Consider the following 53,386-nt stretch of genomic DNA (forward strand, 5'->3'; position numbering starts at 1 on the left):
TTCAAATCAATAGCGCAAGACAGGAGATGAATATGCAGTGTTATGGTATTAAGGGGTTTTTTTGCAAATAGCACGACACGAATGTTGTGCCTACCCCTTTCTTTCCCAAATTGCTTAATTGCTGGAAACAAGAAGTATCATATCGGGAGTGGCGGTATAGTGTTTACCCGCTTCGACCAGAAGAGCAGAAATTCTGTGTCAGTGCCAAAAAAAACCCACTTTTCATACTTTAAACCAATGTATACTTTATCATTTCTGGCAAGAAATACACGAGTCCCATAACCCGGGATGGGGGGGGGATAGAAAATTGTGTCGGGACGGAGACAAAGGGGAAAGCCAATTTCGATATTTTTCACGCGCGGAGCATAAGAGTAATATTTTGTATAAGAGAGAGAAAAACGTCTCGTTTAGGTTAGTATACTTTTGGCAAAAAAAATAACCGATAAAGCTATACCCTTCTTTCGTTTTTCTCCCCTCGTTCGTTTTTTTCCATTTTCTTTTTTTCCTTCTTATAGTTAATGCACATTGTTCCTTTTCAGTACAAGGGGGATTCAAACCCCCTAGCCCCCCCCCCCCTGATGACTGTTGATCCGCACTGATACAGTATGTAACTGAAAAAAGTCAATTCTGATCTTTATCCTGTGAAGGTTTGGGAAAACATGTAGTATATAGGTCCTTTGGAATATAATTATGGTGATATTTCAGGTCACATTAATTCGCACTTTTTTGAAGCACCGTATCACATACACAGGTGACAGATGGGACCGTGCATCTCAGATATGTAAACAAAAATCATATCACTTGAAGAGCTATAGGTCAATGCTTGTAGGCATACAGTTTCTGATGATGTTCTTATCTTTGTTTAATAAATTATGAAACCTTAAGAAATTTTCAAAGTCTTCATTATTTCATTATATATGCTCTTTGGAATATATCTGTTACTGTTCATGTCTCCAAAAAGCGTCTGATTTTTTTTATATGTACAATGCATACAATCATTATGTATGAATATGCAAATCCCCCAACTTTAAATCACCATCATTTGAATTGGGAACCTCTTAGTTTCATTTGCAAGCCCTCGAAAGTTATTTACCCTCGGACTTAACTTGGACCCAATATTTGTCAACGAATCACCCATTGCTCTCTGATTCCAGCATATACATTTCAACAGAGACTAAATGCCTGAGTGTTCAACAATATACCGACTTATTCAACCAATGTAATTCTTGTGTAAGAAAATGTGCTTCTTTTTTAGTGTACAATTATGAGAAATTTTGGGCCATTTTACCAGGATATTGTAAGCGTTTGTTTTTTGTGTTATTCAATAGAGGTTCATCACCAGGGCATGTAAAAAGGGAAATGATGTATGAAGACATGTAGCCCTTCTGACTCACGAACATTATACTTAATTGAGACCTCAAACTCACATGTGGACACTCGCCTATTTTTCACTCACACCCCAACCCACACACACCCTGATACACCCAAGCTAACCATCATACACACACCCCCCTTCAAGCATGCACCAACCCGCATTCTTCAGAACACCATTTGTACACAAACACACCCTCACGCACACACCGTGCGCGCGCTCGCCCGCACACCCAATCATGTACGCACCCACATCTTTACACACTCTCCCTGTAGCAACTTCCATTTACATCTTCCCTTTTCTTGTAACATGTTTAAAGGCAAATTCCATATCATTACAACTTCATGTAAATTTAAATCAGATACAAGTATATCAAGCCCAATTCACGCCAAGCCGTTATTGATATGGATTAATCTTCAAATACTGTAATATATTTCTTATTAAATAGGTTCTCTTATTGTGTACCTAAATACTTTGAATAATGCCGGAATATGTACGGTTTAATCCAGATCGCCTGCACGATGAACGGAAGGTCATTCCATAATAGAACGATGACCAAAATCCTGATTATATAGGTACGCAAGAAGTTAAGACGTATCAGAGAGTAATCTATTGGAAGGAGATACTGAAGACAAAATGATATCCGATTATGAAAAGTACCTGAGACAGAACATCCAACGAACTCTTTTAAAGTGTCATTGACTTGGCAAGATGGCGATATATTTTCATTGCCATGTCAATTTAATAGCCTTAATGTGTCGACATGGAGAGATGATAAATTTTATGTTAAGTACTTCATACATCGTATGGAAGATTTAAAGTGCCATCGACTTGATAAGATATTTCTTCTTGTCACGTGGATGTATAAGTATATATGACGAGATAAGTTATCTTGCCAAGTCGACGTGTAGAAAGTAAAATGTTGATACAGCGAGATAAGCTATCTTGCCAAGTCGACGAATAGACAGAAAACTGTTGATATAACGAGATAAACTATCTTGCTTAGTAGACGTATAAGTTATCGTGCAAAGTCGACGAATAAAAAGTTACATGTTAATAATGACGAATGACGAGATATTCCCAAGTTGATGTCGTCATCGCGAGATACGTTATCTCGCCAAGTAAGCTTGTATGAAAATGTATATGTCACCGTGTCTAGTTGTCTACGTATCTTGCGATGAAGACATTTAATCTCACATGTTGACTTGTCAAAGTTTCAAAATAGAAATGTAAATTATGCCAAAGTTTTATTTTTATGTTACAAATAGAATAAAAATAATATGGAAGAAGACATGGAGAGATTCAACAATGTGCAAATTTGAGTAAAACAAGTGAAATGAATTATAATAAATAATGATTCGTACTCGGTCAGTGTAGGAGATACATCACCTTTGACACATATCATTTATTGATTGAATCAAATCTATCAATTGATTAATGTTTTCATTTATCAAAACATTTGTTTTATTTCATTTCAAAATTTCAAGGACAAAGTTACAAAGTAAGGGAAATACAAGCAACATTAAAGTGATAACATAGACGACAGGATGGTAACTTTACAAAGTGACGATTTTCAGTGTCAAAGAAGTCACTAAACTCGATTTCATCACAGCCAGGCAAATGAAAACTTGCAGAAATTGAACTAGAACTCCCTCTAATTTTACATTCGATTATCGAGTCAAGCTTTGAGTCATAGAAACCGGAAAGGTATTTTGATATCGTTAATTAATACTTCCATGATGTATGCATCATATGTTCCTGTTGTTGTGTAATTCGTTAGAAACGTCACGATTGTCTTTTCGTAGCTGAAAAAAATAATCTATCGAAATTTTCTACGAACAATAGGGCTGCTACTACTAATCGTATACGATCACTCATAGGTGGACTCCTAATTTTTTTGGCTTCCGCCGCCAATGCGATCACTATGATCATTTCACGATTAAGACTATGGTAAACGTGACACCATTACTTCCATATTTTCAATTTATTTCATCGTATGGAGTTGTGAAGTATTTTATGGCACCATAAACGTTCAATTTCTTGAATGGGCTACCATGTTGAAATCTAAATAAAAAACAAATAAATAAATTTTGAAATTACATAAATAAATAAATAAATAAATAAATAAAACAACTAATGATATTACGCTTGGCAGCGCTGAAGGAAGAGAAACAATCCATAACGCAAACTAAATCATCACTATTCGCTACCGTTCACCATTTTCGATTTCGATTGTTATTATTTTTTTTTCGATTTTTTTTCCCCAATTTTGTGAACGAAATTCGACCCTCTCTCCCTACCGCTCCAACAACGCTCGGGCGGTGTGACCAGGCCTTAAGAGAAGATTCCTTCATCGTCTCTTACTAATGCAAAACAACAAATAGCAGGGCAACTGTTTCGTTAAAATAATGAATTAAAACCATCTTTTAGTTATTCGCAGATATGGCCCTTTGCATAAATTATATAGTAACTCTTCAGGGAGTACTCGACTTTCTTCGCTCTTGAGCATGACATATGCAGCTCAACAGCCAATCAAAGCCCACCATTCCATGAAGAGTTACGATAATAGCTATTAGACGTAAGTCTTATGCATGGGTATCAGAGGTTAATATGCATGACTCCACTCACGGCGAGTCTGCAGGCACAGGTCCTGATCACTGATCTCTCCCCTTAGGGGAGATCAGTGGTCCTGATTAGAAACTTTTATCTACAAGTACGTATTCACACAAGACTAATGGTGCGTTGCAAGAAACTTGCGATCAATAATTGTAAGTCTTTTTCGGTCCCTTACTCAATCACATGTGTTGCGATTAATTGTAAATCTGTGTCTGAAAACTAAAGATGACGTCATATATTCGTTTGAATCAAATCATAGAGGAGTATTATAGAGTTACACTGTCCATACCTATGCTTCTCATTCTGTTCTCCCTTCCCTATTCTCTTTTTCTTTTCTTTTTTTCTTCTTCTCTCACCCGTTTTGCACTATTTAACAAATGTTAGGGGAGGTCGCCCCCTGCCCCCGCGGTGCCGCCCCGACTGTATAAGGCACCTCAATTAGCACAGGTAGATGACCAGTCGTGAGTTGAGTCGAGCATAGCTTATGGACACCTTTATGAAATATCCACTAAAAATAATGTATAATCCAAATCAAGATGAAAGATCGGGTGACATTTACAACATTGTAAAAATATATACATATTAAAAAAAATATCGACTCTAGAGTTATTGTAACATGAAATATAATCTGCTACATTGTATTTACAATACGAACGATTTAAAAACAAAGCCACTCGTTTACAATTTTGGTAGGCCTATTATTTCAGTAAACTTGATTTTTTGGCAATCCTCGCAAATAATTCGTTCACTTTGGCACATGTCAAATCCATATCTCTATACTACGAGAGGTATGTAAGGAAGGCACATTTTAAAAAATCTATATTTTCATTTTTTTTTGCTTGTAAAACTTTTCCTCGGAAAATGTGCCCCCATTTTGGAAAATAATGGATCCTGGATCCCCTGATTACACATATTTTATTCTAAAGGCCCTCTGTTTGTAAACATTAAAAAGTTGAGTTTCCATGAGTGAATAGTAACATATTGAATTACATACTATCAATTTTTACCGTAAATATAATCAGTCCAGTGCACGAGTCTGCCCTTAATTCGTTCAAACTTTGAAACAGTCTGCAATTAAGCACATCTATCTCTTTTACCTCCAATCCATATGAGTGCACTCAACACCAAAATTAGGGAAATATGTATGCTTTTTGTATTCTAATAAATTCGCATCTGGTAGTGCGGCTATAATAATTATGTTAATGATTTGTAGCACTACCACATTTACAGAGAGAGAACCCCCCACCAAAAAAAATATATAAATATATATATAAATATGTAGCATAACACAGAATAACCGTAGAAATAGGCTCAAATATTGAAAGTTTCATTATCAAAACAGGAAGTCGGTTGCAATTTATAACAAAACACATTTGATGTCTTTTCTCTGGGGAGGGGGGGGGGGGGTTACAACAGCCTCAACCTAATCAACATTCTAGTGCCAAAATGTGGTTTTTGCTTTAATGTATCATGGCCAAATCATCGCATTCCTACATTCGTTTCATTTGATACACGACACTGATAAAATAAAACAGGCGTATATTCCCGGAAGAGTAAATACAGCAGAGCAAAATCAAGGTTATAGCCCCCCCCCCAAAAAAAAAAAGAGAGAGAGAGAAAAAAATATAGAAATAATACAATTTGCTTATGAAGATATCACAGATAGTACGCACGATGGTCAAACACTTCGAGGTCTCACGGGCATAAAACATTTCCCATAGACTCGTGTGTTAAAGTGGCACAAGTGAATAGGATATCTGACAATCCATATCTGACCATAAAAGGGTCACTTGATCGACATTAAGAAGACATGTCATGAGAGATGAAATTAAAAATAGCCCTAATCCTTCCGCCAGTAAAATATACTTCCAAACCTGGTGATGATTCTTCCCAAGTTGGAAAAAGTTTAATAGTTACCCTCCGTAGAATAAGTGTTTATAGATGGACAATCATATTCATACACTTTGTCGATCAGCTGTATGAAAATGAAATAAAATAAAAATTGGAAATAGGTTGGATCGAATGAATATCTTTTGCCTCTCGTACAAGGGGGCGCTATAGCAATATATTTCCCGATCTCGCTACATTTTACATCTTATCTTACATCTACAATAATATAACACAATGACAATAGTATTCAAACCTTGAGGAAAGATAGTAGAAACATTAAAGAAGAGAAAGAGGAGGAGGAGGAGAAGCAGAAGAAGAAGAAGAGTGAAGATCGAAGAGGTTGAGAGGGAGGAGGAGAATTATAACCGGGAATATAAAATACGTTTGGTGTTTCTGAAGGCATGACATCATACATAATAGAAAGGAGATACTATAGATTATTTATTTCAAACACAGTCATAGGTAAACATAAAACAAGGAGGCAAGAGTTAATTTAACATTTGCTATGTACAATTAATTAACAAAAGTACTGATTATCGCTAAGTGATTTCACAATTGAATTCGGAAAGGGCATATTTTTTAATTACTGAAATAAAGCACGTAATTGAAAGGCAAGACCGACAACATCGGTGGCGAAATTTGCAGATTATGCTTTTATCTTAATTTGATCATGCATATAAATTATTCCAGTTTATAAAATGGTATTTGAAAACAGAGATTAATTATTAAAAATATATTCTTCACCTTATTGGCAAGCCTTTATTTCACGAACTATTTCAAATATACACATTGCTAGATAAAACCTATCCTACAACATATTGTCACATGACTTTGTCGTGTGAAATCGTATGCATGTAATCAAAGAGGAATGTAAATATATTCATCATGAATAATCGTCATCATAAACATCTAAAAAAGGATAACAACCAGGCAGATACGCATGTGCTGGGGATTATCATAATTATACAGATCACACTTGGCATGCTTGGAGAAACTTTTATCAAATACAATTGTGCATTAATTGGTTGTCCACTTTACGCTTTTGTGATTTAATGCGTGTCTGCAATATGGTAAATAACCACCTCTATCAAACCAAATCAAATATTCCACAATAAAATACAATTCTCAATTTGGATGACTGTGCGCACCTAAAATTGCCCCAATTGCGTTTTCTACCAGCAGTGAATCGTAGACCTGCGTTGATCGGCTGCTGGTTGTATAAAATACATAATGGACAAATTGGTCTAGAGTTGGTTCCGAAGACCTCCTGTGAGATCATTGATGATTCCTTGCTTGACCAGTTTGTGAAGGAATTTCTTCTCGAGGTCGATTCCGTGGGTAAACGATGACATAATGGATTTGGTTTTCTCTGAGCTGTAGTAATGGATCGGTGTATCTGGGCGTTTGATATCGTAGCCGAACCCTGCCACTGATATCTCGTCGCAGAACCTTAGCGCCACCATAATCGCCATTGAACCCGTCGTCGGTACATTCTGCAGAAAGATGTGAACACAAAATCTTAAACAACAAATTCTTGGAAACTTCATGAAATTCAACAAAAAAGAAAAATTATACCTCCAGAAATCTTTGTTGAATTTTTGTGCATTGCAAAATTTGAATTGAATTTGAATTGAATTGAATAGTCATTCTACATGTCCCGGAACTGCGACCAGCTCCTTTCAGCTGGTGCAGCATGTCGATAAAATGAATATGAATGAGCCAACAAAATATAATTAAATAAACAATAATAACTTATCTTGCATTCATTAGACGCAATGAGAGTTTGTGACACACTATTTGACATGGGACGTGAGTTGGTAACATAGACCTCAAATGCACGTTCGTGAATCAGACCTTACAGGTGAAATCTAGTTTACAAGACATCTAGAATATGAACATTGTATCTAAAAGAAGTGAGTTGTAGCAGAGCACCAAAAGTTGCGTCTAGATTTTTTCACGCCCTGGTTTGTGACAAGGACAAGTAAATATGGTAAAGCGTAGACTACATCCAGTATGTCCATGAGACATGATGTATACTTTTGACACAGAGCAGTACGTGAGTTCGTGAAAACTTTAAAAACCTTATATACATCTAGAAAAGGTGAAGTAATTTGTGACAAAGAACCTAAAATTGTTATCCAGAAGATGTGATTTGACTTTGTGACGCAGAGGTCAAACGCCACGTCCGGAAAACATGATTCAAGTTCATGACACAGAATCTAAAATTTTTATCTACATGTTTATAGAAGACATGGTGAAGCCTGAACCAGTGTGTGCTATACAGTTTGTGTGACAGGCCATGTAGACATCACTTACCTTATCCATTTTGCCCTTCGCTATCTTAAATCCGATGAGATTAGCTGAAAGTTCTGATATGATTGCCGGATTAAATATTCGAATATCCTTTCTCGGTTTCGGCACAAAATCCGCAGTCGGGTGCCAGAATCCCTTTAGTTTTTTCTGTATGAATAAGGGAGTTTAAATAAATCTAATTACATCAACCAATTAACAATTGTTTTTGTTTTGTATCGATTGACAATGGAAATAAAAGCAAAACCATGGTTTGTTTTGACGTTTTTCGTGATTGGGGTATTTCAGACTGATTTGGCGTATCCGCTTTTTTTCAATTTCGATCGACAAGATCACTGCCCAGGGGGTGTTTCATGAAGAGGAATGGGTGACTTTTTACAAAAATATGTTTTAAGACACGAAATTTATTAGCATCTGATTGATCATGTTGACTAAGTCATGTTTGTCTTCACTGACAAAGTTTTTAAAGAAAACTTTCCCTTGGATCCTAATTGGCTCCAACAAAACGGCCCGTATATGATTGGCGAAATTGCCCATTCAGGTACTCCTTGTCTCCGCTCCTTTTTTTTTGGGGGGGGTGGGCCCGAAGATAAGATTATTAGGGTACATTGTGGATAGTTGTGTCTACTTCTTGGTTAACATGGTTAATGAAATATAGCTGAGGGAGCTAAAAGAGCTCACTTCAGTGGCCGATATAGGAAAAACAAAACCAACACACGGTACAAGTGACTAATTGTGTCTTCTTGTTTTTCTTCCCTTTTCAACCCCTAACTGTTTGCAATTTGTAAGCCCCCAGTATATGTCCGAGAAATGAACATCCTTACCAAGTCACGACCTTCTATGATGTAGTCGATCCACTGGAGGTCGACCTGTTTGAATGCAACGACAAGCAAAGTCCAGTCCTGAGCGTAGACATCTGGGCTGAGAACCGAGCTCTCGGGATAGACAATTCGTACTGTGGTTTTCGACCCGACGTCAGTTTCGTATCCCTTGATGGGCGCTGTATTCAATCTGAAAATAACGAAATAACTCGTAAGCATCATTGAGGCATAAGCTAGAAGATATATTTCGTCCCCCGCTTTATTTTTTCATTGTTCTTGCTCATCATCATCATCATCATCATCCTTATCATCATCATCATCATCATCATCATTATCATCATCATCATCATCTTCATCATCACCACCATCATCATCGTCGTCGTCGTCATAATCATCATCATCATTATCATCATCTTCATCAACATCACCATCATCATCATCATAATCATCATCATCATCATCATCGTCACTACCATCATCTTCATCACCATCATCTTTCCAACAACTATTCCATCTTCATTATCACAATGAACATGACAAATGACCAAAAGGATCTACGGAAAATGTCTAAAATATCTTACCTGAATACCGCGTCGTATTTGTCTATCTCACTACCAAGCTGGGCCCCTTTCATTAGACCTCCATTCCCGATCACAATACACCGACGACACGACAACCTAATCGTGATTTATCGGAAAATAAAAAGCAAATGATCACTGTTGATGAGGGGTACTCAGCTATCCGAGGTACCGGAATAAGTTTTATTGGTAAAGTGGTACACTTTAGAAATATGATTTTTTTAATTAATATTTTTCACCGTTTATTCTGATAAGTTCAGGTGATTCATGACAGATCGAAATGTTGGCAATTACGATAACCACAACTACATAAAAGCAACTAAAAATTAGATTTTGGTTTTGAATCCTGAACAAACTTACTTTATGGCCTATACTCTCTTTAAATACTAGAGTAGTTTGACCAGTTCACTTTCAAATAGACAAATATTACAAGTTCTTTTACTAATAAAAATACTACCTCACAAATAACAAACTGCTGATATTCAAATGCAGCCATTTTGAGGTTCCATTTCATATGTTGTTACTTGTATGGGGGAGGTTATAGATATTTCACCCAAATTAGTGCTGATGACAGGAGACTCTACAAATTGGTCTACGTAAAGTATATTTGTATACCCTCCAAATGCTAACCCCCCCCCCCCCCTCCACAAATTTAAAAGAGAATACATTGACAGTACGATCATTTTATATCGTTACCACGTACACTTTCAAAAAGAAATCTGTCGAATACAGTTTATAAATTTTGCAATATTCCAATATCCATTTGATGGATCTACAATCAGCAAACTCTGATTCTAGTCTACAAATGTAGACCCACATCTGCAGTGTGTGTACCTTAGCTGATTCAACGAGTCTGCATAGCAGACTAGGTCTACTGAGGCTGCAGAAGCTCGCTACGCTCGCCCTTTCAGGCTGGTTTGCGAGCTTCGCAAACCAGTAGCAGATCCCACCTTACGAGCCATTATAATTCAGAGTCTGCATAGCAGACTACTCTGATTCTTGGTGGATCTCTCCATTCCCTGAGTTATACTCTCAGAAAGAGATAACTGAAAATACACATATTTTTACTCCACTTATTTCCGCTCACCATACCTAACGATTTATTTTTTGTTTGTATCATATCGTATGTACTTGTTATTCATTTGTATTGCCAATTTGCAAAGTTGTTTATTTAAAGTCAGTGGATTTGACATTATTGACGAGTTGAAGTGAAAAAAAAATAAAACTTGAAACTTTAAAATTCGATAAATGAACTTACTTTCTGATTTCTGCCGGAATATCCGTATCAGGTAATTTTTCAAGAAGAGACCTTGTTGCTCCTTCTGTTCGTAAACAAATGAATATGGAATCAAATATCACCAAATTTGAAAAAAAAAATCATCTTTATAGCGAAAGGAGTACAAATTAAATCGTGGAAAACGTTTTTCCTTTCTTGTTATTTATGTGGATATGGGAATCTTTTGTTAGAATGTTACTTTTTTTATTCAATAAACTAATTTTATTTGAAAAAAATAGACACGAGGCAAAATATACACTTATATATGATTAAGATATACATTTCAAAGAATATGTAACGTTTTTTTTAAGTTTAAGAATGTGTAGAAAAAAAACTCACGAAATCACTTTCGTATATATTAAGTAACATATTTTCTGACAATTAAAAGCAAGACTCTGACATGGCCCATCACGATATAAATTAAATATAATGAATCATGCAAAGAACATTTTATCATAGGACAAATACATGGCTATGATCAATTTGTGAACTTAGTAGGAAATTAATTTTCTACATATCGCTGTACCAACTACCACACCATAACTCTCCAATTTGACCCAGTAAACATCCGCCTCTTTTTGTGAGAGGTTTGTAATTATACTTTGTCCGAAATAATTTTAAATCAAAATTAAAGATAGGAATATGAATTTTAGGAAAAATCAAGAGGAAAATACTTACCTAATCGACGGAAACCAAAAGGAAGAGAATATCTGGTGGAGCTAGCAGACTGTAATGAGGATAATGTCATGAATGGGGTAATGCTTCGATTGAACTGTTCCCCAAACAAGTTCTCCATGCGATCTGGCGCCCTCTGGTGTTTGCATGTTTTAACGCTGTTTTCAAGTTTTGATGTCTCTTCATGTTTGACGCTGTTGTCATGTTTTGGTGCCTTTTCATATTTGATGCTGTTGTCAAGTTTGGGCGCCTCTTCACTTTTAACGTTGTTTTGAGGTTTAGGAGGCCCTTCTCCTTTAATGTTCACCTTTATCCTTTTTATGTTGTTGTGAGGTTTAGGAAGCTCTTCTCCCTTGATGCTAATGCTAAGGGGAAAGGAATTAAAGCATTATTAATATTATTATTATCATTACTATTATTATTATCATTGTTATCATTATTTATTATCATCATTATTATTTTTATTACTACTACTATTTTTATCATTATTATCAGTATTATCATCAATATTATCATCATCATCATTAGTAACAAAATGATTATCATCATCATTATCATCATTGTCATCATCTTTTTTTTTCAAACAAATGCACACATAGCTACCAAAAATGTTCATTTATTTGAATGAAGGATAAAAGCTAGAGCACTGATGATTAACTACTTTGCTCGATGGCATAAGTGCCATGGCCGGGGATCGGAGCCTGGGCTTTCATGTGTCTTGTCAGGCGCCTTAGACCACATCCACATCATCATCATTAACATCTTCATTATCACCATATCGTCATCATCACCATTATCATCACCATCATCATCATTATCGACATTACCATCACCATCATTATCATCATCACCATCGTCATCATCATTATTGACATTACCATCACCATCATTATCATCATCACCATCGTCATCATCGTCATCATCATCATCATCATCATCATGACATCATCATTATCATCATCATTATCATCATCATCACCATCATCATCCTTATCATCATCATCATCATCACGATCATCATCATTATCATCATCATCATCATCATTATCACCATCATCATCATCATCATGATCTTGATCATCATCATCATCATCATCGTCGTCGTCATCACAGCAAAACTTGAATGCTATAATGAAATACCACTATTGAATTTTTACAACTACTATATTTTACAATTATCCAACTTCGACCAATTTGTATACCTTTTTGTTATATTTTTGTCGATCGAGGTTTTGTTCGAGAATATGTATTCTTGTCCTTTCGGCTGAGATACCTGCAACAAACCTGTATAAACAAAATAGGAACAAATACGTTATCAATTACATTCTTTGTATCATTTGATGTTATAACGTGTATTATGCACTTTGGTAAATGCATTTTTATAAATAATCGGAATGATTAAACAATAGAACTTCATTATTTTCTACTTTGACACGATATTTTGTTTTAGGTAACTATGATTGATCCCACACGATCGTCGCCAAATAATTCAGTTATTGTTTGGTTTTAGTTTTAGTTGCTGTTTTCATATCACTTAACACAGGCCTTGCTTTAATATTGTAAATCAAGCCAAAAGTAAAATCATCACATATCCGAGCAACGTTAAATACTTTAAAAAATCGTAAATGCAATACGATTTTGAGCTTATCTACTTATTTTCCTCGTTCTCTCTGCAAATAATTTACATTAAGTTTAGATTTCTGAATTCAAATGATTCCTCAGGTTAATTTTCATGACCAAATGTCCCTGCTCTGATCAGAAAACCTGGAAAGGGTATGTACTGGGACGTTGTACGGTGCGCGTCCGATGCGTCTGCGTGTTACTTACGTCCTCCTAAGATTCGGTGTTCAAGTGTATTCAATCTGCGAAGTCTATCTACAGTTCGCTCGTCTTCTCTAGTCCCATAAGATGTTGGGTAGTTAACGAAGATGACGACGCATGTCGTAAGAAACATAGATCCGAAGAGGAATATTATTCGCATGAGACTCACCCTCATGATTCAGCAATCGTTACCGTTGCCGTAACTCCCCTGCAAAGAAAATGCAAGAAAATAACGATGGAAAGAAATGTTAACACATATTATCAAATATTGTTTTTTTATAATTATGATTGTTTTCAATGAAAAAAAGAAATAATATTAAAAATAACACAAATGAATATTAAGATTTATATTATTGATAATAGTTATTCTAATAATTTCTGATAATAGCAGATTAATTGCTAATAGAGCTGTTAAGGAGCGTAGTGTACAGTGACTGCAATTCGGAGTGCTGACTTTTCTCGTTCAAATTTGAATTAGACAAATCAGCACTCCGAAGTGCAATCATTAGGAGCTAGATTAGCACTTATTTTTTAGAGTGTAGTAGTAAAAAGTAATATTAATAACGACGACAACAACAACGAACTTTAATGATAATAATAATAATAATAGTAATGATACTAATGATAATGATAACAATTTTAATAATAAATAACAACAACAACAATAATAATAATAAAAAATAATGATAATAATATAATAGTATTAATAATAATAAAATGATAATAATAATAATAAAAATTATAATCATCATCAATTTTATCGTTGTATATCGTGACTAACATTTTCATAACCATCGATGTCATTTTCACAAACAATACGTTAATCAAATGCGCTATTTCAGGAAGTTCCTGAACAAACGCTTGTATACTACGAGATGTATATATGGTCCATGATAATTATAAACCCTTCTTTTACGATATACTGACGTGCAAAGCATGATTGGAGTGCTTGGCTAATGTAATATTTACTTGTTGCAGAGCTTTCCGTGCAAATCCACTCCAATATTGGCACCAGACAGAGAGTACCCATGGCAACGCCTGATAAAATAGCCCTTTTCTCGCCCTTCATCTTTTCTTTGTATTGTTTACTGTTGTATGAATGTCTACAGGCGTATCCCGCCAGTACAAGTCTTTGCTTTTAGTGTCTTGCGCTTTCTTCTGAAAAAATAGCTTGTATATATTCTCATTCTTCACGACAAACTGATACTTGTATGAGTTTATGTTTAATGTAGAAATTTGTGAAATGGAAGAAAATCATTTGAATTTAAATATCCCTCATGTAAAGCGTTAGACTCATAATCGCATGGTTGTGATTTCGAATCCCCACTCTGCCACAGTGGCGTAGCTAGGATTTTTTTCCCGGGGGGGGGGGGCACTGAGGGGTCTTTGCTTTTTCAGGGGGGAGGGGCACCGGCCATTTTCCGGTGTGTGTCTATGTGTCCACAAGGGCGCATCCGACTTTCGCCAATAGGGGACCGGGCCAGAAATTATCTTCACCTATATCAGTCACTTCTTTGTTTTATTGTTATAAAACAACATAAACATAAAATAATCTAATAAGCCTTATAAAAAAGTGCGAGCGCGAAGCGCGAGCGATTTTTTTTACTTTAATTTTTTCCTGAAAATTTAATTTTCTGGGCAATGTTATGTGTGATCCTGAACAAGATTCGTATGTACCCTCAAGCGCGAACAGAAATTTTTATCAACTGTTCTAGCATTATCGAAAAGGGACCTGTTAAGGACTGCTTACAGTTACCCACGAAGACGGTATATATTTCAATAATGCGAGCGCGAAGCGCGAGCAATTTTTTGACATTCCGACCTAAAAAAAAGGTCATTCTAAGCACTTTTTGTATTAATTAATGGGATAGGTATGTAACTAAACAATTGATGCGAGCGCGAAGCGCAAGAGGAAGAAAATTGAGATTTTAGACCTAAAAGCGGGACACTCTATTCATATTTTGTAAGTCATAAATAGGATATAGTCAATTGGGTATCATTAATAATGCGATCGTGAAGCGTGAGCAGACAATTATTGATATTCTGATGTAAAACTGGATGCAGGCTATCGCGCATGTTTTATATTTAGACCTAAAATCTGGGCATTCTGAATACATTTGTTTAATGGAACATTATGGAATACACGTAGACAATATAAACTTGGCAAATCAAACAATGTGACCACGCAGCGTGAGCTTAAAATGCTGATATGTAGACCATAAAACGGACATTTTACAGAGCACTTAAATTTGTAAATGAAAAAAAAAATGAAAGCTCGATGTCCGAGCTAAAATATGTTTTGCATATTGACTTCAAAACTTGCTCCACATCAGCGTATTGAGCAAGATATGAATCCCATCGAACAGGCAATTATGGCGCGAAGCGCCAGCAAAAATTCTATATAGTAACATGAAAATATTTTTTTTAATTGCAAGTCTTCCCTTCACATTATTTCATTCACTCGTCTTCTTCTTCCTCTTTTTTCTTCTGTCTTTCTTTTCTTCTTTTCCTTTTTCTTTCTTCTTTCTCCCTTTTTTGCTCTGCCAATTTTTTCTGGGGGGGGGGGCACCTGGGGGGGCACACTAAATCTCAGGGGGGGCACGTGCCCCCCAGCCCCCCCCCCCCCCGTAGCTACGCCACTGCTCTGCCATTGTTTCCACTTTGATAAAAAGGGCTGAGAGCAATATCTGTCGTCTATAACGTCAGCCACCATACACGTAAAATGTTTCCTAGGTAATTGGTTACATACCAGCTTGGCATTTACCAACAAAAAGCCGTGCTGCCGAGTTACTACTGGAGTTGGCATAAACTGAAACAGAAACAGAATATCGTGTTTCCTTCGCATCATGAAAAAAATCAAAATGACACATTGATCACAAAACTAGTTAAATGAAAATAAATGTTCTTATTACCATCATCATTATTATTCTCATGATTATGATTATCGTAACTATCATTCTCATTATCATAATCATTATCATCATTTTCATTATCATTATCAATATTCCTATTTTTCTAATTTCTATTATCATTATAATTAATCCCTGTCCTGTCAACCTATGCTAACGGAAAGTACAAACAGTCGTACAAAAGTCTAGAAGAAAAGCACAGTTCAGAAAAGGCCTATCAAATACTTGGGCTGGACAATGCAGGGGGACATTCGCTATTGTCTCAAATAATACTTGATCATAGGATATTATGAGAAAGAACCCATCTGTATGCCATGCAGATATCAATACGAACTTTAACCCACATCTGCAACAGGATGTTCATTTTTACCTTCCAATCTTCTCGCCAGTACTCATGTGTTTAAAGGGTTCATATTCCCCAGCAAAAAAAAAAACAACCCGATATTGGTTATACAGGGGCGGCGCCAGGATATGTGTGAGTTTTCGCACTGTGGCGCAGAACGCTTTCGGGAACATGGAAAATACATAGTCAAATGTCCTACAAGACAATGAGAAACCATTGGTGAATTAAAAAACAGCAGATCGGTCCTGGATTCGAGAAAAACGACATAATTATTGAAAAATATTTTGTCGTCAGCTCCGAAACTCAAGCCATAACTGGTTCCGGTTCACCAAATTTCGACAAAGACCTCCCAGCTGTTCATCGTCACTTGACAGGCATTTTCAATACATCTTAAATTTGTTATGATATATGTGATTACATATTTAGACAATTGTCACGGGAAACAAACTTATGGTACGTCGAAGGTGAAAGGTACGAGCCCCACTTTTTCCAAGTTTTAGGGTTTTTAATGTACAAGCATAAAACCAACCTTATTGTAAGGATTTGGTTTCATCAGAGAATCTCCGGCAATTTTCAATGAAATGTTACCTTTCTTATATTTTTTTCGACTAAATGTTACATAACTGGTGTCTAGCTGCAATTATGGCTCAGCACATCCTCGGTGACTTGCAGGCACATGATTAGCATAAGATAAATGTTCTTCGTCACAACCCCTCAATGATTAGAAGAGCAATGCAAGACATGCAGCGTCAACTGTCAGGTACTGTGAAAGATTTGAAGGTGTTGGTGCAAAGTTAGGGGTGAATGACGTGTTCAACAGAGATTGAAGCTAGGCAGTTGATGTGTAAATGTCAGTCACTTACAAAAAGTTAAGAGAGGGGATAGGATTACATTGAAATTTTGAAGGGAAAAGTCTGATGAAACAAAAACCTTACAATAAAGTAGGTTCGTGCTTGTACATTAAAACCCCCAAACTTGGAAAAAGTAGGTTTTGTACCCTTCGCCTTTGATGGACCATAACTCTGTTTCTCGTGACAATACTTGTCTATATCACATATATCATAACAAATTTAAGATCATAATTTTAACATATTCTGCTGGTAGGTAAATTCTAAAAAAAAAAATATGTTTTCATCTATACCAGCAGCATTTTTTATTTCCCCAGAAATCCCCATTTCACTATATTTTAAGGATATTAGGAGTTCTAAAGGGAAAATGTTGCTGTGTTGGCAGTTTGGGAGGTGTGAAAGTAAGACAATTTAGTGGGTTTTTTAAATTTGTATTCTATTTGTTTAACAATGGTTAAAAGCCTGCTGTTTGGTATAAGTGTCATTAGTAAATTTATTCATAACTTCTAATTAGCCTATATCCGTTTAGTCTAATAGCCACTTGGTCTAAAAACAATTTGTTTATTATTATTATTAGACAAATTAACTGTTTATCAACCAAAGTTTATTTTTTTGACAAAGTAAATATTGACAAGTTATAGTGACGCAGCGGAAATGAGACGCTTTACTGCGTGTAAGACCAAGAGACAGCCTGATGATGGTAGACCAAATGAGTTGAAGTTGATCATATATGCTTGAAGGCCAAGAAGACCCATAAAATAACCCAAAATAATCGATGAGACTATTCTTGAGAATTAATGGTCTCCGCCAAGGTTTGCACAAGTAATAATAATATTGTATTTGCATCACGCATACACCAACCTTCTCAGGTGCTCAAGGTGCTCCTATATACCTTTTAAGTCCACCCCATCAAAAAGTTGATTTGAATAAATGGAGGAAATTTCAACAAAATCGGATGTAAAATAGGAAAGTGATGAAATTTTAAAGTTTTCCTTAATTTCACAAAACAGATATATTTACATCCTGGTCGGTATGTAAATGAGGAGACCGATGACGTCATCCACTCACTATTTCTTTTGTATTTTATATTATGAAATATGAAATATTCTAATATTCTCCTCATTGTCAAGTGAAACAACAATTACTTTCTCCCTGAACATGTGGAATTAGCATTGTTTTATACTATATGGTTCAGTTAACTTGGTCCTTATTGTCAAATCTGTAAAAAGTAAAATATCGTATAATTCAAACAATAAAAAAACAAAAGAAATAGTGAGTGAGGGGTATCATCGACTGTCTCATTTGCATATAACTGTGTTGTGCATATCATTGTTTTGTGAAAAAATAAGCGAAACTTAAAAATGTCATAACTTTATTTTACTCCCGATTTTGATGACATTTGCAGCGTTATTCGAGTTTGATTTTTCTCTATTTATTCAAATCAGCATTTTTCTGGGGTGGATGTTACCTTTAAGCTCGTCTACCGATTCCGATGCTCACATATTTTTTAGGAATCATTTCCCGCCGGTACCCATTTGCCTCACCTGGGTTGAGTGCAGTACATTGTAGATTAATTTTCTTGAAGGAATGACGACATGGCTGCGATTCAACCCTCTGTTTCAAAGTCTGGAGACTAATCCACTGTGCCAAAACGCTCCAAGTAGTCAATAAGCTATAGAAATTGAAAACAATCTTATGGGTTTGAGCAACTCTTCGTAAGATGGAACCCCTAGTAATAACAATTATAATCATCATGATGTTCCGCCTTTATTTATCGCTTAATACATTGGAACGACATCTCTAAGCTCTTTACATATTTCTAGCTTCCACTTTTTCCGCTCTTTGGGAGCATTCCAACTCCATTGCTAGCCCATACTACATTACAGGCTTTCGCATCCAACCGAGCTAATCATTTAACACATTGGTACAGAGTGGCAAAGTGTTGAATTGCTTCTTGCCAAAGGACTCTAGATCGCAGACGTTTAAAAAGCATATATAAACGACATCTTCATATACAATCACATTTTGGTCTACATCTGCAAAAAAGCTCTTGTGCGTGAAATCCATTGAAGTGACAGTCGCGCTTTTGTGTTTGATTCATTTAAGCTTCTTTCTCCCTAAAAAGTTGTAAATATATACATATCAATTTGCATATTCTGCTGGTAGTTGAGTTTTGTAATATAGAATTAACCAATCATAAAGTATTTAAAACGTTGTTTAATACTAATATACTGGCAATAAAATTGATGATTTTGTTTATCCAAAATGTTAGAGACTATTTCATATTTGCTCACTAAATATCCTTATCATGAAAGGTGCAGCCCAAAATCAGGTCACTCTTAATGGTGCCAAATGGCAATTTTGCCCATACTTTCACTCTTCACTTGCAACTATGCATGTTTCAGAAAGGACAGCAGGGTCCCATTTCATTAAAAAAAAAGTACATATGATAACAAATCTTGCTGGAATGTCAACTACTACCATGGCAACAGTGAAAATTCTGCTTCCTGATTGGTTCTTCCAGAAAGTTGATATTGTAGCAAGGGTCGTTGTTTTAGCAATTTGTTTAATGAAATTGGGCCTCAGGTGTTCCCTATGGGATGGCATTCAGGGGCACTGGCACTTGTGGGGGGGGGGCTACATGTGATGTAAAATTTTTCTCAATTCGATTATATTACACGAATATTGTATATAGTTACACAAACTAGATCTCTCGTTTTTATCGGCCTGCTCACATTCTTTCGTCCGTTTTCTCCCACTTTTTCTATTTCTTCACTACTTTGAAACAAAAGTCATAGGAGGAGGTCGTCCCCTGCCCCTCCCCTTGTTGCGCCGACCCTGGTCACATTGGTAAAAGTGCAAAGTTGAACATGTTTTCTTACATTATTATGTTAATAATGGGACTTTCTTTATTCATTTTCCAGATGGTTTCCGGAGATGGTTTGCATACTGAATGTACCTAAACATCAACAGAAATAGATCACAATTTGGCATAAATAATAAGTAATACATAAACCCCTTAAATTGTTATCTGACGGTATACTAATGCTGGCCGGATAACTGTAAAATATTACAACTATATCCCGAGACTGATGGACAAAGAGGATCTGAAGATGCTAATGCCATGTGGATCTCGTTTTATGACTTGGTGGGCGCTTCAGGAAGCGTGGGCTTCCGACAGCCTACATGATATTAGTCGAAAACTTGACATTGCCAGTTGTACATGTATATACTCTGTACATATTGGTTCGTCTCACTACAGCTGCTCAGCCTCGTTTTGGGACATTTTCCAGTGGATATGAAGTTCAGATCAGAGAATTCGAATAATTCTTATGATGAAATATTTAATATTCAAATGATAAGAAAACTTGTATCGATCGGTTCACACTTGGTTGACATGGTTGAGTTGGGGAGTAATGTCTATTTGGGATTCACATCTATGCAATAAGGACACTGATTGGGATGTCCATGTCGCAGGCGCATGACCATGTTGACGGGGGAGGGGGCTATATCCCTGGTGTATTCATTTTGACTAGGGTGGCATAGGACCATGGCTAAAACAGAATTGAAGCTGTTCTATATCTGAGTGGAATGTCATGAAAAACCATCGACACAGAGTGCCATAGCCTTCTTTGGCTGCTCTCACAAGTAGGCCAAGAGTTCCATCAGGACATGATGACGATTGACGCAGATTTTCTTTTCAAATCCCTAATAACACACCTTTCCTTTATTCTAGCCATAATGCCCATCCTACCTGCTTTATCCTGAATTACCTACCTAATACAGAAATGATCATGAAATGAACTTTGTGACACAATTTAGAGAAAGGAACATGAATAAATAGAACTTATCTTATCTTTAAAATATCCGATTTTAATAGCACCTGGCATCGGAACGAGACATCACGGTCTCCAAGCCCTGTACAGATATATTTAAAAATGAAAATCGTGTCAATTTTCGAATACTTGTATCATAAATAAATGTGAGTAGCTTATGCTTTATAGACTAATCTCCGAGGAAACAAATCGAATTAAAATGATTTTGGCAAGTCTGCATAAGCCTACCAATTTCTTGGTAAATATGTTTGATACACACAAAGATTATGCCCTTTCCTTGAACATGTTGAATATCGCTAACACGATTTTTTTTTCTTCATGTATACGTAACTTTTCATTTTGACCCGGAAACAACAATTCCTCATTAATTCCTACCCTATATTTATTATATTGAGAATAGACTCAACTTTTGTAAACAAACAAAGTCTCGTTGCCATGAACATGATGAAACCAGGAAAAAAGTCCTGGTATCCTCAAGAAAATTTATCATCTTATACATATATAAAGGAATCGTTTATCTTAACATGACATGACGTTGATGGCTTGCCAGACTTAGATTGGAAAGCCAAGTGCGGGGGCTTGAAAATAGAGGAAAAAGCCAAATTTTCAAGTATACGATAGACAAGTAGTTTATCGAATGAATATTACAATTTGAAAAAGTGCGTTGGGCAATTCCTGATAAATTTCTTATCAGCGTGTCTGGTTATTTTTCCACTCCACCTCCCCTATCTCTTAAAATACCGTGGGGCAATATGTCTTTTAATGATAACTAAAATTATAATTTCTTTCGAGCATAATGTGTTTTGTTCAATTGTCATAATAGCTGTAGGCCTATACTTTTTGTGTGTATCGGGGTTAACGGTGCACTCTAAATTTCATGGAATGAAATGAATCCATGACGGTCGTTGTGATTACTTTAGTGAAGAGCTGAATTCTAGATTTAAATTTAATCTTTTAAGGTTTGAATGTAAAGCTTAAAGATCCGAAATGAGCTTTGAAATACATATATATTATTCAAACTAATCCAGACTTAAATTGCAATTTGTAGGCAAAATGCATCATGGTACACGCTAATTATTTATTACATTGGATCAAGCAAGGAGGAGTGTCGTTGATGGGTCGAAATACAATTCTATCATTTGATTTAAAAACAGCTTAAGATTTTAATCAATTAAAGGAATAGTCATCGACCCAACAATTTTACGAATACAAAGGGACTTGTTTTCAGCTTTATGAGAAATGGTGTCTATACCATTAAGGAATATATTACGAAGGAGAATAGAAAATGAAAATAACGTTACACTCTTAATTGCATCCAAGTGCAAAACAGAAACTTTTCCCTTTAAAAGGGAATTAAAAAGGGAACAATAGGACTCATACCATCGTGAGTTTTTTTTCGAATTATTTCCTTAATTGATAATAAATCATTTAATTACCTCGCTTCACAGCAATCGCACATTTCCTATACTTGTATATAATGTAGTAATATTCAAAGAAAAATTATATGAAATATGATTAATGAATAATATGAAACATAATTTCATGTTTCCCGCGTGGGTTTCTTAGTACGTTCAAGTCCCTAAGAGAGTCTTCTTATGAAGAGTATCCGATCATAAGTACACAGCATGCTTTCCGGAGGAAGCGTCAGAAGCCAATGGAAATATTATATCCTGATAATTTGACAAATATTTTCTGGAGCATGAAAATAACAGTCTCATAACGCGTAATTGAGGGGAAATATGATAATGCAATTAAAAATTGGGCAGCAACGATTTCGACATGCTTATCAAGAAAATAGGGTAAACATTCGATACTAATTCAAATCACTTCCGTTACTCAGTGATATCTATTAAGGCGGTAGACTCTTAAGGTAAAATCCACGAAAACAATAAGTTGATTTGAATGCAAAGACGAAAAAAAGCGTAATACTGATGATATCATCATATTGGATTTAGTATGACAAAAAAGTTATGACATAACAAATTTCGTTATGTGACATATCATATAACTTTATTCAAAAATTTTTATGACACAAATAAGCTCTTGATTTGATCATAAGAATATAAGAATTTAAAAGTAAATCTAACCATGTTTGACGGTTTAAGGGTAGGAATATTTTTTTTTATAAATGATCATATAGGTGTAAGTGTGACGTCATCGGTCCCTCATTAATAATCATCGTAATACTGTTTTGTAAAACTAAGTAAAACTTAAAAGTGTTTTCATTTTTTTTCTAAATTTACATCAGATTTTGATGTATTTTTTTAGCATTTTGCTGGTTTGCCACGTAAAAAAAAATATCGAGTTACAAAAAATGGCATTTCCTTTTATGCAGCAAAACATCATTGGAGAAGAAGAGTTGAAATTAGAACCCCGGCCCTCCAAGTAAATCAAATTGCATTGATACCTACAAAGATTACATGATACAACATATATAGTTTGATTTGCAAATATATGAAAAAGATGTTACATTACATAAAATAGTAAAATGATATACTCTGCATTCAGAAATATAAATTATTTATGCAATATGAAGTAAACATTTGTATTCGTCCTGATACAAATATAAAAGGCGTCTTTCGGTAGAATTGATTTATTCAACCCTTATTATCATGGTTGATGTGAAAAACAAGCGAGAAGGCAATTGGTTTGAGATGTTCGGAAACGATCGTCTTTCCTTATTATCCGATTTGTAGGTGGACAAGGAATTGGAGGTCACAGTCCATTCCAATATTTCCAACATTAAAGGGGAAGCTCAACTTGGTAAAAAGTTTATTGTAAAAAAAACAGAAAATATAAAAGATATTGGTGAAGGTTTGGGGAAAATCCTTCAAATTATAACTTTCTCATTGGGGATTGACCTTGATATACCGGTTACACTTCGTAATTCCGAAGCTTCGTAATTCCGAAGGTTCTTTATTCCGAAGGTTCGTATTTCCGAAACACGTAAATTGCCTATACCTCGATGTTCGTTAATCCGAAAACGAAAAAGGGTTCGTTAATCCGAACATTTGTGGCGTTATTCCGACGGTTCGTTATTCCGAAGGTTCGATAATCCGAAAACGAAATAAGGTTCGTTGTTCCGAAGGTTCGATAATCCGAAAACGAAATAAGGTTCGTTGTTCCGAAGGTTCGTTAATCCGAAAACGAAATAAGGTTCGTTGTTCCGAAGGTTCGTTAATCCGAAAACGAAATAAGGTTCGTTGTTCCGAAGGTTCGTTAATCCGAAAACAAAATAAGGTTCGTTTTTCCGAAGGTTCGTTAATCCGAAAACGAAATAAGGTTCGTTAATCCGAAAACGAAATAAGGTTCGTTAATCCGAAAACGAAATAAGGTTCGTTAATCCGAAAACAAAATAAGGTTCGTTAATCCGAAAAATGAAAACCGGGAAAGCAGAGGCAAGGGGGCGGGGGACACTGTTGCCGTTCAATTGTTATGAGGATGGGAAGGCAAGGGCGGACGAACGAATTTTCGTTTGGGGGGTAAAGCCAAAAAATGAAACTCATACGTCAAAATTGACACTTTGGTGATATTTTCCCCTTAAGATTATCATCTGCTTGAAGTCATTGTGTTTGATAGTGATTAAGTAGAGAAAAACCTTTTTTGAAGTGATTTCTTTTTATGGCAAAACGTATATTTAGGCTTTATTTTTCGGGAGGTGTAATGAGCGAGCGGCTTGGTAAAATAAATTCAAAGGTGAAGTTGTAAAACGTTTTGGGGGGTCAATTATTCTTAAAATGGCATAATTGCGAGGTGTTGCGAGCGTGAATCACAAGCTAAAACTTTAGGGTATTTCAATAAAAAATGAAAATAGGTTTTTAAAAATCCGAGCAGATTTCTGCTGTCATTAAAAAGATGTGCATCTAACTAAAAAATTAACACGAGCGCAAAACGCAGCTTAAACATACTGACCAGAAAAGGAACCTGTTAAAGAAAGCATTTAGTGACCTCTTTAGGATGCATATTTCACCAATCGAATGAGAGTGCGAAGCGCAAGCTGAAAATTTGCAATATTCCAGCCTGAAAACTTAACTTGTATACTTTAAAAAGAGTATATTTAATTTCGAGAAAACACGAAAAACCGCATATTTATTTTTGAAAAAGGAACTTTCTCATTTTGGAAAATATTCATTTCCCTGTTTTTTATTTCATTTTGGGGGTGCAAGTGCCCCCTGCCTCCCTCCCGGCGGATCCAACTTTCGTCAAATAGGGGGGGGGCAACATTTTTTTCAGCCACATTTTCCTCGATCGGCAGCTTAAAGTTGATTTTTGTTTGTTTCTTTGAAAGGGTAGTCCTAACAGTCAATAATTAGCTTTATACTTATAAAATAAAGTAAATATGTAATAACATGATAAACCCTTTTTAAATAATACGAGCGCGAGCTATATATTTTTTTTAATATGATAGGCAATATGTTTGTGATCTTCAAAACGAAATGCCTATGTAACTAACTTTAGATAATAACTGCGAGCAAGGTCGCAAACAGAAATTTTAAATATATAAGCTCTGACCTGATCTAAAGGGGACATTTGAAGAATTTTTTGCAGTTAGCCATGAAGACGATGCGTGTTTCAACCAGTGGCAGCGGAATATAATTCCTTGGGGGGGGGGGGCAAAGCCAAAAAAGGGACCAATAGGGGCAATTTGGTGCAAACGTATATTTTCACCATGAGATTATATCATCTGTGCAAAGAGGTTGTGTGTTTTGTAGTAATTGAATTGAGCCAAAAAAATTTAAGTGATCACTGATTGATAAATTATATATTTACGTTTCATTTCTGCGAGCGTAGCGAGCAAGCGGTTGGGGGGGAAAGAAATCAAATCTGAAGATGTAAAATTCGCCTTTTTGGTCAATTACTGTTAACAAGAATGCTTAGAATGTCCAGTTTTCAGGTTGAAAATCGGAAAATTTTGGCTCACGTTTCTCGCTCGCATCAAGTATTGTTTATTGAGGAACTCATTCTATTTCTGGTTACAAAAAATATAAAATGTCCAGTTTTCAGGTGGAATGTCACAAATTTCAAGCTTGCGGTTCGCGCTCTCATTTCGTGAGATATATATTCTATTCATGAGTTACTAAATGCAGTCCTTATAAGATTACTTATGTCACTATATAAACAAATTACAGCTCGCCCTCGAGGTAATTCTTTAGAAAGATACACATCTCATCTTTCTGCTCAGAATGTTTAAGTTCACGTCTTGTTACATGAAATGTTTACTAGTTTGAGCTTGCGATTCGCGCTTTCAACATCTCACAAGGATTATTATTATAGTATTATTTTTATTTTTATTACCAGCAGAAGCTGTTATTAAAAATGACATCCCCTCCAATACAAATCCTATTATCTAGAGGTTACTCGCACGCGACCAACACACTTGATCCCCTGCATCTTTAAACCATTTGCTTAGGCAGCAATTGATCAGATAAAATCGAAATTAGCCTATGCTTGATCAGGGCGCCTATTCTTAATGAAATACATGCTTTTGGCCACAACACATGCATGTATCATCGATCGTCATTGCATAATATCGTGTAATCTTGTAATGACAACACCGTTTTTGTTACCAAAATGAATAATTTTTCATTTTCGGAAATACGAACCTTATTTAATTTTCGGATTAACGAACCTTATTTCGTTTTCGGATTAACGAACCTTCGGAATTACGAACCTTATTTCGTTTTCGGATTAACGAACCTTATTTCGTTTTCGGATTAACGAACCTTATTTCGTTTTCGGATTAACGAACCTTATTTCGTTTTCGGATTGACGAACCTTCGGAATTACGAACCTCATTTTGTTTTCGGATTAACGAACCTTCGGAATTACGAACCCTATTTCGTTTTCGGATTAACGAACCTTCGGAATTACGAACCTTATTTCGTTTTCGGATTGACGAACCTTCGGAATTACGAACCTTATTTCGTTTTCGGATTGACGAACCTTCGGAATTACGAACCTTATTGCGTTTTCGGATTGACGAACCTTCGGAAATACGAACCTTCGGAATAACCGAACCTTCGGAATTACGAAGCTTCGGAATTACGAATGTATGCGGATATGGTTATATGGCCTTTGTCAATCCCATTCAAATTTTTATGTTATTATGTTTTTATATTGTAGCTATTTATATTTGCATTGTAACTATGTATGTATGCATTTTTATTTTACTGCTATCTGTATGGTTTTTTCATTCAACTTGTGGAAAATATATTGAATTGAATAAAAAAACGTTATTAGAATTTTAATTCATGACGTCATATATATGCGAGCACTTTTCGAACATATTGTACGGTAAAAAGTGAATGATATGTCATTTTCTCCAAAACGGAAATTGGTGTTTATTGTACCGTCAGTATAGACATAGACATAGACATATTTTTTCACACCCACTAATGAAAATACAAAGAACCATTAGACATATTAAATTTATGCTTTTTATAATACATTGGACATCTACTCATCGTGTATGACGTCACAAATCAAAATTCTCATCGGCTTTCTTAATCTTTGATGGAATTTTCTTAAACCTTCACCAATGTTTTTTTTAATTTTTTTATTTATTCTACTCCGAAGTGAAACACTTTTCCTTCCCCTTTCAAAATCACTTATGGTACATTACAATGATTTTTTTTTTTCGGACCACCATAACAAAGGACTCTACAATTCCTGAAAACTAGTTTGAAGACTTGGACCACCAAGCTATCGTTTGGATTCCTAATACAAACCTTTATTATTGAACTTGCAGTAGAATTAACCCCCAAATATGTTATCTAGAATATTTGTCGCCTGAATTTGACCAAATGTTATTTGGGCATATCCTTTTTGCCAAGGTCACGAAACCTAAACTTAAAGAATGGGTCATTGGATTTATGAAATCTTCTTTATTTCCTTGTTCAGTTATTTATGCATCAAATAATCGAAGTGGAAACGTCTGATTTTGTTATGTCTTTAAGGGGTGTTGCAAGAAAATATTTGCAATTAATTGCAAATATTCTGTTGCAATCTTATCATTATTAGATGAATTTTAGGTATAGCAAATCAGATTACACTCCTTGTTTCAAGAAGCAAATCAGCAATCAATCCAAAATTTACAATTAATTGCAAGACATATGATTGATTAAGGGACTGCAAATAGACTTGAAATTGATCGCAATATTCTTGCAATGCACCATAAATCTGATTCAAGTCTAGATTCAATTCTTATACGGCTTTATTTTCTTCAGTGTTTTATAATTATATGAACAAACTTTCAAATAAACATGATGAATTTTTTGATCTGATGATGAATATGACAGGAAATAATTTTGAAAATGCACTTCTTGGTAAAAAGCATGATTTGAACGCACTATAATCAGTGGGAAAACGCATTTTCCGTGACGGCTGTGTCGAAATAAGCTTTACCTCGAGAACCGTGTACCTTATCATTACAAAAAGTCGATGGGGGGGGGGGGTGGGCAGCCAAATATCTTCATAGGGGTAGGTAAGAAAATACTGCCGGAAACAATGTCATTAATAAAGAAGGTTTTTTATATCACTGTACCATGTTAACAAGACCAGAGGACGTGGTTGGGCGTGTCTACCCAACCGATCAAAATGATGACGCCATGATATTTCATAACGATCGTCTGGTTCCAAACGGGAAATCCTTGCTTCAGGTATTTATTACTGGTCAATATCCGAGGACTTGTGTATTTTTTACTTTTATTTATTCACCATGTTAAATGACCGTTTGGACATGAGGACACAATATGAATAATCATTTAAAACATTTTGAACACAGTAAACTAGCTATACTGATCCATTGAAAGGAACATGTGATATAAAAGAAGAAATGTTGTAGCTGTTGTTAAATCCCTTTAGAATATTATGACAAAGAAAATGTGGAGATTACCTGAATATCATATTACATTATCACATATCATATATATATACCTCTACTACTATAACTACTACTACTACTACTACTACTACTACTCCTACTACTACTACTGCTGCTGCTACTACTACTCTACTCCTGTTTATACTAATATACGTCATAATAATATTATACTTATATTTCGTCAAAGTTAACATTATCCTGAACGTTTTTTTTACAAGTAGGCCTAATGTCATCATTTCATAGTTATAATAGTATTTTAAAAATTGTTTATCTAATCATTATTATCATCGTCGTCTTTACCGTAATCATAATAACAAACATTATCAGTATCATCCTAGCCCTCAATAGCTAGTAAAATCGAAGAAAGATAATTGCATCAGTTTCTTCTTTTTGTATAAAGCGCAAATATAATTTATCAAAACAATTGCCATAAAAAAAGCATTCAGCCTGTATTTCAATCAACATGTACATTATTATCTACGAGGAACCAGTTGGCATGGTTACGACGCAACACTTTGGTACTGTATAAATACATCACGGATTTCTATTTGTCTTTTTACCCCTACACTACCCCTCTCTTCTCCGTTTGTAACCGTTTGCAATTGCCATGAATCCATATTCGGAGTCATGTAAAGTCATCGTCTGCATGCAGCCTACTATCTCGTGTTTTTCAAATTACACGAAAACTGCCTTTCCAAAGCTGCTTTTTAACGTAATTTTTTTCTCAAGTACTGTAACACATATTGCGGGATACAGTTCTATTAGCGATTTATTAAGATTTCCTATTTTGCCTATTATATTGCAAAGATTAATAACGAATATAGATGTATCTGTATGAAATTGATACTACTTTGGCTTGTTTGATCATCGCTTTTTGTTGTATTCTTCGTAGTTGTTTTTTAAAATTTTATTCCAAATCAACTTGATTTTGGATGAACTTCAATTTGTTATACATTTTATAGGCCTACAGAACGTAGGCTAAACTAAATACCTTTCAAAGGATCCGGGAAGTTATATTGCAACTTAAACATACAACTTACATAAATTGTTTACTCAATCCTATGGTAAGTTCCCCTCATAAAGTTAACAGCAAGGGGAGGAACACACGAAAATTGTATTTGTCTTCTAATACATGTAATAATAAGAAATAGGGAGTTTCCCTCCATCTCGATCCGTGGACACGTTCTACTGAAACATTATACAACGCACGCCCCTTAACCTCTGACTCCAGAGTGATCGCCTTCAAATGGGAAAACCTTTCATCTGATTCTTTTTAGAGCAGGGAAATGGGAGATCCCTGACTAGACCACTTTTTTATTGATTTTGTAAGAAATACTGTTACGATACTTATTTAGTTTGTGAGTATAAAATGTGACAGGTTACAGTGCTATGTAATACAGAAAAAACGTCCTACTTTGGGATGGTTTGGTTTTCGTTACCATTTAATCAAAAGTTAAAAGGGTAGGCCTATAAAACATGAAAAGTTATAACGTGAACACAAATTTAATAAATGAAATAGCATAGGACACTTCCTGATGTTCCAAAGAAAATGCAATGAAAGAAATGACATAATATAAACAAAATCGAAATTTACTTAAATAACCGATATCATTTAAGACTGTTTAGCACGTTTCGTACTTTCTGGCATAATTCTGTAAATAATCTGGCAAGCAAAAATATAAATGATAAGAGTTCAAAGGTCACCATAATCTGCTACATTGCCTCATATTTTTTAAGCAAACGAAAATAACAATAATAGAAATTACCCCCCAAAAAGAAAAAAAAAATAGTCGTCACTTAAATTACCCCTCCCCCTCGTGGCGTGGAGGTGGCACATTTTTTTTTTCAGTTTATTTTTCCAAGGAGAAAATATCACATCGCCGCGGGGGGGGGGGTCTCCGTGACCGGAATTAGTTCGATCTCATGACTTGCGTCCAAATAATAAAGTCCATACGTTGTGATGCTCTTTAATGTCAACTTTGCATTGTTTCATTTGCACGTACAACCCTTTCTTCATGTTCTTGCACACAAAGCATATGCTTTCACCATACTTCCTGGGGAATATTGTAGTAATGAGCTTCCTAGCCACTCGCAGACCGTCCATAGAAACATTAGCTCTGTCAAATCAGTATGGGATCGTGACGGTATGTTACGTGAGCAGTTGTTAAAGGACAAGTCCACCCCAACAAAAAGTTGATTTGAATAAAAAGAAAAGAAAAATTCAACAAACATAACACTGTCATTATCATCAAAATCGGATGTAGAATAGGAAAGTTATGACATTTTAAAGTTCTTCTTAATTTCACAAAACAGTTATAATATGCACATTCTAGTCGGTATGCAAATGAGTAGACTGATGTCGTCATCCACTCACCATTTCTTTTGTATCTTATTATATGAAATACGGAATATTCTAATTTTCTCTTCATGGTAAGGTGAAAGAAATTTATATTTTTGCCTGAATATGTGGAATTTTCAATGTTTAAACATTTTATGGTTCAGTCAAGTTAGTCCTTAATGTCAATTTTGTAAAAATTGAAATATTGTATAATTCAAACAATAAAAAACAAAAGAAATAGTGAGCGAGGGAAATCATCGACTGTCTCATTTGCATACCACTTTGTGAAAAACAAGCAACATTTAAAAATGTCATAACTTTCTTATTTTACATCCGATTTTGATGGAATTTTCAGCGTTATGCTAGTTTGATTTTTCTCTATTTATTCAAATAAACATTTTTTCTGGGGTGGACTTGACCATTAACATGGTTATAATAAATAAAGAATATTGTTGGAGCTTGCTAAACTTCCTGGTGACTTGGAAAAAATTTGAAGATTGAGATGCAATTTACTTGCGAACCATAACTACGGCATACATCATGGACGAAAATAAATGTTGTTTTTTTTTATACACAATCATTCTCACATTTTCAGTCCTTACAAAAAGAGAATAACGCAATATTTCATTTCCCAATATCAGGAATGCTTTATGAATATCGTAATAAAAAAAATACCCTCAAGCATCATAATTATTGCACATGTGTGTATAAAAGATCACACATTTTGATAGGAGTCTCTCTTATTGCAAACTATGAGGTAGTTTTCAAATATAGGAAAATCAATGGGAATTTGCGAATAGATGTTTAACCACAGAGCTATAATAGTTCCATGGTCTAACCATCAACCATCTTGTGCCAAATGACCGGTATCCCCCGCCCCCCCCCCCCCCGCCTTATCCTAATCTGTCCCTGGCAACGAGGTCCGAGGTTCGAATCTCATAGCTAAACTAACGTCTCTGTGCAAGATGGCCCTACTAACTGACTAATCTACACATACCATTTTCCGCATGTGCAAAGTGGAACTTAAAAGGGAATTGAAGTCCATTTCCCCGAACATTAATTGGTCAAGCTTTTAAAAAATACAATACAGTTCAGCAAACTTTACAAAGATTGGGAGGAGTTTCAATCAAACACAAATGAGACGATCGCGACTAGAGGGTCAATATCTATGCGATTCGCAAATAAAATTCTAACAGCGTGCAAGTTAATGATTAAACCCTCTCTGCACGCCATATCAAAATATAATAGTTTTGGAAAGGTCAGATTATTTTGTTTTCACGAACTGAAGAAGGGCCTACAGTATTATACTTTTTTGATAATTATGTTATTCTAAGTTACTAAGTTACCGTTATCATACTAAATTACTTGCATGTAAGGCAAGATACATACGCACCCACAATCCCAACACGCATGTGTGACGGTGAATGTGTCTGTGTGTGTGTATATACCAAAACTGACCCCGGTTTAAAATTGACCAGAGTCCCTTTCCTTTAAAAATGGTCACACCACAAGGTGTTAAAAATGTAACCTAGAGTTTTAACACAGCGCCAAAGATATTCCAAACAGGAGGTTTACCCTGACAAAACGTGTAAAAATAGCAGCCCCCCAAAGAAAAAAAAAATAATAATAAAATACTGGTGAATTAAGGTTTGAGGAAAATCCATCAAAGATTTAAACAGTTAAGAAATTTAAGTTTTTGATTTTTTATGTCAAATGCGAGGAGCTTTCCATGTATCGTGAATTGAAAAAAAAAATCAAATGTCATTTTCTCCAAAAAAAAAATACTTTTACTTTACCTTCAGTATATCAACATAATTTTTTTTAACATCCGCCCCTGGAAGACGATAAAAAATGAAATGTAGATTTCTTTTATATTACATAACATATGGGGCAGCTGCTCGTCTATGACGTCACAAATTAAAATATTAAAATTATAATAACTTTCTTAATGTTTGATGTATTTTCTTCAAACCTAAACCAATCTTTTTAATCCTATTTGTCTGGGGTTTTTTTACAATAAACTTTTTTTTGTATCTAGCACAATGGTTTAAGTTGTTGTAAAAAACTGGTGCTAGTGGTATTGTCTAACACCAAACACTAAGGTGTTTGCTGTGTATTGTATATTCATCGGGATCAAGTCTTCGTAATGTACGGTATAACTCCCACTTTCCTGGTATAAGAATTATCCATTGATGAGACTATGCTATTCCAGCTTGGTAGATATTGCCAGCTTGGCGCAACAGCTGACGAAAGACACACAAATTTCGCCAAAAAGTCAACAACCATGATGACGCGAAATACTCCTTTAAAGGGGGAAGTTCACCCAGGCATCAACTTGATTTTATCAAAGTAGGATATTGAGATATATTAATGAAGGTTTGGCTAAAATCGACCAAATAATTACAAAGTTATGAATTTTGTGACACCACTTGCGCCATTGTGTCATGTGCTTATATAATTTCAATAAACTGTAATTATAATGACTTATGATTATCGAATATGCTTTCTCCCTTGATGTATATATGTTCCTGATTATGACTTTAAAGATAAAATGAATTCTAATTTTCTTGGAAAGGGCATCAATCATGAAATTTGCATCAAATGGCAATCGGGAGAGCTGCTGCCATCTGACGCCCCCAAATAAAATTAAAATTCCATAACTCAGCAACTGTTGATTATTTTTTGTCATAGCTTCATCAATAATGTTCTGTGTTAACCAAGACTCAAACTGGACCCCCATCTCTTTTAAAAAGACAACAGCTGTTGAGCGGTATTAGTTTCCTATATATTTATGCTCCGATATTGTTTCAGGGGTATTTCCTGGTATGGTGGTGGTCATACATATCGCATAGGTATAAGGAAAGTATAGGCCTTATCGATTTGATAAGGAATACCATCAGATCCATGCAGGAAGCATATACGATGAATAATAATACTCAGAGGAACTGGTAGAAACTGAAACTGGGAATACATTATGTAAAGTATTTAACACTTGAAATTAAATCTGTATTAATCTTTCCCTTTGTAAAGACGATCGATGGAGTACAGATGGGGGCGCTTGCCCCCCCACCCCTCCCATAATAAACAAAGTATGACCAAGGAGAAAACAAATGAAAAAAGAAAGGAAAGAGAGAAGGGTGAAATATGATTTCATTTTCTGAATTATTTTGTCAAAGTCTAAAAAAAAATATTTTTGTAATGAAAATGTAGAATTTTTTGGTTCATTACCCCCACTGATAACGATAAACATGGACATGTAGTGGAATTTAACCGCATATGTTTTGATGCGTGTAAGATAGGCCTACATAGTGTCATTATTTCTTAGACTTTCGTGAATGAAGGGCAATATCCACATCTGATTATTTTGATGATATTCAAACCGGCACGAAAATCGGACGTAAAGCAACAAACTCAGACATGAAAAGTTTAAGCTTCGTTTATTTTCATAAAACGGTGGCAATGCACATCTTAGGCGGTATGCATGGAGGTGGAGTCGACATGCACTATTTCTTTTGTAATCCGTTACATGCAATTTTGATTTTGGTTTTACACATGTTTGATTTAAAAAAAAAAACAATAAACCATGAATCATGAAAATGGCAATTTCTACATGTTCCACGATGAATCAAATCTAGTAGGACATCATTGTAATAAAAACATGAAATATTTGATAAATCAAAATCAACAGTGCGTGCAGGACATCATCAGCACCGTAATTTGCATACCGGCTATGATGTGTGTACATGGTAAATCACTATTTTGAAGATTAAAAGGAAAAAGAAAGTATTCAAACAAAATATGAAAGAAATTAGCATAGAACTGCAAAATTCACCAAAATGGGATGTGAACTAGGTAAGTTATGGCATTTGTAAACTTTTGCTCATTTTACATCGGTATGGAAATCCTTTCAGTATGTACTGATTTTTTTTTCATGATGTTACACAATTTTAGATTCTCACTATTTCTTTAGTACAGTACTTTATTTATTTTAGTTCTGATGAATATATTGAAGTGATCTTTGTTTGATTTTCCTCGATTAATATACATTCTCTATACATTGAGGTGGACTTGACCTTTAAATCTGTACATTGTGCAATGCAAGTTTGCAACTATCAGTCATTAATTGCTTGACCCCGAAGGCCTGAACCAACTCTAGTCGGTCTGTCATATTCCAATTGACATGACATTTTGAAGTGCCCAATCATATTGCTTAAGTAATTACACATGTAATTACTTGACTTTACGGTCAAATGGAAGAGGAGGCTCCATCGTTTGTGTGTGTATATATATATATATATATATATATATATATATATATATATATATATATATATAAAAGTTCTGGAACCCCACCCACCCCCCCCCCCCAAAAAAAAAAGTAAAATAAAATACAAAATAAAGAATAATACATAATAATAAACAAAGTATGATCGGTACGTTAACCAGAAACAAAAGTTACATCTGACCAAATACTAGCCATTTACAGAATTTCAGATAAATTATACCAGCAAGTTTTATCATGAAGGCGGGGCCAATTTAAGTCCTATAAAGTAAGTCAAGGGTGTTCGGTATATACACTGTAAAAACTGCGGTGTTACAACTGACACCAATTGCTGTTAATAGAGGACCACACCCTATGGTGTTAAAATTACACCCTAGAGATTAAATATAACACCAAAGCGTGTAAATGTAACAACAAAAGGTGTTGTAATGGCACCTATAGGTGTAAAACTAACTTCACCAATTTAACACCGGTGTAAATAACTGGTGTGGTCCTCTATGTACACCGGTTAACACCACAGTTCTTGCTGTGTACTTTCCTTCACACTAAAAATGTATACATTCATTTCATTTTTTGACGATCCCTCCGAGACACTGCAAAGGGGCGTTTTTCCATTACGCCGTGTATGTGTAAATCATGTGATTTTGTATGGAATACTGTTTTCAAACAGTTTCCCCCAGTATGTTGCACATCCGATGAATAGCATTATAGGGTATAACAGATCAGATAACAAAATAGGATTTGAAATAATAAGAAATGCCTAAGAAACTGAGATTGTGGCCTAAAGTTGCATGCAAATCTAGCTAAATATCAAATAAAGAAACAATAACAAAAATATTATTACACCATGGTTTAAGAATTCCTTAAGGAACTTCCAGATAGATTAACACATTCACACTTTAAAAAGTTATAAATCCAACAGTGGATATTAATATGACAGGCTACATATTTTCGATTTCAGGCGATATATGGCCGAGATGGGGGGGGGGTCATATTCCTTTGAGGGGTCAAAATTGCCCAATGCATAAAAGTTACTAACATTCCTGACTATAGTATACGTTGCCATCCAGTGGTAACACCAATGAAATCTTTGATTGATTGGCTGTTTGGCCTATATAGCGTGAGCAAAAAAAAAATGCCAATGATGATGTCATAATCATACATGAGTTAGTAAACATATTTGTTAATCCATTTTCACTGAAATTAACTTGAGAAAATGATACTAAAATTTGTTTCTTAAACAATTAAAATGTAACTTGCTGCAAAGGTGTTTTGAAATGCATTTTAATGCAACCCTTGAAGGATTGTGACATTATCGACATCTGGATTCATTGTTCCAGCCATGCCTTAATTTGGCGCAAATCAAATTCATATCACTGAAATATGGTATCAAATCATTTGAGAGTACATATTCTTTCAGGCTATGAGAATCATGTGTCCAAGAGGTACTTAATCCTTCAATACTTGTTTTTACTCACAGTGCGACTACGAGTAACAGTACTGTTAGTTACCATTAATAACGTATAGCTTTCGCGGAACAAGGCCCAGCAAAAAACAAGAAAATCTCTCGAATAAGAAGAAAATATTAATAAATATTTACCCGTGTAAATAATGCAATTAACATAGCATGTCAAACAAACTATAAGAGGAGTTTGAATATATTATGTTAATGATATTTCAATGACTAGGTTCAATTCACCATACTCGTGCATACATTGAATCGACGCGAAACATTCATTCAATTCAAGGAGCTGGCACTTGACCGATATATGATTCAGTTTAATTAACATGATTAAGCATCTATTTTTTTTCATATTGATAATTTTCTGATATAAATTTAAGTATACACTCGAAATCAATAAGAATTAGGTTCAAAATTTGATAAATATGAAAATAGTATTTGAATCATGTGAACGAATAAGAAGGCATAAAAAACAGTTTTTGTATCGGTTGTGACTGAAAAGAACGAAAAGGCGTATCTAAGCTCCAAGGTTTCGTTTTTTCCGTCACAACCGATACAAAAACTGTTTTATATATGAAAATAAATGATAATAATAATTATTATATATATCTAAGTGGGTATCATAATTATAACTGGATATTATAACTATCATTTTGTGGATTATAATTTGCTCATGAATTCAACAATTATTTTCTAGCAAAGTTCACTTACCCCTGTCCATTGAAGCAACACTTGGAGTTCCTTTAATGTCAAACAAATGGAATGAAATATCAGTAGGTTGTCTTGATAATATATAAATACCCTAAACAAATGGCGATTTAGCTCCTCGTTTATTCAATTCCGGATTCAAGTATCTTCCAATTCTAAGTTCCAACTGCAATAGCAGCGGATGAAGAGGATCTGAGCAGTGTCACTATTACCGACGCTCATCGTCCTGACGAGTTTTCGTAGAAAAATATGGGGTCATCAACTTGAGTTTTGGATTTCATTTCTGAACAACCGCTAGAGAAAGAAGGTGGAATATGTGCCCTTTCACTTCGAGCTCTGCGTTTTCTCCCCCTCTTTCTCTTTCTCTGCCGTTCTTCCAATACCGGTTGGCCTTGACATACATGTAAGCTACATCTGGATTTTGTCTTCCTTCTCCCCTTGTGAGTTACGTGGAATATGATGGTGACAGCGTTCAAGTTGAATGTTGACTCAAGTCTAGCCTATTTCCATGCTCTAACTGGATGTATATAACGATACGTCATTTGTTATATCGGATCTCACTTCCTTGATGATATTCATAGATTTTTTGTTCATTGTCAAGATCTAATACTAAAGTACACACTGTCCTATGGGCAAACAGCTGAATCAATGACAGAGAATTGCACAGGCCTTCAAAATGTCTTCAACTCTGTCCACATCTTATCGGGGGTACGGCCACGATTCTAGTCTAATCTATAAATTGCTCTTTGAACCCCAGGCTAAAAACCTGACTCCAAACTAAAACCAATGATCTGTACCTACAGACTATCTCTATCCTCCTGAAGCAAATTTAGGAAAAAGGGTTATTCTTTGACAAAAAATGTTTATAATAGTCGGCGGAGCTCCATTCAGAGGGAAGGGGATGGGGATCTTCAGTGGCGTAACAGGCGGGAGGACAAGGGCGCAAGCTGCCCCCCCCCCGCGGATTTCACCGGGAAAAAAAAACCGGGAAAAGATAAAAGGGAGAAAGAAAGAAAATAGGGAAAGGGGAAGAAAAGGAGGAAGGAGGGGAAGGAAAACAAGTGAAAAAGAAAACTAAGAAAAGGCATTAAAGGAAAAACTGAAGGAAGACGGGAAAGGACTATATTATGCAATTTGTTGCCACACGCCCCATACTGTGTCCCCTCTTTATTTCTAAGGGCAAAGCATAGAGTCTTGCCCTAATGCTCGCGCATAATCATTTTCACAGTGCCGTACAGACCAAGAAAAAAAAGAGAGCAAAGGAAAGAGAGAAGGGTGAAATATGATATTATTTTCTGAATATCATACGTCAAAGTCTATCACAAAATTGAATTTTTGTAATAAAAATGTCGAAATTTTTGCTCGCTCGCTTGTTACTTATAAAATAGTTTTCGCCCGATACGCCATAGCTGGCCCCCCTTATTTTTTTTTTCCTCATTACGCCATTGCCTGTTAATGCCATCATGACCGGGAATTTTTAGCTCTTGCCCCCCCCCCCCCGCCGACCGAACCCTGTTACGCCCCTAGGTGGGACTATTTAATTAGATTTAGATTCATTCATTTTCCGTTCACAAAGCACAACAAAATCAAACAATACATAGTCAAATATAAATATATTACATAGTCAAATATAAAGTACGAAGTACATAATTTTGGTCAGAGCAGTTTGGATTTTAGACGAGAGTCGTTCGTTCGAAGAAAAAAACAGGAGATAATAATAAGAGGGCGCTTTATCTCCATACGATTCAGAGCCACGATTGAGAAAGCATTCAATAACACTGAAAATTTCATCAAACATTGATGTAAAATAAAAAGGTTATGACATTTTAATGTTTCGCTTTATATATCACAAAACAGTTACATGTGTACAACTCGGCGACATGTAAATAAGAGAGTAGATGATGTCTCACACTCACTATCTATTTTTTTTTATTGTTACTTCTACAATATTTCAATTTTTACAGATTTGACAAAAAATAAACCTCTTTTTTTTAATCGCAAAATGTGAAAACAATGATAATTACACATGTTCAGGGAGGAATAAAACTTCGTTTTACATGGTAACGAGGAGGCAATAATTTATTTCATATTTAATGTAATGAAATACAAAAGAAATAGTGAGTGGAGGATGTCATCAGTCTCATCTTGCGTACTGACCAGGATGTGAATAATTATTTTGTGAAAATAAGTAATATTTTAAAATGTCGTAACTCTCCTATTTTACATCCGATTTAATGATTTTTTTAGTGTTTTTCCTGTTTGATTTTCTTCTTATTAAACCACCCTTTTCTGGGGTGGACTTGTCCTTTCACGGACCGCAAGCGTAGGCCTATAGAGTAACCCTACCTTGTACATTCTAACGTGCTAATAAAATATTCAGCCCTGCAAGGCTATTTTTTCAACTTTGCATGAGGGTATTTGGATAAACCATGGAGATAGAAAGTAAGGACTAAAGGCCAATTTGTTATGATATTGATAATTTTAATAATGTAATAATGTTGGTGACACTACTAATACTAGAACAATTACTTCTACAGCTGATGTTGCTTACCGGTATTATTGATCATCACTGCGATAGAAAACAAAACACAACAATTATCAAACCATATAAAATTCATAAATAAAAACAACAAAAAGTGCAAAATACAGAATGCCTTGAAATTTCAAAGCTCGAAATCCTCAAGACCAAGTATTGAAAGTCCACGGCAAAAGCATTGAAAACGTTGGCCTCAAGGCCAAGAGCGAGCATCAAGGCACTTAAACACTGACAAAAATATATCAAAAGTTATAACAGTGCAAACAAAATTAAAAGCAATAAAATCATACTCCAAAATTTTGAGAATCTCAAAATCGAAGATGAATGCAGAAAAAAATATACAAGTAAACAAATATTTCAAAGAAAATAGAGATAACTTCAGAATGGAAGACAGCCCGCAAATCAAATATAGGCCTACCATATGCCTACCGACTTATAGTTTATGGCGTAAATGCATCACGGCAAGAACATGAAGAACATCATGCGTTTTCAGAAATTTTAAACAAGTCGTTCTTATAAACAAAGGATTACAGAAATAGGTATATTTTCGGAAACAAACGTTTACAGAAACAGGTAGGCTTTCAGAAACAAACGTTTACAGAAATATGCATGTTTTCAGAAACGGACGCTTTTAGAAACAGATGTGAGTGCAAGAACAGGCCTTATATTTGGAAATAGATTGCATTTAAGAGGGCAATTATACTTTAAATACAAATATGGCATAATAATGAAAATAAAGGTCGTTTTGAAGTTGAACACTAATATCCCACAAAGTAGTTCCGCATACAGGCCTAACGCATATCACGTTAAAGCTGAATGTTTCAACTGTCTATTTTTGTTATCAGTTAAGCATAATTATGAAATGTTTTGGTTTCAAGCATATATTTGGAATTTTTTCCAATCTTTCTTCCTTGGCGAGCGTCTTTCAATAGGACGAGCGTATTAAACGTAGGTCCCTTATCAAAGGAAAAAAAGGTAATTAAGAATAAATTGTCAGGAAATGTCCAACATGACCTTTCGTTTAATTTGATTTGTTTGAGGTCCCTTTAGATCCTGCTGTCATGTCATCCCGAGGTCATGTTTAATTCGGCAGCAACGTTGTTCAAACAAGTCACAATTTATCATTTTTTAAAATTTATTTTCATTGATTAAACAGGCAAACAAGTGGAACGCCTCTGGCGGTCACAAAGCTGAGAAAATCAATGCGGTTAGATATAAAAGAAAGCTGCACTAAAATATGAAGCGGTTAAACATGGCAAAAAATGGTCCAGGAGAGTCAATCAATTTATGCAGGAAATATTTTCCATATCTTCATCACACTGATAATAGTAAAGACAATATGATGCGTAATCTAAAAACAGATTAAAAAAAACAAATTTACAACCCTTAATTGTCATTATGAACTTCAAACCTATAATTAAGAAGCACAATAAAATTCGACTGGCAAGCAATAAAAAACAAACAAAACTTGCATTATTGTGTTTGTTGCTGAAAGGCTCTGCGTTGTACATGATTAGTTTATTTCACTTTTTTTGCTTCAGTTAGATCATTTCAATCGAACTTTGCGATTTTGGACCAAAATGTTGGTATTCTTTTTGTTTAGGGAGGATGATGGATGCTTTTAGGTTGGTTCACTACTGTTGCGTGATCGTCTTCTTGAACAGATGCTTCTCCTGAAAGACCCATAGTGGCATATAGATCATCTGCGTTGTAGTACGGGTATTGAGGTGCATAAATGATAGAGGAAAATGAACCTTCGGTTCTTTCAATTTTGTGAGGACCTTCTACGGCCGTTTGATATGATGGAGGTGGAGCAGCTGTATATAATAAAAGAAAGTTTATCAAAAACTAAAAATAGTGTTTATTATAATTCTTTATTTCGTCATGACTCCTGGATCGATGTGAAGAGAAAGTTAGAGGAAGCTGTTGTTCCAGAGGAAAAGTGGTTCGGTTTATAAATCTGTAGACATATTGGTATGCTTATTACTTGAGAAATTATTATATTCTTTGTGCGTTATTCATTGTAAAATGGCCTATAATCTATCTCGACATTCATCAGTCATTTTACGGATCAAGTGAAAGTTTGCCAGTACTAATCCATCAGCGTATAGATGGGGCGGAGGCTATGCATAAACATAAACGGGAAAGAGGATGTCTTTTTTCTGGGATTTTTATTCCTGTTTGTTGCTCTTTTTTCTATTTTAGAATATAAGTGGCTTCATTATACTGAAATAATTACAACTTTAAAGGGAAAGGACTAAATGCATAAGGATCATTGATATTATTATACCCATTCCTTTTAGCTTGTTAAATTCCTTTCTCTGATTTCAGCATTCATGGTATAAATTTACGTTCAGTTCGAGACAGACACAATGGCCTCTAAAATGATTCGTGATATACTATTAAAACATTTACCAACACGTTTACTTACTTGCATCATTTTCAAGCATCATTGGATTTTGCGATGTTTGTGCTAGGGGAACTTCTGGTTGTAGCGGGACTCCCGTCCGCTCTGGGGTAGGATACTCTGACCGGACTTGTCCTCCTGGTTGGGGTGGCCCTCTTGCTGAAGGTATATCTGGAAAAGTTCCGTGACCTGGAGTCGGAAGAGTCTTTCGGGTTTGCGGGAATGCAGGGATAGTACCGATCGTAATGATATTCTCCATGCTGGCGTCCATCATTGTCCCGCGAATTCCCGCTTCAATCTGATCAAATCATGGACAGGCAAAAAGAGGAAGAAATTACTTAGAAATCATCTAAGCATGTCATTCATGAAACCCCTCAAAAGGCAAATCAGACGAAATCTATGTGAGCTTTCATTAGCAAGCGCTTGTGAACACTTTGTTGGATCAGTTGGAAAATAAGAGCTGAAAGTCGTATGGCAAGTAGATAAAAAGTTATTTGTAATTCTTGCAGCTTTATTTATTTGACAATTTAATTAACATAGACGTGATTATGCCATAGAGCTATAATAACCATACTTGGCTATAATTTAAAAATACAAATTGATGTTTGGTTTTTATATTTAAATATTTGGGAATAGTAGTAAGGAATGCTCTGTCATCAGGGTAGGAAATGAATGTTACTAGGGAAGAGGTTGCTCATTGATCATCGAATGGTAATGCAATAAGATCAAGTATATATATAACAGAAAATAGGAAGTTTTGGTAATGGTAACAGTGATATTAAAGCATGCTGTATATAATAAACATTTTTTAAATAAAATGATCTGCACTTGGGGATAGATTAATTGTTTAGTATATCTAGGAGCTATATCATTTTCAACTCGTGCTCAAATAAAACTGCAATGCCAGTCTCATCCGGCTAAGCTTATCCCGAATTAATGTAATTCCAATTATTAGGACACAACTTAATGTGGTTTGCAATCAGGGCCGATTGCACGAAAGGGTCTTTGCAAGGACCGTCGCCCATCTTTTATGATGCGCCATGTGAAACGCATTTTAAATAGGGCCTAAATCATCTGCAAACATAATCATTCGTCCGTCAAAATAAACAAAATATTTATTTATAAAATGATGTGATATATCATGAAATTGTATAAAATTTCATTTAAAAGCAAGCTAACGAATATTATTCTTTATCATAAATTTCAGAAACACCCCGCTTATAGCGTATCATAAAAGATGGGCGACATGAAAGACGGTCCTTGGAAAGACCCTTTCGTGCAATCGGCCCCAGTTTCTTTGGAGTGAATGTAGTATAATTGATGCATAATAATTACCTTGACATGATACATAATGCTGATATTTGGGCAAGTATCGAAGCTACAGGGAGGTACAGGTGGAACAAGCATTCTTTTTCTATCGTAGTTGATCGATCCCCTGGCTTCACATCCATGTAAATTCAGCTCAGCCACCTGCTTCGTATGAAATGTACGTTTAGTTCTCCGTGGTACGCCGAAGCCGTAACTTTCTCCGATGTAGTATGAAGTCTAAAATATTACAGGAAAATGAACCATTTTGAAAAAAAAGAGTTGGTCTTTAAGCCTTAAGTTTTTTACTGTCTTGTTTAGCTTTTTTGATCCGACGGTGCAAGAGGTCTGAAATAGCAGCCTAGTTTAGGCGTCATGCACAAATCTTGCTTGATGCCGCTCATCTTGTCAAGACTGTCTCTGATTGGCTGGAAGTTTGAGCAGGCCTTGCGCAGGCGCGTATTTAGCATCAGATCGGTGTTTTGTTTTGTGTTTTTTTTTTCATCGATAAAAGGCCCTTTATTTTTTGTTTACAGATTTCAAATTCGAGTTCATTTTTTTACAGTCATGCATCACAAAATGACACAATATTTAGTGCTTAAATTGATGTAAACTGAAAGCTCTTAAAATATTTCTTTGACTTTCTTTGCTTGTATCTGAAATGTTGCTATATCTGACAAAACGGATGCAGACAAACGGAATGTAGTGAAATTGTATGCTAAATAATCATATTGCCCAGTGCTGAAGTTTTTAATTAAGCTGGCGATACGTTCTTGTAACTATGATAATATTTCCAAGTGATGATAGTAAAAAAAAGAGAAAACAGCAACCAAACAAAAACAATGGTAAGCATAATCTCAAAACACACTCAACATATTTATTTCTTATTTTTGTCTACTTTCCAATATCAAAATCACATACCGGTACTAATAAAAATCATGACTTCAACGAAATAGGCCGGTAAGAAGCATATTCCTGAAGCAAACTATTCTGTTGGCAACTTGGGTGAAAATGCATGAAACTACTGTGTCTTGTAGCTTATAACAACAATTCGAATAGCTCGGGTGGGGTATTTAAGTATAAGGCATACCTGTTGCAATGTTACAGTGATGCGATTGATTTTCCTCGAGCTGTTATTGCGAAGAGCCACCGAAACAAAGATATACTCTCCTGGAACGTACCCCCTCTTGTCAATGATCCCTTTAAGAATGATGGGTCCGGAGGCACAACAAAGGCAACACACTGTCTGTTCAACTTGGTTGCTCAGCGGAACCTAAAAAAATACAGCAATAATCATTGAAACAATATCATCAGTCATCATACTGCTTGCCTTTGTTTATTGTGTTAACAGGGAGCTTAGGGACCATGCCCGACCCCCCCCCCAAAAAAAAGTTCCACGTCCCAGAAAAATGGCGAAAAAGAAAGAAAAGAAAATGAAAAGTGTATAAGATGTGATGTTCGTATCTGAATATTATGTCTAAACCTCTCACAAAGTTACATTTTAATGTTGTAAGGTTAACAAGTGTTCTCGTTCGCTTCGCTAGCTCGGAACGGTTATTTTATTTTATCACTTTTTTAATCGCAGACGAAACGTTGCTTCCCCCTCAAGTTTATAGTTAACTAGGTCACTAAAGAGGCCGAAGTCAGGAGCGTCGCCACTGCAGGCCGGTCATCCTTTTATTTGTTTTTTAAATGACACATTAATGAAAAAGGGAAGGAAATAAAAGAGGAAAAATGAGTAATGAAAAGCAAATGATGATTCGGTTCTTGCTTATTGGGTTATGCTTTTTTAAAGTCACTTTCAAGTCGCAAAGTTGACCGGGATTGACGCCGCTTCTCGCTAAATCACAGCATATATATATAAAGCCATATTTCCGGAGGGATCCTGAAAGGGCAAGTCCACCCCAAACAAAAAGACAAGCAGTGGCTTTGAATAAGAAGAACCATTAATAAAAGCATAACACTAAAATACATGTGAAAAAATGGATGTGAAATAAAAAAAAATGATCACACTTAAAGTTTCCTTTAACATGTTTATTTTCATAAAACAGTTATATGCATGACATGCATTTAATAAAACTGAATTGCATGGCAATTGTAATTTCTTCCTCAACACATTTACATTCATGACCTTGGGAGCGAAGTATAAAATGTAATATAGATATTATACTGCATGTCTTCATAAGAGAAAAAAAAGACATTCATTCCGATTTTGAAAAAAAGACGACACAAGTCATTACTTATTGTATTGGAGAAAATGGGGTTTCTTATAACATTTACTATGATGACATTAATTTATACCAAACCAGCCTATTTAAAAAAAAGATATACTTATGGAGACGATATCTTTTACAACTTTAAATAAAAAAAGATATAACTTTCTTACTTTGTCCGACTTCATAAAAAAAATCTTTCTGCTATACTCTGATTATTTTTTCCTCTCTTTTTTCCCCCAGAGTACAACAGAAAGTTAATATGTTATTTAAACTCTGGAGAGTAAGCTTACCAATACATCGGGCTCATAATTGAGATCTTTAACGGTTAAGATGCTGAAGAGCTTCTCAGTATGTTGGTCAAACTTCCACGGTCTATCGAGAGTAACTTTGACAAAGTATCTCACGTAGCCATAATATCCTTCGAATGGAGGAGGGAGTGATGCGTTCGGGATTTGAAATTGGAATGGTATTACGTGTTCTCCATCTAATGTGATTCGGTCTGCAGCAGGGGCATCCTTGCCTGAATTCATTGAAAAATATTAACATTGAGGTCTTTTTGCGAAGAGTTTCATTCCTGAATGAGCTAAATCTGGTAAATTTAGCGTATGTACATATTTTTTTCATAAATTACCACTTTCCCTTATCCTCTGTAACTGACATGTGCAAACATAATTGTGTTTTTTACAATCCAATTTAAATTTTGATGACTTTGATTTCCATGAATATACACTCTTAAAAAGAATCAGTCAAATTGACTAGACAAGTAGTCAGCTGAGTGCAACTGATATGCTAGTCACATTTCTGACATATATTCTAGTTAGAAATAACTCTGTTCTAGTAAAATACGACTAGAAAAACAGTTGCACCCAGCAGACCCTGTCAACTGATCATTTTTGACTGATTTGTTTTTAGAGTGTAGCTCCGTTTTTAAATGAATCTTTTGTTTAACGTTATTAGAATTTAACATGGAACTCAATTTTGTTGCTATATAGAACAATATATTTCACATCTTTTAATTATTTAATTCTTTAAAGGCGGGGTTCTAAATTCAGTCTGAAAAGCAAGAAATGCATTACTTTAGATGGCGTGAGTAAAATGAAAAAAAAAATCCTATTTGTCCATAGTGAATTTAGCTCCTTCTAAGATGAAACCATTTGGAATTTTCAAAGATAAAGGGTAGGAAATGAAGAAAAGGAGAGGCTGCTTTTTCATTATAACACTTTTTTATAAAGCGGGACATATCAAGTTCCATTCGAATTCACGAAGATAATGTGTGTCAAACCTGGGGTGTCAAACAACGAAATGTATATCTCTAAGATGCCAAAACTGATCACCAAACAAAATTAACAATGCGAGCGCAAATCTTAAGGTCATACCTGAAAAATTGACATTTTAAGCAGCGTTTCAATAAATGAACAGAAGATATGGATCACTAAACAAATAATGCGAGCGTGAAACATTAATCAAGTTTTATATAATGACTTGATGTCAATGGATATATCTATTCCATCCGTTTGATTTCATGAGCAGGAAAACTAAATTACGAAAAAGAATAATTATGCGAGCGCATTAAACTGATGTATGTTTTGATTCATCCATGGAGAAAAACAAATTATATCTGATCATTTGGATTTACTGGTTTGAAACGGAGAATAGCTTCACACTCGATCCGGGACGCTTCTGCAGCTCGTCTGCGTGTGACAGAAATGGATGAAGAGAACAAAGATAGGCGTAGCTTAATCAAGGTTCCCCAGAGTTAGCTACCCTTTTGGAAAAATTGGTGATGCCGAAAAAATGTCTCTGCCTGGATTCAAACCCGGGCCCCCAGCTTTGAACGCCGGTGCCTTAACCACAAGACCACAGAGACGGGTTAGTGGCTAGGGCGACCCCGATCCGATTGACCGTCAGATAGACAATTTTTCGACACCATACCAATTATAATTTCCTTTGTCGGGTGAAGTTGGGTTTTGAACAATGACAAGCCGCTATGTCTCAGCTGGATCAAAGCTATTGCGTTGATAAAGTACACGTATGGGAGAAAGTATGCAAATGTGTGAAGTTATACACGTACTACAGCTTTGGCAACTCTTTTTTATTTAAATATTGTGTGACAGAAATTGATGAAGAGAATAAATATACCTTTTTCCAAAAGGGTAGATAGCTCTGGGGAACCTTGATTTAAGTTACGCCTACCTTTGTTTTCTTCATCCATTTCTGTCACTTGTCACACAATATTTAAATTAAAAGAGTTGCCAAAGCTGTAGTACGTGTATAACTTCACGCACACACACACACACACCCCCCACACACAATACATATATTTTTTTTTCCGAAATGAATCACAATCATTATTAAATCCCTAACAGTTGAAAATTAACTGATTGATTTGATTGTGTTCAGGAATGTTGTCTGCCAAGGACTTACCGGCTCCTCTCACTATCATTTCTTCATTGAAGAAGTAATGATCCCAGGTATATCGGACTGTTTCCCTATTTTCACCTGTACCCTCTGATTCAGTCCAAGTGCACAAAGATCGCCCAGAAAAATTGAGTCTTATACCTGAAAGGAAATAATATTTCCCTCTCAAATTGAATTAAACGGCAATTAACCCGTTGATATTCACCCCACCCCTCATATCCTAGAGATGATAAGATAAAATATGAACAGAAGTAAATCTGGGCCCCGTCTTATATACAAAGAGTTATGATTGATCAAATCAATCGTAACTCTATGGAAATCTATCATCAGTGTCATATTTTTTCTACAGAAAATTTGCACAATGTCCATTGTAAACAAAGAGAAGCATAGTGAATTTTCAAAAAATACAATGAATGCATGGACATACATCATAGAAAATATTATTAACAGACATGCATAATAAATGTTAAGTTGCTGGCCGTCCATAGTTACGATTGATCGGATCAGTCGTAACTCTTTGTAAGTCGGGGCCCCGATCATCTGGTGGGTGTTTCATAAAGCTGTTCGTAAGTTAAGAGCGACTTTAAGAACGACTGGTGATCCTTTCTTGTGGTAAAGAATATATTCATTGGCGATTGTTAAGAGAGTAAGAAAGGTTTACCAGTCGTTCTTAAAGTTGCTCTTAACTTACGAACAGCTTTATGAAACGGCCCGTGAAATTGCTGTTTGAAATGGGGACGCTCCTTTATCTACGTATGGTCAGTTCCCCCATGTCTGCGCGGTCTCCCAAGTCTGCGCACCCGCGTATCTGCGCGATTCTAGTAAGAGAAGATACGCAACGAGTACGAACTTTACACATGCATACATAGACAGGTATTCATAAAAAATCTGACTCAAAATGATGGGAAAATAACGAATTTCGGGCATTTCATGTGACGGCCTCAAAATGCAGCCTGAATCCCTGAATCGTGTGCAAAGTGAATGAGTGCGCAGACATGGGGTACCATTTTTTTTTCAATCTGAAAATGACAGCCCGAGGTTTTTTCAAGAAAATCCTATATTTTCTTTCATTTTTTCATGAGAAATTTGGTACACTTACTCATAATAATATAAGGAACATTATTAATTGAAAGATTTTGTGAAATAAGAAGGACTTCATATTAAATCTTAATTCAAATTGTTTGGTGCGCAGACTTGGGCCCACCATCATATAGAGATGACAAATGAATATGTTTCAATAACATAAATAGTTAAAATCGATAGAATCATATTAAAATGAAATCACAGTAAAACTGTCTTATTTCACCTCTTGGTGCGAGTCCTTCTTCGTGTTTCCCTTCATTCTTTTTCCTTCTCCTCCACTCCCCCCTTCTCGTCATTCATTTTCCATTTCTTCCCTTCTCCCCTTCTGAGTTCTCCCTCCCCTTTCGCCCCTTTCTGACAATGAAAAAAGGACGACGAAGATGGGGAGAGATCAAATTAAATGGAAAAACATGATGATGAAGATGGGGATGCTGATGAAGAAGAAAAGGTAGAAGAGGAAGGAATAATAGATCTACCTGATTAGGGTGATACTCACAACGAATTTCTTCCCTTTTATCACACGCAATTCGCACTTCACCCGTCAGAATTTCTCCCGGCTTGTAAACACTTTCATTGCCTGCAAAGAGAACTTCAAATATCTTTATGCCCATCCTGAGATATCCCTCTCTAGCTCTAACATTACAACTTCGGATAGAAAAGTTGACGAAATTACCAAAATAAAGAGGAACAATGAAATATAGGCGCACATGTCTTTTCAAAGAACGCGCAGATAGACAATGGCCTAATGGCGTGTGGTCTATATTGCGCGTACGCGCTTAGCTTTTTGGGAATTTATGAAGGATCAGGAGGCCGAGGGTAGGTGTCGATGGGATCTGGGGAGGGTTTTATGAAAGGACTTGTCAGACGTTTATCCGACAAGTCCTGTTTTATCAGACAGTTCCTATAGTAACAATGCATATCAACCAATCAGAATCCAGGAAAGTTGTCAGATCTGACAACTTGTCGGACGAAAATATTGATGAAACACCCCCCTGATCGATCGATATTATGGAACAAAAATGTCGGATGAAACACTTCTCAGAGATATAGAATAAAAAAAAAAATTGTGTAAGCTAAATAATCTATGAAATATAGTTTGCAAAATTACTAAAATTACAATCTCATCAGCAATTGCAACCTGTCTGGGGTGGACAAATTTTAACGAAAAGGAAAATCTCTATTTGAAAGAAATAGTGAAGAGTAAAATGAAATAAAAAGACTGATGGAATGAATGTAACCAGGAACGACTGTGTGGATTAGTCTGCTTTTTCTGGTGCAGATATGATTCTATTACAGATTTTATTCAATTCTGTTACAAAATAAACATTGAAATGTAATGATTCACTTAATAATCTTAGCTTAATGTGCTTTTCTTAAAGGGAAAGTTCACCCAATCCTAAAACGAAATGATATGAATAAAAAGAAATTAAAACATATAAATATGAAGCTTTCGCCACAATTGGAAGTCTTTAAGAAAGTACTGATATTTTCACAGAACATTTACAGATTGCACAACTGTGATATGCACAAGGGAGTGCTAATGACTTTGCACACTTACTATTCCTTTGGACTTTTTTGTATGAATGATACAAAATGATATAATATTAAAATTTATGCAAAGTTGAAAAGGAAACTTTATTATATCACAATGTTACAGCAATGGTAATTTCATATGAATAGGTAGGAATCAAACATTGTTTTATGTTATGTATATGGCAGTGAGTCCAAACTTCGCGCGTGTCCAATCTTCGCGGACGGTCATTATCTCCAAAACTTGCCAATATCCTTAAAATCTGACATCATCAATGTGAAAAGCGACCTAAAATTACCCTTCGCTGAAAGTTTCTTTAGGATTAGTCCAGTATTCATGAAAATATTGGCAAAAGATCGGCAAATTTGTCACCGTTAGCGCCCGTTTTGAAGAAAGCAACAAGCATCACGATATCACCATTTTACAAGCAGAAATCATAAAAAATGTGAGTTAAATGTGGTACTAACCAATTCCATAGCATTTTGTCATCAATCTGATATAAATATTTCACTTTTTGAGCTTGAGTCTTTGTTTAAATCTCCACAAAAGCTTTGGTGCGCGAAGTTAGGTCACACTTTTTCTGAACGGTTTTCCAGCACAGCCCGCATTCGCCGATCGGAATAGAATTTTGAGATCGCGATACCGGCGCGAAACCCCGTGACCTACCTTACATTTTCGTCCATGATTTTATAGTTAATGATCTTGCCGTCAATGTGGTAACTATTTCTTGAATTGGTTTTGTATAAATTATGAATAATTTGTGGACAAAATTAAGCCTGATGAATATTTTTGAAAAGTGCGCGAAGTTTGGACACCCCATCATACTAAGCGAGGTGTGCATATAACTGATTTATGAATTATATTGGTGATATATGTAATATTGTTTATCATGTTATGTTTTATTAGAAATTTCATAATTTCTTGTTTGATTGTCTTCTTTGTAGTCAATAAAAATAATAATAATAATAACGCAATTCTTGTATAGCGCATATCACATTATGTCATAACGTCCCTATGCACTTCAAAAGGTCTTGGATATGAAATAAGCATTAAATCTTTGTTGTGTCTGGGTGAACTTTCCCTTTAATGATGGGTGATGTTTGTTATATAAATCGATGCCCATATTCAATTTGTTATTACTAACTGTTAGTGAGAAAAACAAGAATCAAACATCTCATATATGTTATCATATAGAATGAAAGTTTAAATCACAACATGAAAATTCTACAAGATAATAAAAATTGCCGAATGTTAGTACTAGTAACAATTGGTACAAGAATAATATATAAGAAATCACACACTGTTTCTGTAAAACTATACTTAAATATTTGAAAAGCCAGTGAATTAAGTGAAACAATGCAGAGTTAATTATTGTAATCATTTCCTCTAAGTACTGTACCTTCTAAATGCTACGTAATGCCAATTCTTTATACTCTTTTCATCATTATAATATGACTAAAATTATTTGATTGAAAGTTTCATCATTCCATATAAGATTTATTGTACAAGTAGGTTATCCAATGTCATCATCATATTAATAAAAAATCAAATCCACTTGAACCATACTGATATTTTTTATCAAGGTGCATCTACAATGAGATAATATCAACAAAAGATTGTGAATTTACGTGACTTACTATTTTCATTTGCTTCACCAAAACTGAAAATTGTTCTTAGAGTCTATCATAGATTTGATAATTAGAGCCTATAAAAGCTATTATGTGTCACAAAGGTTTTGTCATAAATTAAATAAGTATATTCTTCACTTGCTTTGTCATAACATTTTCCAAGATCTTGTTGTAATCAAAGTGATATAATTATGAATGGCATTAGCTAACCTTTGCTATAAATCTACAGATCAATGCAAAAAAAAAATCACAAACTTAATATCATTCATATGAAATATTACTATCGTCTAACATA

At 35.2% G+C, this 53,386-nt stretch overlaps 2 protein-coding genes across 3 annotated transcripts; both read right to left on the bottom strand.

Moving 5' to 3' along the window:
- Nucleotides 1-5,262: 5,262 nt before the first annotated feature.
- On the bottom strand, nucleotides 5,263-38,594 carry LOC121407378 (lactosylceramide alpha-2,3-sialyltransferase-like). 2 transcript variants are annotated; one of them, XM_041598427.1, is made up of 9 exons: nucleotides 37,971-38,594; nucleotides 13,366-13,567; nucleotides 12,741-12,822; nucleotides 11,542-11,903; nucleotides 10,846-10,909; nucleotides 9,591-9,686; nucleotides 9,013-9,199; nucleotides 8,195-8,338; nucleotides 5,263-7,371 (listed from the first exon to the last, which is right to left on the bottom strand). In XM_041598427.1, the coding sequence occupies exons 2-9, from the start codon at nucleotides 13,532-13,534 to the stop codon at nucleotides 7,123-7,125; spliced, it is 1,353 nt and encodes a 450-aa protein (XP_041454361.1). In that variant the 5' UTR covers nucleotides 13,535-13,567; nucleotides 37,971-38,594; the 3' UTR covers nucleotides 5,263-7,122. The 2 variants fall into 2 exon arrangements, with proteins under 2 accessions (XP_041454361.1, XP_041454362.1); XM_041598428.1 differs by lacking the exon at nucleotides 37,971-38,594 and adding an exon at nucleotides 19,004-19,439.
- A 3,508-nt stretch (nucleotides 38,595-42,102) lies between these two features.
- LOC121409642 (arrestin domain-containing protein 3-like) lies at nucleotides 42,103-50,543 on the bottom strand. Its single transcript, XM_041601550.1, has 7 exons — nucleotides 50,429-50,543; nucleotides 48,856-48,990; nucleotides 46,722-46,951; nucleotides 45,306-45,488; nucleotides 44,246-44,455; nucleotides 42,935-43,208; nucleotides 42,103-42,320 (listed from the first exon to the last, which is right to left on the bottom strand). Exons 1-7 carry the CDS (start codon nucleotides 50,541-50,543, stop codon nucleotides 42,103-42,105), a joined length of 1,365 nt encoding a protein of 454 aa, XP_041457484.1.
- Between the last annotated feature and the right edge of the window lie 2,843 nt (nucleotides 50,544-53,386).

This window comes from Lytechinus variegatus, chromosome 2 (genome assembly GCF_018143015.1).
Source record: "Lytechinus variegatus isolate NC3 chromosome 2, Lvar_3.0, whole genome shotgun sequence".
Classification (NCBI taxonomy): domain Eukaryota; kingdom Metazoa; phylum Echinodermata; class Echinoidea; order Temnopleuroida; family Toxopneustidae; genus Lytechinus; species Lytechinus variegatus.

Coding starts and splice junctions, on each gene's coding strand:
- LOC121407378 (XM_041598427.1), bottom strand. CDS start 13,534: ATGAGGGTGAGTCTCATGCGAATAATATTCCTCTTCGGATCTATGTTT. Junction 12,823..13,365: donor ACACCGAATCTTAGGAGGAC/GTAAGTAACACG, acceptor TTGTTTATACAG/GTTTGTTGCAGGTATCTCAG. Junction 11,904..12,740: donor GACAAAAATATAACAAAAAG/GTATACAAATTG, acceptor CTTTCCCCTTAG/CATTAGCATCAAGGGAGAAG.
- LOC121409642 (XM_041601550.1), bottom strand. CDS start 50,543: ATGGGCATAAAGATATTTGAAGTTCTCTTTGCAGGCAATGAAAGTGTT. Junction 43,209..44,245: donor GCATTATGTATCATGTCAAG/GTAATTATTATG, acceptor TGATTTGATCAG/ATTGAAGCGGGAATTCGCGG. Junction 42,321..42,934: donor GATGCTTGAAAATGATGCAA/GTAAGTAAACGT, acceptor TATTATATACAG/CTGCTCCACCTCCATCATAT.